The sequence below is a fragment of the Mixophyes fleayi genome, chromosome 4 (assembly GCF_038048845.1).
Source record: "Mixophyes fleayi isolate aMixFle1 chromosome 4, aMixFle1.hap1, whole genome shotgun sequence".
Classification (NCBI taxonomy): domain Eukaryota; kingdom Metazoa; phylum Chordata; class Amphibia; order Anura; family Limnodynastidae; genus Mixophyes; species Mixophyes fleayi.
The window spans coordinates 57,534,824-57,606,912 of record NC_134405.1 but is presented as its reverse complement, the minus strand read 5'-3'; the positions used below and the strand labels follow the sequence as shown (position 1 = coordinate 57,606,912).

Genomic DNA, 72,089 nt, shown 5'->3' with positions numbered 1-72,089 from the left:
AGCGGCAGCGGCGGCAGGGGGCCCTTGTAAGGGCCGTGAGCTACCCTGCCGCCCGAAGACTACAATCAAGCCGCCGGAGCAGTGATCGCCGGCGGGGAGCCCTTGTAAGGGCTGAGAGCGCCCCCGCCAAGCAGCTCTCAACAGCGCCGAACCGGAGAAGAGGCGCCGCCGGTTGGAGGGTCTGGAAGACCCGGAGAAGGCGGAAGAAGACGGCGTGGCAAGCTGAGATTCCTGCGCAGAGCAGGTAAGTGACTCAGCGTTAATTCGGGCACTAGGCCCAGGGCCACAGTCGGGCACAAGGCCCGTTGGCACTATCTTAGGGGCACAAGGCCCAGGGATCTGGGCACTAGGCCCCAACGAAGTTAGTGGGCCAGTAGGCCATAGAATTGATGATAAAGGGGACAAGCCCCTATTAGTTAGACAGGGGGCGTGAGAGCCCAGGTGTACAAGGGCACAAGGCCCTTAGGTAGTGAGTGGCCTAGAGGCCATAGGAAGGCCACAGGGCCTGGTTAGGGGCTGGTAGCCCGTAGGCTATTAAGGGCACAAGGCCCTCAGTCAGTCAGGGAGGCTACAGGCCTCAGGCAGGGGCTAGGACCCCTGTGTAGCAGGGCACAAGGCCCTAGTTAGTGGGCTCAGAGCCCTGAGTTAGAGAGGGGGCTGAGGCCCATGAAACAGAGCAGAAGGCTCTGTGTGTAGCTGGGCAGAGACCCATGGTGTGTAGGGCATAAGGCCCTGGTGGTGTGTGGTAGAGGCGTGGGAGCCTCGCGAGTGTAGGCGCGGTCCTGTGTGAGGTGAGCACACGTGGTTAGGAGGTACAGTAGAGCGGAGGCTCCTGTGGTGCTGTAGCAACCTGCTGGTTGGCTAACAGCGGTGTGCTCGGGTAAGTAGCGTGCAAAGTACCGTATACTGTATTTATTCTGTCTGTGCGGCGAGTGTAGTTTACATTACGGTATTTTGGGGTGTGCTACATAACTGTGTCCAGGGGCAAGACGTCAGGCCCCCATTAAAGGTAGGCTCTTGTTCCCTGTGTTTCCTGTGCTAACCCGTGTTGTGGGGACAAGTGTAGTTACCAGCATACACACAGTCAGGGGAGAACACACGTAGTTTCTCTGTCCCTTAGGTCCCCGGGGTCACACTGGTACCCAGAGGGGGTGGCTGAGTGAGTTGGTGGCAGTGCAGCACACCTTGAGGCAGTTCCAGGGGCGGCCGTGGTTCTGATCAAGGGTCCTCAAGGCCGGTTCCGTGCAGGTGGACCTGTGGTTCCGGACGTAAGGACACGTGTGAGATACCCGAGTACAGGCAGTCGGGCGGTTCAGTTCGATCGGCTGTTCCGTGCGGCAGTCGGCCCGCGGGTTAGTGTGCTGTTCTACTGAGCCTCAGCCGGGCTTAAAGAACCGGTCCTTAGGGTCCGTGGGTGACCCCATAGCAAGAAGGCAGCTTCTTGGTACGACCTGGGTGAGGGGGTTAGGAACCGCCCTCCGGTTTAGGCTGTGAACACCGGCTGGTGTTCCCCGTAGCGTGTAAGTGAGCAGTTCCGTTAGTGCACCACACCTAGTTAGTCATAGTGGTTTGACTTAGTTGCGTTGCCGACCATTAGAACGCTGTTAGAGTCGGGTCGCTGTTTAGTCAGTCCAGTTTGGTGGGTGCCATCTTAGTCTCACGGAGAGCGTAGAGGGAGGCTGTGTGTTCTTGTCATCCGCAGGAGTCGGGAAGGTGCAGGAGAACCGGATCGGAAGTGGGAGTGTCCCGGTGAGTATCACGCTCGATTCCTCCTTTCGGTTAGGCCCTCACCGGCAGGTGTGTGAGGTACTTGAGGCGGGATTGGTCCTCGGACTGGTCTTGGCCTTCAGTGCCTGTAGTCCCCTGCGTCTTGGCAAGAACAAAGTGAGGAGGCAGCAAGGAGCTTGGACTGACTGTGCCCTTGTTCTTTGCCGTAGTCTCGGACAGCCCTTACCTGGTAGGCACGGCCGTAATCTCTGTCTCTATCTTAGAGGGACGTGATTGGAGGTGGCTGCGGCTGCGGATCTGCTGGGATTGGATCGCAGCTGGGGAATCGGAAGCGGACTGGAGGTGACCATCGTTTACAAGGTAAGTTCTTTTGTGTTGCGTCTGTCCCTGTCTTTCCCCGCAGGGGGCGTTACACTCTGCAGCTGGGAGATGAGGTGATGATCTACAGCTTCCTTTGATTTGGATCTTTGACTGATCATTGGGAAGGAACTTACCAAGTCTTGCTGACCAAACCACCACTGTGAAAGTAAAGAAGAAATCAACATAGATACATGCATCCCACTGCCAGAGAGTAAAGTCTCCAAACGTAACACAGTCTGAGGACATTTTGCAAAACACAGCAGAAGAGCTCCTAAGCTCCAACTTAAAGTGGGTAGTAATTGCTGGCTACAATAAAGTCAAAATTCACATTTTCTTTCAGGCCAAATGTAGACAACAGGCCTGTGAAAGAAAGAGGAGCTTCAGGAGGCTGCAAAGACAACTGCAGTCCCTGCAGGACTTCTGACTGTGCTGCTGGGATGTGAGAGATGATCTGGAGGAGACCAAAGGGAGCATGAAATGGCACTTCAAGGAGTAATCCAGATGCATAATTTTCTATTCCAAGGTGGAGAATCTGGAGAAGGGTGAGAAATGTAACGCTTTTTTTGTCAGGGAACTCCACTCTGGCCACACACCCCTGTCTGAGCTGCGAGATGAGAACGTTTTTCCCAGTAAGGGGAACATGGGAGTTGTCAAACACTACTATGGTAACCTCTACTCCCCAAAGACAACTCACAAAGATGCCACCGATAAGTTCCTGTCAAGTATCACTAACAATACTATGGACGCTCCACAGGCACTGAATATACTGCGCTCTGCCGCTAGGTCCTTTAGGTCTGGTAGCATCCCAGGCATGATGGTATTCCAGCGGAGCTCTTTCTAACACTTTCTTATTTGTCTGCACCTCATAGAACTGTACGAGTAACTGGTGGTGGAGGGCAGAATGCCTCCATCGCTGAGGGTAGGAATGATCACGATCCTGTATAGGTACAAGGGGGAGAGATGGGATCTTAAAATTTACGTCCCATCTCTCTCCTGAAAGTGGACTACAAGATCCTCACTAAGGTACTAGACAACTGGATAAAGGCTGTCATGAGACAGCCCTTCTAAGGGACCCGGCCCGGTACATCTAGGAAGCTGCATGTATGTGGCCCTGGTCAGTCTTGTTCAGGAGAAGGCCTTTGACCGTGTTTCACATGAGTTTATGCATAGGGCATTGCAGAGATTTAGTTTGGGGGAAATGTTTTGTGCGTATATTACCCTGATATTTACATCTCAGTATAGGTAAATGGCTGGAAGACTGACTTTCCCGTTTTATCTGGGGTCGGACAAGGCTGCCCTCTTTCATCTCTTCTTTTTGTTTGTTGTATACAGCTCTTTGCAATATGCATCATATGGAATCCTGAGATCAGAGGGATCTCCTCACCTGGACCTGACCGAAAAAAGGCCAAATGCTCGCTCTACATGGATGACATCGCTGTCTTCTCTGCAGGTCGGCGGTCGGTGACTGCGCTCGTCCAGACCTACGAGAGCTGCGGCCAAGCTTCAAGGGCAAAGAGCCAACTAAAGAAACTTATACATAAACATAATTTATAATCTATCAGAATTTCAAATGCCAAATGAGCACATTAAGGATTTGTTTCAAAATTCACATTTTCTTTTGTTAAGAGAAAGACAAAATGCTACCTTGGCAGACTTTCAGAGGCCAGGTATTTTAAAAAGAATCTATAATATAAATGTCTAGTGGCGTGTGTTAGTCTGTCTGTGTGTGTGGAAAAAATAAAACCAAGCTGCAGCGCCACCTGCTGGGTGGAGTTATACACTGACCTACTAAATTCTTATTGTGTGTGGAAAAAAAAATTCAGAAAGGGCTGAAATTTGGTATACTAAGATGTTTTTAATTTGTTAATTGTTAAAAGTGTTTATAAAGATTTAAAAAAAATATATATATATTTCTTGAAGGAGAAGTGACAGTTGGGAGTGGTTGCCGGGGGTGACAGTGGGGAGTGGTTGGTGTTTGAGGCCTGGGCTATGGCCCAAATGCATGACAAGAACCTTTTTAACACCTTAATTAGCTTGATTTGACTAGAATGCATGAGTATCATGCACGGGTTAACTTGTAGTCCATATATGTGAACATTTTTTTTATAATTAAAGAGGGCCTGTCTAGTTTGTGGAAAAAATAAGGAAGCTACTGTTTAGCGAGCATGGAATTAAAGCCAGTATATAGTAGATACATATAATTGGTATTGATATAGTATGCTTTTTCCTGGGCAGGGGAGCATAGGTGGTTTTGTTTTAATAACCCTTGCATAGTACACATGGCTCTTTTTAAAAAAAAAAAACTTTTTCACAAGCCTAACGTGTAATTTAAATGTAATAGAACTATAATTTGCAAGTAGAAATGCTAACAGTCGGTTAGATACACTCTGTAATATCTGCTAGTTTACAGAGGTAACGCTTGTTTTTGCTTGCACCCCATAGAGGTGCAAGCAAAACTGAGCGTTACTTTTTACCGTAGTAATGGTAAAAATGTGCGGCCACGATGTTCGGAGGAACATCACGGCCATTTGAACCTGCCCCATAGAATGCAGAAAGTCATGCCCTAACCCCCCTCAGAGCCTGCTGGATTGTACAGAGCAAATAGCTTTTCTCCCTGTACAATTTAGAGATTATGATCGATTTATCCTATAAAACACAACTTACTAAACACAGCTAAGAAGTTTGCTAGGCAATGGAATATATTTTCAATTAGATTCGTACATCAGACCCCAATGGATGTTTTTGGACCCAAAGAGAACTAACCCTCCTATACCTTGATAGCTTTGGTGTTATGCTCTTATATAGTTGCAGGTTAAGTCCCTATGAAGGTGTCTTTTTTACCTTGCACTTATTTGAACTGCAAATGCCTCTTCTATGCTTGCCTCTTGGGGCAATCATCATGGGATGTAGAAGGAGCTGTATCATTGAAAGTAATAAATTTAGTTTGCCTAAACACACTGCGGGGGAGCTTTCAGTCTATATTCCCTGCCCCACAAATGCTAGGTCTACTGTCATCAGATGCCAAAATAGCCTACAGAAATTGTAAACTCAGCACAAATGCCCTTTTGTGACATCATGCTCCTACCTTTGTGCAAATGTATCCTGTTTTAAGGACAAACACACAGATTTAGGGACCAAAATTCCTCTGCTGTGGGGGTGCAAAAGTTGCCACCATCTGATGGGAACAGTTAGGTGGTTTGGTTCTATCTTGCTGGGAGGAGTAAATCTATAAAGACTTTGTGGTGACGTTTTACACTACGTCAATTTTCAGGTGGATCTGCAAACCCACTACGAAAGGGGCAGATTGATTTTCCAGGATAGTTGACCTTGAAATGCGCTATGTGTGCAAGTAGGTGCCCTTGTGCACAAGTCTCCACTTTTATGGTATGTAAATGACCATTACTGAGCGAGCAGGGTTCTCTTACCTCTCTGTATGTACTACCCAGTATTATTTTATTAATGCTTGTTCCCAATTGTAAAGCGCTACAGAATTTGCTGGCGCTATATAAATAAATGTTGATGATGATTACTGTATTTTTCAGGCTGCAATAATTTAGAGGTTTATCTAAAGTTAGGCTGGGTACACACTAAGGGTGTGCACCGGCCACTTTTAGTGTTTTGGGTTTTGGGTTCTGATTAGTTTGAGGTTTTGGGTTCTGATTTGTTTTGCCAAAACACCTGACGAAAGGTTTTGGTTCTGATTTAGGGTTTTGGGTTCTGATTTATTTTTAAAAAAGCATAAAAAGGGTTAAAATCAAGTTTTTTGTTTATTTTTCACTCCTACGCTATTATTAGAGATGGTCACTGACCCCCGTGTTTTGGTTTTGGATTCGGTTTTGGATCTGGATTACCGTCGTGTTTTGGTTTTGGTTTTGGTTTTGCAAAACCGCCATTGCGTGTTTTGGTTTTGGTTTTGGTTTTGTTTGGTTTTGTTTTGCTATTTTTTGGGAAAATCCATGTTTTTGGGCCTAAATTAACCCAATTTAGTGCTCCAACTGTTTTAGAGACAAGTAATCTAATTGTTGAGGTAATAAATCATCCAAAAAAACAGTTTAATTCTTCGTTGGTAGGCCTATTCTACACACAAAACAGATTGTCTTCCTCTCCATCTATGCATATTGGCAATGCAGCCATCGTCTTTGAATGTATATTACACCCTACACTTATAGTTAAATATGTAAAGAAATGGAAAAAGCCAGTTTGCTTTCTGTCTCTCAAGGCCCCCCTCCACTTGTATAAAATAGCAAAAAATTCAGCCATTATAGACTGTACAATATTAATTGACATGGAGAAAGCCAGTTTGGTTTCTGTCTCTCTAGGCCCCCCTCCACTTGTATAAAATACTAAAAAATTCAGCCATTATAGACTGTACAATATTATGAAAAATGGACAAAGCCAGTTTAGGGTCACTCTGTCTATGACACCCTACCCTTAAGGATAAATTGCCCTAACAGCAGCCTTTCAAGATGGTATGTGATATGGAAATGCCACAAGTCCCTTTCCTCTTTGGGGGTAGATTGCACCCTACACTTACATAGAAAGTTTTAAAAAGATGTTATCGGCATCATCTTCAGCTTCATCCTCACCCTCATCAGTGTGTACGTCATCATCACAGACTATCAATTCATCGCCGCTTGAATCCGCCATTAGAGAACAGTCAGTGCTTGGATGTCTTGGATGGTGAAGGCCTTCCTCGTGGAAGATGTAGTTCATTTTTATAAACATCATTTTCTCCACATTTTTGGGAAGTAACCTTCTACGGCGATCACTGACTAAGTTCCCTGCTGTGCTGAACACTCGTTCAGAGTACACACTGGAGGGTGGGCAGCTTAGGTATTGCAAAGCAAGTTTGTACATGGGTTTCCAAATGGCTTGCTTTTCTTCCCAGTAAGGAAAGGGACTGTCTGACATTTCCATATCAACTACCTCTTGAAAGTAATCCTCCACCATCCTTTGCATGTTTATACTCATATTGGATGGGCTTATGGGCAAAGTGACACTTTTTTTTGAAAAATCCTTCAAACCAGCCCAGATGTTAAATTGTTCTCGTCTGCCCCCTGTGTCTTCCCTGCTTCTTTTTTGGAAATTTAATTTTTTACGAGCAACAGCTTGAGAAAGTGAAGGAGGACACGTCGTCAAGCCGAGGCCCAGTTCAGCGGCCAACTTGCTGAGCAATAGCTCCTTGCAAAAGTTCACATCTCGCTCATTTACAAGTAAAGACTCAATGTAGGTTTTAAACCTTGGATCAAGCACAGTGGCCAAAACGTACTGATCCGAGTTCAAGATCTTAATAACTCGAGGATCATTGTGAAGCGAATTAAGTACTTGATCGACAAGGCCAACATACTTTGCTGAATTGCTTGCTTTCAGCTCCTCCTTCATTTTCTCAAGCTGCTTTTCCAATAGTCTAATTAAAGGAATGACTTGGCTCAAACTAGCAGAGTCTGCACTGACCTCACATGTCACAACTTCAAATGGTTTCAGCACCTTGCACAGCACTGAAAGGATTCCCCACTGTGCAAGAGTGAAATACATCCCCCCTCCTTTCCCAATGTCATGACTTGTGCAATATGCTTGGATGGCTTTGCGCTGTTCCTCCATCCTCTGAAGCATGTACAGGGTGGAATTCCACCGAGTTACCACCTCTTGCTTAAGTTGGTGGCAGGGCAAGTTAAACTGCTCTTGGAGCTGCTGTAATCTCCTACATGCTGTGGCTGAATGCCTGAAATGGCCTGAAATTTTACGGGCCACCGAAAGCATCTCCTGCACCTCACGGTTATTTCGTAGGAAGCTCTGCACCACCAAGTTGATGGTGTGAGCAAAACAGGGAATATGTTGGAAATCACCCAGCTGTAATGCTCGCACTATATTGTTGGCGTTATCTGAAATGACATACCCTGGGGAGAGTCCGAGTGGTATAAGCCATGCATCAATCACATCTCTCAGTTTGCGTAACAAATTGTCAGCCGTATGCCTGTTAGTGAAGCCGGTGATACAAAGAGTGGCCTGCCTGTGACAAATGTTACGTAGTGGTGTACATGCTGCTGCTGTTCCTGCTGGTGAAGGTGAATGACCAACCCAGTGGGCTGTCACAGTCATATAGTCTTTGGTTTGGCCACTTCCACTTGTCCACATATCTGTGGTTAAGTGAACAGTGGGCAGAATGGCATTTTTCAGCGCAATCTCTACATTTTTACACACTTTTTGGTATAGTTGTGGAATAGCTTTACGGGAGAAATGGTGTCGCGATGGAATTCTGTAACGCGGACACAAAACCTCAATTAACTGTGAAAAACCAGCTGCGTTTATTGTGGAGATTGGACGCAGATCTAACACTAACATTGCAGCCATGGCGTCTGTGATTCGCTTGGCGACTGGGTGACTGCTGTCATATTTGCTTCCCCTCGCAAATGATTGTTTCACAGTTAATTGCTGAAATGTAGGACTGCTCATTTTATTCACGTGCCTCTGGGATGACGATTCACCCCCAGCAGCAGCAACAGCAGCAGCAGGACTAACGCTTTCTTCAGAGGAATCAATAATAGTGCCGGAGTCATCCAGCCTTAAGTGGGATGCCGGGCTAACTCCGAGCGCTACTGAGGATATTGATGAGGATGGTGTGGTGGGTGTATTTTGTAGCCGTCGGTATGTCGGTGAGCGGAGGGTCTTAGCTGATGAGGGAGTGCTTGTATTCTTTTGGGAAGAACTTTCAGCTTTTCCCAACACTTTGCCATGAACTCTCGTTAGATGGCGTAACATAGACGAGGTTCCAAGATGGTTAAGGTCCCTCCCTCGACTGACTGTGGCTTCACATACACTACAAATGGCTATACAATTGTTGTCTGGATTTGGGTAGAAATAATTCCACACATAAGAAGTGGATTTTTTTGTTTTATGCCCAGGCATGACAATGGCCTTTTTCTTGTCACGTGCCAGAACTGCTGCCACTGGTGCAGGACTTACACAAACAACCTCATCCTCATCAACATCCTCATTAGCGCCCTCGTCGCCTACACAAATCTCCCCCTCATCCTCTTCTAATTCCAAAGTGGCATCCTCAATTTGGGTATCACCGGCTACACTCGGGCTATTAAGGCACACATCAGCAGAATGCTCACGATTAGACATCCCACTGTTGGATGGACTCTCCACAGGGATTGTTGTCATTTGTGAATCAGAGCAAATATTCTCCTGTAATGCCTCACTGGTATCTTGCAGCTCAGCTTTGACGCGTAACAGTAGTTGTGCACCAATTGTAGCCTGGGTAACTTTTTGGGATCTGCCACTAATAGCCAAAGGTGAAGGCCTCATTCTCTCTTTGCCACTGCGTGTGTAGAATGGCATGCTTGCAATTTTTTTTTTATCGTCACTTAACTTTTGCTCAGTTACACTTCTTTTTCGCTTCAATACAGTAAATTTTTTTTTGGTTTTTGTTTTTTGCACTAATTTGAAAACACTCTGTTGTTTGACATCGCCTTGGCCAGATGACGTACTGGGAACACTAACATCAGGACTGGTGACAGAACCTGGTTGCTCATTTAGATCATATGTGGACTGCTTTGAATCCATTCTGAGCGCAAACCACTGAGGAGTGCTAAAAATTATTGAGTAGATACTGCTGACAGATATGACTTTTGACAGCCAGAAATATTAATGCACAATTAGGGAGGACACCCCAAAAACACTGAGGAGTGCTAAAAATTATTGAGTAGATACTGCTGACAGATATGACTTTTGACAGCCAGAAATATTAATGCACAATTAGGGAGGACACCCCAAAAACACTGAGGAGTGCTAAAAATTATTGAGTAGATACTGCTGACAGATATGACTTTTGACAGCCAGAAATATTAATGCACAATTAGGGAGGACACCCCAAAAACACTGAGGAGTGCTACAAATTATTGAGTAGATACTGCTGACAGATATGACTTTTGACAGCCAGAAATATTAATGCACAATTAGGGAGGACACCCCAAAAACACTGAGGAGTGCTAAAAATTATTGAGTAGATACTGCTGACAGATATGACTTTTGACAGCCAGAAATATTAATGCACAATTAGGGAGGACACCCCAAAAACACTGAGGAGTGCTACAAATTATTGAGTAGATACTGCTGACAGATATGACTTTTGACAGCCAGAAATATTAATGCACAATTAGGGAGGACACCCCAAAAACACTGAGGAGTGCTAAAAATTATTGAGTAGATACTGCTGACAGATATGACTTTTGACAGCCAGAAATATTAATGCACAATTAGGGAGGACACCCCAAAAACACTGAGGAGTGCTAAAAATTATTGAGTAGATACTGCTGACAGATATGACTTTTGACAGCCAGAAATATTAATGCACAATTAGGGAGGACACCCCAAAAACACTGAGGAGTGCTAAAAATTATTGAGTAGATACTGCTGACAGATATGACTTTTGACAGCCAGAAATATTAATGCACAATTAGGGAGGACACCCCAAAAACACTGAGGAGTGCTACAAATTATTGAGTAGATACTGCTGACAGATATGACTTTTGACAGCCAGAAATATTAATGCACAATTAGGGAGGACACCCCAAAAACACTGAGGAGTGCTAAAAATTATTGAGTAGATACTGCTGACAGATATGACTTTTGACAGCCAGAAATATTAATGCACAATTAGGGAGGACACCCCAAAAACACTGAGGAGTGCTACAAATTATTGAGTAGATACTGCTGACAGATATGACTTTTGACAGCCAGAAATATTAATGCACAATTAGGGAGGACACCCCAAAAACACTGAGGAGTGCTAAAAATTATTGAGTAGATACTGCTGACAGATATGACTTTTGACAGCCAGAAATATTAATGCACAATTAGGGAGGACACCCCAAAAACACTGAGGAGTGCTAAAAATTATTGAGTAGATACTGCTGACAGATATGACTTTTGACAGCCAGAAATATTAATGCACAATTAGGGAGGACACCCCAAAAACACTGAGGAGTGCTAAAAATTATTGAGTAGATACTGCTGACAGATATGACTTTTGACAGCCAGAAATATTAATGCACAATTAGGGAGGACACCCCAAAAACACTGAGGAGTGCTAAAAATTATTGAGTAGATACTGCTGACAGATATGACTTTTGACAGCCAGAAATATTAATGCACAATTAGGGAGGACACCCCAAAAACACTGAGGAGTGCTACAAATTATTGAGTAGATACTGCTGACAGATATGACTTTTGACAGCCAGAAATATTAATGCACAATTAGGGAGGACACCCCAAAAACACTGAGGAGTGCTAAAAATTATTGAGTAGATACTGCTGACAGATATGACTTTTGACAGCCAGAAATATTAATGCACAATTAGGGAGGACACCCCAAAAACACTGAGGAGTGCTACAAATTATTGAGTAGATACTGCTGACAGATATGACTTTTGACAGCCAGAAATATTAATGCACAATTAGGGAGGACACCCCAAAAACACTGAGGAGTGCTAAAAATTATTGAGTAGATACTGCTGACAGATATGACTTTTGACAGCCAGAAATATTAATGCACAATTAGGGAGGACACCCCAAAAACACTGAGGAGTGCTACAAATTATTGAGTAGATACTGCTGACAGATATGACTTTTGACAGCCAGAAATATTAATGCACAATTAGGGAGGACACCCCAAAAACACTGAGGAGTGCTAAAAATTATTGAGTAGATACTGCTGACAGATATGACTTTTGACAGCCAGAAATATTAATGCACAATTAGGGAGGACACCCCAAAAACACTGAGGAGTGCTACAAATTATTGAGTAGATACTGCTGACAGATATGACTTTTGACAGCCAGAAATATTAATGCACAATTAGGGAGGACACCCCAAAAACACTGAGGAGTGCTAAAAATTATTGAGTAGATACTGCTGACAGATATGACTTTTGACAGCCAGAAATATTAATGCACAATTAGGGAGGACACCCCAAAAACACTGAGGAGTGCTACAAATTATTGAGTAGATACTGCTGACAGATATGACTTTTGACAGCCAGAAATATTAATGCACAATTAGGGAGGACACCCCAAAAACACTGAGGTGTGCTACAAATTATTTAGTAGATACTGCTGACAGATATGACTTTTGACAGCCAGAAATATTAATGCACAATTATGGGGGACACCCCAAAAGCGCTGGGGAGTGCCAAATATGAAGAAAAAATAATAAACCTCTATCCTCCTCTCTGCACTAGCGATTTTGGTTAGAGCAATTGCAAGAACAATATGGTATTCTCTGTCCCTGCTCTAATTAGCCTATGACTACACCCTGCTCTCTCCCTCTGTCAAATGGCGATGGATTGCTGTGGAGGCGTGTATTTATAAAGTTGAAGTATCGCGAGAACCGAGTCCCGAGATCCGACGACGTCACAATGACGTTCGGCCTCGATTTGGATTCGGAATGGGCGGGAGAGTACCGAGCTGCTCAGCTCGGTACTCGGATACCCAAAGTTCGGGTGGGTTCGGTTCTCGGAGAACCGGACCCGCCCATCTCTAGCTATTATTAACCTCAATAACATTCAATAACAATCATTTCCACTAATTTCCAGTCTATTCGGAACACCTCACACCTCACAATATTGATTTTAGGTACAATATTTTATTTTTTGGTACAGCAGCAACAGTGAACGTAGTTTGGAATTGCAGTACCTGTTTTTGGGTACAGCAGCAACAGTGAATGTAGTTTAATATATGATACGCATCTATGTGGACTGCGTAGTGGAGTGGCCCCGGTACCCAATTTGGTACCGGGGCCACAATATATCACTCTCAACTGGTCTGAATTCCACTGCACATATGGCTGCTCCTACATCCTCTGCAGCATATAGAGGGTGTAGTTCGAGCACGTCACTACCTCTTGTTTTTGACGACCATGGTACAGAGCATTCATCATTGAGATCCCATCAAGTATGTCAAAGACAGACAACGTCGAAGTGTTATTTGTTGACTTTGTGAACAAAAAAACTATCCCTGTTGCAAATCTTCGTGCAATGAAGAGTGACTTTTTCATTTAAAGGCTCAAGCTTTCAAGTGTAGTGTTTATAACATCATTACACCAACAGGTAAAAATCCTTTTAATTGGGATAATGGAGCCACAAAGGAAATTGCACATATGTAATGCCCGCACAATGTTACTGACGTTGTCTATCACCACAAATCCCCAGGAGAGTCTAAGTGGGTTAAGCCACTGAGAGATTATTTCCCTCAGTTTCTGGACTGATGCACCACTGGACTCAGCAAGGACAGAGCACTGGACTGATGCACCACTGGACTCAGCAAGGACAGAGCACTGGACTGATGCACCACTGGACTCAGCAAGGACAGAGCACTGGACTGATGCACCACTGGACTCAGCAAGGACAGAGCACTGGACTGATGCACCACTGAACTCAGCAAGGACTTTTTTGATTATTTTTTTTATATTATTTTAAAAGGATTTTTGTAGAATTTTTCTTTTTTTTTTTCTTTTTATGGAATAATTTTTAATACTTTTGAAATAAATATGCACTTAGCAGAACAAAGCACAGGACAAAATGCACCGCTGGACTAAGCAAGGACAGAGCACTGGACTGATGCACCACTGGACTCAGCAAGGACAGAGCACTGGACTGATGCACCACTGAACTCAGCAAGGACAAAGCACTGGACTGATGCACCACTGAACTCAGCAAGGACAGAGCACTGGACTGATGCAGCACTGGACTCAGCAAGGACAGAGCACTGGACTGATGCACCACTGGACTCAGCAAGGACAGAGCACTGGACTGATGCACCACTGGACTCAGCAATGACTTTTTTGATTATTTTTTTTAATATTTTTTTTAAAAGGATTTTTGTAGAATTTTTCTTTTTTTTTTCTTTTTATGGAAGAATTTTTAATACTTTTAAAATAAATATGCACATAGCAGAACAAAGCACAGGACAAAAGCACCGCTGGACTCAGCAAGGACAGAGCACTGGACTGATGCACCACTGGACTCAGCAAGGACAGAGCACTGGACTGATGCACCACTGGACTCAGCAAGGACAAAGCACTGGACTGATGCACCACTGGACTCAGCAAGGACAGAGCACTGGACTGATGCACCACTGGAATCAGCAGGACAGAGCACTGGACTGATGCACCACTGGACTCAGCAAGGACAAAGCACTGGACTGATGCACCACTGAACTCAGCAAGGACAGAGCACTGGACTGATGCAGCACTGGACTCAGCAAGGACAGAGCACTGGACTGATGCACCACTGGACTCAGCAAGGACAGAGCACTGGACTGATGCACCACTGGACTCAGCAATGACTTTTTTGATTATTTTTTTTAATATTTTTTTTAAAAGGATTTTTGTAGAATTTTTCTTTTTTTTTTTCTTTTTATGGAAGAATTTTTAATACTTTTAAAATAAATATGCACATAGCAGAACAAAGCACAGGACAAAAGCACCGCTGGACTCAGCAAGGACAGAGCACTGGACTAATGCACCACTGGACTCAGCAGGACAGAGCACTGGACTGATGCACCACTGGACTCAGCAGGACAGAGCACTGGCCAAAGCACCACTGGACTCAGCAGGACAGAGCACAGGACAAAAGCACCACTGGACTCAGCAGGACAGAGCACTGGCAAAAGCACCACTGGACTCAGCTGGACAGAGCACAGCACAGCACAGCATGAGAAATAGCAGGACAGAGGACCACCTAACACACCCTCCCTCTTCCCTGATCAATGCCCGAGTGAAGATGACGGCGGCAAGTGGGGAATTTAAAGGTTCCGAGTATCGCGAGATCCGACAGCGGGATTATGACTCAGAGCCTCGTTTTAAGTTTCGGAATTGGCGGGAATACCCAGACAGTGCTCGGATCCGCATTGTTCGGGGGGGCTCGGATTCCAGGAATCCGAGTCCGCTCATCCCTAGTACACACTAAATGGTTTGCAGCCGATTATCGGGTCAATCACACAATAAACGACTGTTCGACATGATATCACATTAGTGTGTACCCTGCAACAATGAACGATTATCGTTCCAAAGCACATTGTATTGTTTCATTTGATTTTTAAACCTGACTAAAAATCTAGTTAACTATGTAACTATGTCGTTCCAATTCTACAGTGTGTATGCACTTACGACCGGCAGTGTCCATAGATCTCTATGGGGTGTGCAGAGTAACAGGGCTAGATTTACTAAGCTGCGGGTTTGAAAAAGTGGGGATGTTGCCTATAGCAACCAATCAGATTCTAGCTATCATTTTGTAGAAGGTACTAAATAAATGACAGCTAGAATCTGATTGGTTGCTATAGGCAACATCCCCACTTTTTAAAACCCGCAGCTTAGTAAATCGAGCCCACAATCTTTTTAGCAGATGGTTATGACAGATGAAGAGCACAGACCTGAAGGTAAATCGTGTAAAATATGTTTAGTTTGTGCACATGAATCAATATGCTGATAGGGACTTTTTTTTAATAGTTGGTAAAATCGTTAAGAATATCGCATTGGGGGAAATTTTGTATAGTGTGTACTCAGTCTATATAGTTGTAATTGAGGTAAGTGGTCAGACAGGTGAGTCTGGTAACATTATCCAGCTATGCAGCAGTGAGAGGTCGTGACTGATTAGGTAGGAGAACAGCAGGTGATTAATGACTGCAACAGAGCCTGCTAGCAAGATCTCTCCCACAGCTCTAAATCCAATATTTGTCTGCTTATTGTAAAGATTAAATAGAAAGGAAAGCAAACAGCTGGGGGCAATAACTCTCTCACTGTCAGGCACACTCAGCCTAATGTACACTGTCTGACAATAGGCCATCCACACTACACAGGGGGTCATTTAGGGTTGGATGTAAATCTTGTTTTTATGAGTAAAACACGTTGGTTTTTTTTGGATACCATTCATTCTAACACTGATCTATAAATTTAAATATTATTATCCCGCACCCACTACTCCCAAGAGTTGTTTTTTTCTGAGGTGGGGGATGGGGGGATCAGCCTAGGCTGAGTTACATTATGACATGGGGACCCCACTCTGCACACTACCATGTCTTCATAATGGCACTCTTACAGTGTATCTTGAAGCGTTTTAAAGCTGAAGCTGGCGTACATCATCCGAAATGCTGCTAATGCTTGTGTTCTTTGTTATGTCCAGCTCTGCTCCGGAGAGCAGAGCTGGACAGCGCATGCGCAGGGAGTGATCTTGCGATCCCTCCCTGTCACAGTCTCAAGCTCTCCGGAACGGCACATGCGCAGTTGCATGAAGAAGAGAAAGTACACAGAAGAGGAGGAGACCCGGAGCCAGCGCGACCGAAGAGGCAGTGGTATGTTTTTTTTAAACACAGAAACAGCAGTTTTTCGGAACTGCTGTATCTGTGATCCATTTTTCATAAATTTGAGAAATACAACAATCCTTATCCATGCGATAAGGATTGATAAGTATTTCTCACTTTCCCCGATACATGATAAATGTGCCCCAAAATATCAAAAACTGTGTTATATGTAAAATTTTGCTTGGAAGATTTTATTACAGTTTATGGAACTATCCTATTGGTGTTATTCACAATCCCTGCCCTGTAGCAAACATTGTTTACTGGGTTATTTCTGCGTATGTTGTAGACAGAAATATGATTAGTGGGTTGTATAGGAGAAATAATAAGCCACTGGGTATAGTGTGAAAGCCAACATTCCAACAGTTTCTGCACCAGGTTATGAAGATGGCGTCTATTCAAACAAAGTAGGTGGTCTGTGGGCATAACTAGCGAGGTGCAAGCTGCGTGCTAGGTCCTGAAACCCAATATGGCAGATGTATGGTCTTGTGATAGTATGGCAATTAAAAAGAGATGCGATAGGAAACACTTGAAGATGTCCCCTTTTTAAGCAAGTGGTAGCAGAAATTTTCAGATGCTCCAAAAGACTGTCTGGTCCATGGATGGAATAAAACTAAAACGTACCTCCCAACATTTGCAAATCCGTCATCGAGACGGGCACATGACCTCGTCACCATGGGGGCGTGATCACATAAGAATATGGGGTAGCCACACCCCCCAGGGATGCTAAAAAATACCTCCCAACATTTGCAAATTTATCATCGAGGCAGGGCGTGAGCATGTCAACACGGGGGTGTAATCACATCGGAATTTGGAGTAGCCACACCTCCCGGTATGTGCCCAGCACTTTTATAGTGCTAGGCTGCCCCGTACTGTCCTCCGCACCAAATGCCTCATTTGCCGTGTGTGTGGCACCAGATCACCGCTGCTCTGCCTCAGCAGTGAATGCGGCATACCTCCCAAATTTCCCACCCGTGAGACAAAGCTCTCCCTATTGGGATGACGGAACAGAGCCCTCAAATCAGGACTGTACTGTCTAAATTGGGACAGTCGGGAGGTAGGACAGTGGGATTGTATCTCTATGTGCATATAAAACACACTTGTAGTAAAGTTATATTGATTAAATGTAAAGAAACACTGTACACTTACCTGCCAGCAAATTAGGTTACACCCACATCCAATCAAACCACTCCCATATTAGACTAGCCCATTCCCCTTTTCTGACAGTCCACGCTCCTTTCTGACCCGGAAATTGGGACTATTGGCAGTTAGGTGCTTAAACTGGCTTTCATGCTAGTACATATGTTTAATAAAGGGTTGGACAAATTTTTAGCGGAAAAGTGTATCCAGGGATACGACCGTTAATTAAAATGAAGGCTAGTACTGGATATAGGGTAAAAATAGGACTGCAATATTGAGTCTGGGGGGATTTTCACAATTAAAACAGATTGGCGGTTGCTTACTCTGGATCAATTTCAAATATAAGTGCAGGATCTCAGGAGATCCAAAATAGGTTGAACTTGATGGACTGGTGTCGTTTTTCAACCTCATCAACTATGTCACATGCATGGGATGTGCACAATGCAAGGATCTCATAAAACCATCTCGGGCACAAAAAAATATCTGAATGTTGTAGGCACAAAAGTAAGGAAAATTGCAGAAGACATGAGTTTCTCTACTGCCCCAGCTCATTCTTATGAGGAGATGACAAGCACAACAAGGTCATACATGCCCACTTTTAAGACTTCTCCAACGGGATATCGGGGGGGGGGGGGAAGTCATGTGACATGGGGTAGGAGGAGCCCCATAGCCCCGCCCCCACTATTAAAAGCCGAAATTCACGGCATTCACGCCAACAGTGGCAGGAGGAATGTAAAACTCTGCTCTTCTGGCTCATTGCGGCTTGTAGTAAATCCATCAGCAATACAAGCACAGGTCAGTAAGTGTGACTTACAAGAAAGGTTCTTCTCAGCAATCTGTAAACACAACTAAGGCAATATCAGGTCAATTTTATTAGATAAATAAAGATAACAGGCTAACATGTGATATTTCATTTTCAACAGCGTAACAAATCTGGGTTTGCCTCTATGTACCTGAACTCGGGCAAACTCGATGTGCCCCTAGCTTGTTAAATAACTACTTGGATCCCCAATGAGAAACATCACTGAGGTTCTAAGTCTTCTCTTCCTGGAACACAATAGAGGGCTGCATTACAAAAGTAGTCCCATACCCAGAAACAAATAGCAGCATTCTTTGAACACAACCATTATAACTTAAAAATAAATGTTTTATCACTTTCAAGAGCTTGAAGAACACTGGATGTCCTTAAGACTTATAGTTTCTATAGGACGATGCTGACGAAGTCTTCAGGTTTCACAGACCAATAAGACTTATAAAGCTGGGTAGAGATGGACAATGAAAATTTAGGTTAGTTGTACGTCGTCTTAATATTTAGGAATAAGTCTTGATGATTCCCACGTACATTTCTTACTAACATAGAACTTAAGTTTGCAGAGTACTACTGACCGCTGCAATGAACAGCAGTATTCTGCAGCTTTTACTTATGTGCTTACTGCGCAGAACCACGGTAAGCACGGTGGCTAAGTGGTTAGCACTTCTGCCTTACAGTACTGGGGTCATGAGTTCAATTCCTGACCATGGCCTTATCTGTGAGGGGTTTGTATGTTCTCCCCATGTTTGCGTGGGTTTCCTCCGGGTGCTCTGGTTTCCTCTCAAAGATACTGGTAAGTTAATTGGCTGCTAACAAATTGACCCTAGTCTGTGTGTGTATATTAGGCAATTTAGACTGTAAGCTCCAAAGGGGCAGGGACTGATGTGAGTGAGTTCTCTGTACAGCGCTGCGGAATTAGTGGCGCTATATAAATACATGGTGATGGGTGATGGTAAGTTTAAACAATAACCAAAGGCAATCATAAGGCATTGATTTAACAGTGTGCAGATATCAGGTGGGACATGGTGGGAATGGTTTGCAGGCTGCTATTCTAGTGCCAATAAAGAGGCAGGTCTCAATGATGGAGGCTAAGAAAGTGACTCATTGCGGGTTATGGAGAGGTTACATGACGAAGTCCAAATATGACTTTTTTATGTGTTTGACAATTCAGGGCTCTGGTTAACATGGTAACAGTCTGCAGGTTCCTGTGTACTCTCCAGGACCAGGCTGGAAGTTGACCTTGTCAACGGTGGATTTTCTTAGTGCTGTTTTGGGGAACATTAATCTCCTCATCGCTACTGTGGTCAGACAGTGGCAGGTCCTGGATATTATTCTGAGTCATGTAAGTCTTGGTCTGCATAGGGCATTCCTGGGTTAGGATAGCCTGAAAATAGAAGAGTTGGCGAATTAAACCAAGCTAATCACAGCGATGGCTACAGACAAGTTACAGGGCTGGAATAAATGTAAAAATATCCATAACAGAAATATAAAATTAGCTTCTGTATAAAATAAATATAGATATTATATTTTAGGACCCTTTGTGCCCTCTTCCATATATAGTATATTCAAAGTGATGTCTCTCACCAGTTTCTCCTCTTTGGCTGGTGGACTGCGCAGAAAGAAGCAGAGAGGTGCGTATAAGATGTTTAGTACACCAATGATCACCATTAACCAGGTAAATCCAATGGCCTTTGCAATGGCTCCACCACACGAGGGTCCTGAAGGTAAAAATTAGATATACTGTACTGTACATGAGGTCATAGAAATGTTTCCTTATTTTACAACAGCTTTTCAGTTTATAGGATAGTAAAAAATATAATGTATTGAGATCTGGTCATCAGGTTTAACAGCAAAGCCAATGGCTTTGTGTCCAGTTTGGCCAATCATGTAAAGACCAAATTTTCATAGGTCCAGTCTTTAGATGGACAGGTAGAGTGGCCAGGTTACAAATGGCACAAGGTTTGCTGTTAAACTATAAATGCAACCAATGTCGGATAATGTCCAAATCTGAGATTATTCAAGATAGAAATTTTGGGGCCTTCTTTAATTTATAGGTATGTTTTGCACAGACCACACATTCCATTGAATAGACTGCCAGCCTCATTACACACAACCACCAGTTATGTTGCTGAGAACCCCTAGCCACCTTACACAATCCCCTCTAGCCACCTCACACAATCCCCTCCAGACAAATTGCACAGACCCTGCAAACAATATTGCCCTGTTGAACCATGTTGCTACAACAGCCCCACTGAGCCACAATAGCAGACCCAAATTTCATAAACCCCATTCTCAACCCCTCGAAGATCATTGTTCTCACCCTACACTGAGCCACATTGAAGCTCATTTAAACATCTTGTTTCACAACATAAATTTTCTCTTTTGTTTGTGAGAGAGATATGAGTTGCTAAAGTGCTCTTAAACCACACTAAGTAATTCCCAGATCCGCATCCGCACTTTTTAACACTCCCATAGTTGCTGCCATCTTCACTCACTAGTCCAAACACTTCCTGAAAAACTGATGTCATTTTCAGAAAAGTTAGATCATGGCATCACTGGATGGCAATTGGGGACATGACCACGTTTGAAGCTTTTAGATAATCATTTGTCTTCTATAAACTGTGATAAAGAGCTGAAATAAAATCATGTAGATGAGATGTATACACTGGAGTCTGTGTCCTATCAACTGAGATACACAAAGTCTTATTGTATAAATGAGATGAGGAAACTGGACACTGTGTCCTATACACTGAGACATGAGATACGTTCTTTGGAGTCAGTCAGAATAGAACTATCCACAGTGCAGACAGTGCATTTGTACTGGGGCCAAGAAGGTGAAAGGGGGTTTGTAGTCTTTCGTTCATCATTTTAAAATATTTTTGTGTTACCCCCTCTCAAACTGCAACCGCTACCCCGCTGACACCGATCCCTAAGAAAAGTGAATGGTGAACGCAACAACAAATTACCAGTACTAAAGCACTTAATCTAGGGCTAAGCAGCAAGTAAAAAAGTGCCATGAGGGTGTATTCAGCCTATTTAAAAAGTTTTAACTTGGGCCCTTAACTGTCTTGTTCCGCCACTGGAGCTTATAGCCTATAAACCGATTAAACAGCTATGATTAGAAAACAAAATACATGTCTTACCCACGGCAAATCCCATGCACAGAGCAATGTCAGATATGGCATATATCCCACCATACACAGACGTGTGACGTAGATCTACTAAGTGTCCCATGATGGGCATAATGGAAGAGTCCACCATTCCAAGGGCAATGCCAATCCCAGCATTAGGGCCAATGAGTCCATAGATACTGACAGCCAGTGGTACCTGAATCACAATAAAAGAATGAGTAAGATACAGTGGAGCATAATACACAAGAAGCAAAATTAAATTTGAAGGTGTGAAACCCAGCACAACTCTTCCTTTATATGAACTCTTTATTGGGCAGAATTCTAGAGTTGCTAGTAGAGTGATGACTTAGTATGTTTATAAAGAGTGTCAGAGGCGACTGAAGCTGCCCAGTTATCCAAGGATCCTCCGGTGTCCCTCAAGCCTACAGGGACTGATTAAGAGTTCATGCCGATTTAGACTAATACGCTCATATCACCTTCCATGGCAGGCTTATACGTGGTGGGTGAAAATGAACTTGTCCTTAAATTAAATTCTGGTTCCTTCAGCCCACTCTGCCCCAGTGGCGAATCCAGGGGGGGGGGGGGGGGCGATCGGGGCAATCGCCCCCCCTAGCAGGGACTTGCTGCCGACGGCTGTGCAGGTCCGTTTGGGCTGCTATGATTGTGTTTTAAACACAATCATAGCAGCCAGGCAGCACACTGTCACTGCCGAGCGGACCTGCACATACTGTGCAGCCGCCGGCAGCCTTTGATGTAAAAAGGGGGCGGGGCCTAAATCCCCCTCCCCCCCTTAAATCGCCCGGAGTATAGCAATTTTCTAGATCCGCCCCTGCTCTGACCCCCACCAATGTTTATGTTCCCATGACTTTTTAAAAGGATAACAACAATTTTTGACACCCAATTAGTTGTCATTAATATCAGAACTGCACAGCAGAACAGAGGAATGTACAAGTGCTGCTGAGGGTGAAGATGTGATGGGGGCAATTTTGCCTGCACCTATCCCCATCCTTGTCTTTCCTAAATGGTTATTCTCCAGCGCACACCAAGGATAACTCATTGTCTTCGGCCTTTACCCTGGAAATACATCAAGATTAAAACCTTACTACATTTTTATTTCATATTTCATGTTTATACCTCTCCCTGTCACAATTTTGCACCAACAAAAATGTTGCTTTCCCCCCAAAGCCTATTGGATGATCAGGTCTTCCAAACATAAATGGTCCCTCTAGCATATTAGATACAAATAGAGCATAGTAAAAATGACTTTATTGCCCTCTATCAGAATATCTTCTGCCCAGGGTGCTATCTGTGTGGAGAATGTATGTTCTCTCCATGTCCATGTGGATTTTCTCCTGGTGTTCCGGTTTTCTCTCATGGTCCAATTAATCTGGTAGAGGTTAATTGACTTTTTCGTAAATTGTCCAGTTAAACAGCAGCAACAATTTTTTTGCGGGGTGGTGCTTAGTCTCCAATTCATAACAAATTCCACTCAAGTGATTTTGAGGGATAGAAGGGCAGCGTAGGACTGGCCCACAGGACTACCGGTAAAATTACCGGTAGGCCCGGCTACCTTATGGCCACACCCCCTTTTAGATGTGGGCGGAGCTTACCTGGAGGCCCGTTGTTCACACCAGGGTGCTCGCATTCCTCTCCGGCGTCCCCGCTGCTGCGGATGACTGGCTGTCAGTGACAACCAGTCATCTTTGACCTTTCACATGCGATCGCAGCTGCGATCATGTGACCCGCCCACTCACCCTGTCAGCTGATGTTCCCGCGCCGCTGAAGGGAGAAGATCAGAGAGGCTGCATCAATCAACTTTTGGGTAAGTATACTTTAACCAGTTGTTTATATTGTTTGTGCTAAAAAATGATTTATGTATTACAGTTTTTTATCTTGATAACACTGGATTACAATGTTATTAGTATTGGTCTTGATATTAATTTAGCTTTGTTGATCATTACACACACCCAGTATTAGATACACAGTACAGTCCAAATAGGTGCGTATGTTTGTATCCTTGTGTGTCCCACTTCCGCCCTGATTTGCGCCCATCCCATAAAACCCTGTAAATTTTCATTTTTTTTTGAGTACTGTCAGGATACTCTACCCCCTGGGAATAGTGGCAGCATCACCCTCTTCACCTTCTTTTTATTTTTACCAGAAAGTACTAAGGTAGCGCTCATCGTAAAAAGTATATGGGGTCTCCCATTACATCTGTTCTCAATATATATATATATATATATATATATATATATATATATATATATATATATAAATATCTATAATATAAATGCTTAGTGGCGTGTGTTAGTCTGTCTGTGTGTGTGTGTGTGTGTGTGTGTGTGGAAAAAATAAAACCAAGCTGCAGCGCCACCTGCTGGGCGGAGTTATACACTGACCTACTAAATTCTTAGTGTGTGTGGAAAAAAAAATTCAGAAAGGGCTGAAATTTTGTATACTAAGATGTTTTTAATTTGTTAATGTAATTTGTTAATTGTTAAAAGTGTTTATAAAGATTTAAAAATATATATATATATATTTCTTGAAGGAGAAGTGACAGGTGGGAGTGGTTGGTGGTTGCCGGGGGTGACAGTGGGGAGTGGTTGGTGGTTGCCGGGGGTGACAGTGGGGAGTGGTTGGTGGTTGCCGGGGGTGACAGAGTGAGAGGAGTGTGATACTCAGGACCGCTGAGAGAGATCCCTGTGTCTGGATAGACATCTGGATAGATGTGGCGATAAAGATGAAGGATGAGGTGATGGAGAAGAATGATGAGGTGGTGACATGTGGACAAAACCACGTTAAAAAAGGGCGCTTACATCGGGAAGTAACGCTCTGTCCCTGAGGAGGCCTGGGCTAGGCCCAAATGCATGACAAGAACCTTTTTAACACCTTAAGTAGCTTGATTTGACTAGAATGCATGAGTATCATGCACGGGTTAACTTGTGTATATATATATATATATATATATATATATATATATATATATATATATATATATATATATATATATATATATATATAAAATGTGTGTGAATTGAGAGGACTATTGCAGGCATAATATGAATCGGGGACACTTGCGTGGCGTAACATTGTGGGCACTACCGTGTGGCATAGCATTGTTTTGGAGGCACTACTATGTGGCAGAGGGGGGCTGCCTATCTATACTAAACTATAGGGGGGCTGACTATACTAAACTCTAGTGAGGGGGGGCTGCACAGAGAACACTATAGGGAGGGGGTTATGGGACCTTTAATGTTGAGGTGGTTTGGGTCTATAATTGAATGTGGGTGCTGTTGATTTAATGGCAGGGATGGTTGGCATTTCTAAATGTACCCATTATTTTTTCCAAATAGGGCCCTCAACATTCCTGGATCCAGACAAGCTGCAACTAAAGAAACCAGCAGCCACAGGTGATAAAAGTGACAACAACAGGTAGGACAGTCTGTCAAATGTTCTGAGTCTAGTGCAGGCTTGGCTAACTTGTGGTACTCCAGGTGTTGTGAAACTACAAGTCCCAGCATATCCTTACAGCAATAAGCTGCTATATATTGGCAAAGCATGCTGGGGCTTGTAGTTTCACTACACTAAGGTGCTAGCTGTCTTTCGTGGACTGACCACTCCCCCTCTAGTGTCTGGTTCCGCCTCTATGATGGTTGACCACACCCCCTTTGGTGGGCCCCTAGTGTTGCATTCCCCGGTGGGCCCTTCATGCCCCAGTCCGACACTGTAGAAGAGTGTTAGATCTGACGTGGTTGGATATTATCTTAAAAAAATATCAATTTGTGGTGGGGTTTAATTTGGAACAATACCAAAATATATGAGCAATGACGAACTTGTCTCCACCAAAGTGTGGGGAGGAGAAGGTGGGAGCATTTTGAGGAGGTTGAGAAACACCTGTAAAGCATCTGTTGTTGGGTTTCAACATGGTTAAGCCATTTGGAGATGGACCAAATGTTGGTAAATAGAGAGAACTAATCCTCCACATTAACCATTATACTTAAGTTACTTGCCCATTGCAACATATATGTCAGGGCTTAGCGGATTGTTTAACTGCGAAAGAGTTTGAGACTTTCAGTTGGATGTAATGCAGTAATTAGAAAGTTCCTTATTTGGAGGATCTTGTAGGTGTCCTTGGCAAGTAAGATGGCAGCACAGTGGTTAGCATTGTTACCTCACAGCGCTAGGGTCATGGCTTCAATTCTAACCAGGATCTATCTGTGTGGAGTATATATATCCCACAGTCCCAAAACATACTGGTAGTTTAATTGACTTCTAGTATGCATGTGTGTGGTAGGGAATTTACACTGTAAGCTCCAAAGATATAGTGACTCATGTGAATGACTTCATAAAAAAATGTTCTCCCATAATACATTTAATTTGTGCAATTGCACCTATTTATCTGTTTTGTGCATACATTGGTGCACACTCTTAAACAGGTTTTGGGAACTGCTATCGGTTAAAACTCAAAGTGTGGTAGAAAGAATCATGCGCAAACCAGCATTTAGCTAGATATGGCCTAATCTGCCCAGGTCTCCCCATCGGAAGATCCAAACGTTTGCACCCTACAGAGATGGTACCTTCTTGGCGCACAGATTCATGCTCTTCCTATAAGAACGGGCCCATGTGCACAAAGATAGATGTATGACATAGGGGCAACATGGTGGCTAAGTGGTTAGCACTTCTGCCTCACAGCGCTGGCGTCATGAGTTCAATTCCCGACCATGGCCTTATCTGTGAGGAGTTTGTATGTTCTCCCTGTGTTTGCGTGGGTTTCCTCTGGGTGCTCCAGTTTCCTCCCACACTCCAAAAAACATACTGGTAAGTTAATTTGTTGTTATCAAAATTGACCCTAGTCTCTGTCTGTCTGTGTGTGTATGTTAGGGAATTTAGATTGTAAGCTCCAATGGGGCAGGGACTGATGTGAGTGAGTTCTCTGTACAGCGCTGCGGAATCAGTGGCGCTATATAAATAAATGATGATGATGATGACATGACACAATGGTATATATGCTGTGGGTACATGTTTGAAAATGGCCTTTAGTGTGAGTGTATTACATCATGGTTTGACATAAATCTTCCATGTGTCAGGTGGTACTTAGAGGATAATGAAGTGTATAGGAATGTTGTGCAATAAACAAGCTGGACTCACGCAGAGGAGGCTAATTCCCACAATAAGCATTCCGAGAAGAGAGCACAACCACCTGAAGCAAAGAAGATAAAATGCAAGTCAGCAAATTCCTTTAATAATATGCTGCAGATCAAGTCCAAGTGTCAAAGCTCAAACTCACCTCCCCATCTTATGTGACAGCACGCCAAACAGGTTTGTACATAGGAGATACGAGATGCTGGCGGGCAAGAAAGCCAAGCCTGAAACATACAAGACATGCTGAATGTAGACAGGGCCTTCACAACTGCTGCTGAAATGAAAATGCATGAGCAACCATTGTTCCTGACTACAGACCCCAAATTAACCTATGATAAGTAGAGGGAGATAACTGACATCATTTTCAAATATGTGCTGAAAACTAATATTTTCAGTATTCAATTGAATACCAAATCCTTTAAGAAATGCGGATTACTATATCTCCCAAAATTCTCGATTTTGGCAGGGCGGCCCGACTCTTGGACCAGGAAAGGGTTTGGGGCCTATCGGACAGCCGCTTTTGTAAGACTGTGGGTGTGGCTTGGATAGATCAGAGGATTGGTTTGGGCTGATTATGGGTGGGGCTTATTTTGTCTTGATCTTCCCTTTTTAAAGTGTTCGGTGGTGTATTACTAAATCAAATGCAAACCCTACTCTTCATGTTTCAATTATACAGGACAGGCCGAAATATTAAACTGTAAACAGGACAATCCTAAATATCAAACTGATAAATCTTATTTTTAGCTCCAGCAAACAATATCTCAGTCCTCAGTAAAATCACAGAGAAATCTGAGTCAGATTCGCTGATTCTCAAACACTTGAAAAAGTAAATGGAGGCCATTTCCAAATTTTATGTTAGTTAGTGGGTGCGGAGGGACTAAAATATTTTGGGGAATCGAACCCTTTAATGATGAAATGGTTAACAACAACAGCCTTTCCAATAATCCGTCTACCTAACATAGTCTATGATATAATTCGAGGCACACCCTAAGGAGAATTCTCTTAAAGTCGTTAATGCTCCTATAATGAGATTCTGTAGACTGGAGTTTGATTAAGTGGTTTGATTTCCAGGGCAATCTTTACGTGACATTGAACAGAACAGTCTTCCAGACAAGACAGTCATGTAGTATAATTATCTTCTCAGAAACTGTGGAAAAGTTAGCAGCTCTGCCCATGCAGTAAGGTGGGCTGAGGACCGCACACACACATTCCAATATCAGTCATTGATTGACCGTATCTACCATCCTGCCCTAAATAAAACTGATCAGTCCCAACACAGTGACAATGTTATTAAATAAAGCCATCCATGGTTACGTGTAGGACAGTGAGGTCCTTGTGATGTTATGATAAGTGGTGTTCAGCCGAACCCATAAATGGGATATCTAGTCTATGTGTTTAGTGCAATTATTCTTTATCCCTCCCTACAGGCACTCAGGACTGCCAAGCTGCAGTGCGCCAGTTCATGGGAACCAGTGTGGTGTAACGTACCTAGTTGCCAGTTAGGAGAGCACATCGTTTCCATCATCCAAATGGGCAGGGTGGGTTCCATAACTCCAATAGCCATGTTGGCAATGCACAGAGACCCTGGGGGGAAACATAACAGCATGAGGTAAAGTTACTGACAGTAATACCCACTGTCAGAACCTCTTTAGACATTAGTCTAAGACTTAAGTCTTCTCTGCCTTCCCTGCTGCATTGAACTGTAGGCACTAGATGCATAATATAACTTATCATTTGATATCCATTTCTTCCACAAGCCTGCACTTTACTTGTAACCGTACAGGTTTAATATTATTTTTATATATTACAGTATTCTGTTCAGATTGCTCATTTGGGGTGAGTCCTTATGACTTACCTGCAGCCACCAAGATATAAGGGTCCTTTAGTAGTGTGAAGAAGGATGTTGGAGCAACGCTCTAAGGAACAATGACATGATATATTAGCAACAGAACTATGCTTGTTCCATCCCTTCTCCACTCATAAACTGACTCACCCCTGGAGACAACTTGGAAGGCCGCAGAAGACAGAGCTGGAGAACTGTGGACACAGGGTGAAAGGGTGTTATACACGCCTTAATGAAGAAAACCATTATACAAAGTGTTGTATGTTCTCCTCGTGTTTGCATGGGTTTCCCCTGGGTGCTCCAGTTTCAGGCAAAACAATGCCTTTAAAGCCATTGCCGCTTAAAATTGTCACTGCAAACTCGCCGATTAGTGGCGAGTTGAAAAAATTGTCAGTTGATACATTTACCCCCAGATGGTTGTTTTTGATTAACTCTTTGCTACACACATGTAACGCAGGCTCAGAAGAGTGCTAGATCGTGACACCCATAAGACCTACTGTTTTGGAGATACTCTGACCCAGTCACCTAGCTATCACAATTTGGCGCTTGTAAAAGTCGCTCAGACCCTTATGCTTGCCCATTTTTCCTGCTTCTCACACATCAACTTCAAAAATTGATTGTTCACTTGCTGCCTAATATATCCCACCCCTTGGCAGGTGCCATTGTAACGAGAAAATCAATGTTATTCAGTTCCCTTGTCAGTGGTTTTAATGTTGCAGCTGATTATATATATATATATATATATACACACACAAACACACACACACTCATATACAGTTATATCCCTGACGCTAAGCCTATCCCTAAGCCTAACCACATTAAAGCTGTGAATCGTGACATAGTGAGGTGGTGCCATGATGATGTGATTGTGCCTCCTCCGCGACCGGACCTCCGGAGCTTGCCGTTTAAAGTCGGCAAGTATGTTTAAAAGGGGTGAAGTCTGTCTTCTTTTCATGGAGTAAGATCTCTTTACAATTAATTATGGTGCAAAAGAAATGCAAATTTCCTATCAAGGGATTATTAAATTGATACATTTTAGTACAAATTAAAGTTCTTACCTCCGTCCAGCAAAGCCAGAACTGCCAGTACCAGGAATGGAGAGGATTTCCCAACAAACTCGTACATGACAGAACCAAATGGAGCACCGGCTGCAAAGACAGTGGAATCTGAGGGAGGAGATCTCCACAGGAGACACACAGACATCCATAAAGCAACACAAAATTAGACCCATAAAGCAGAAATTATACTTACTGAGCACTCCCAGTGCCAGACCTCCCAGTGCTATTCCCATTGCCTGTCCTCTTTCGTAATCATCCGTGTATACATTTGCCAGCATCCCCAGACCTGAAGATACATGCACACTAGTGAATACAGACAATAAATATGTTCAAGGGTTATGACATGCCAAATCTCACACCCCCAATAGTCAAATTTTTTTGAAAGTCCTGAAAACCAGAGGGTGTGGCCTATCTATTTTGGCGAATGAGAAATTTCTGTTGTGATTGGACGGATTGTGGAGTGTCCTAGGCATATCAGGGGCGTCTCTAATGTCTATGTTTTTAGCACAATAATGTTGGGATGTATGTAGGGACAAGCATACAGGTGACAGGCACGGGGGCAGGTTGGCGAACAGAAGAAAATGGGGGAACAGGTTTGAGAGGGACAGATGAGACAAGTGGCAGAGTTTGGATGCTAACCCAAAAAGCAGACTGGCGAAATGCCCATGGCATTTGTGTGTGGGGTAGAGAGATGTGAGCGGGACTTTTATTATGCCACTTGTTTGGAGGATCCCAGAGGAAAGATAAGCATATGCCCTCAAGGAAATTAGGTCAGTGGCAGAATTCACCCACAAAAATGATAGCAAACAAATTCCATCCCTCATTGTAGTTGTAAATGTGGCTCTGACACCTCCAGCAACAGTCTGTGTCTGACACTGAATCATTATAATCTGGTCTCTGTAATAAACAGACGCTCTGAAACCCCATCTTGAATACAAATGGAGGATGGTAAGATAAACATTGCACAGTGTAGGCTTAGCCTAACTTAGCTTTTATTGGCTGATTTCCATCACTAAATATATCACATGCAACACAATATGCTGATGCTGTGGTGCAGCTGACAAAAATAAAGCAATTAATTATAGGGAAATGCTAATCAATAGGAAATTAATCCCATATTGTATAATTATGTATAAGACTTGTGTCCAGTTTTACTGAGTTTCCTGTGATATCCTGACACCAGAAGCATATAGATACACCAAAAAATAATTTGTTCTTCCTACATGTTAAGTGTAAACTTGCTAACCTATAAAACAGAGGATTGCCTGCCCTCATGGTGCACTCTTGGGCAGCTTACTAAAATTAAAAACCTTAGACATAGCCCAAGCCCAACTCAGTGTTCTCTCCAGCACCTTTTTCCCGGTTGCTCCACCCAGCTGTTATTACTTGGCACCTGACTCTTGAAGCAAAACAGAGTCCTATTATAGTAGAATAAACCATTGTTTGTCCTATTAGAACAGGCACTATGTGAGCACTACAGCCAGCAGTGTGTGTTAGACCACTGACCACCAGTCTGACCAGTCCTGGCAGGTGTGGGCAATAACCTCCAACATTTTTCATTATGATTGCAAAGTATTACACTGCCCCCACCCGGATGCTTCTTAATGCCACCTGGCTGCTTCTTAATGCCACCCGGCTGGCAAAATTTTCTGGGGAGAACACTGCAACTCCAAGCCTAACAATACACCAGGTCCAAGACCTACTCCAAGCTTAACAATACACCTAGTCCAAGCCCTACTCCACGCCTAACAATACACCTAGTTCAAGCCCTACTCCAAGCTTAACAATACACCGAGTCCAAGACCCATGCCAAGCCTAACAATACACTGAGTTTAAGACCCATGCCGTGCCTAACAATACACTGAGTCTAAGACCCATGCCAAGCCTAACAATACATCTAGTCCAAAATCCATGCCAAGCCTAACAATACACCGAATCCAAGCCTTACTCCAAGCCCAACAATACACCTAGTCCAAGACCTACTCCAAGCCTAACAATATACCGAGTCGAAGACCCATGTCAAGCCTAACAATACAACAAGTCCAAGCCCTACTCCAAGTCTAATCCTAGATCTAGCCTGCGCCCTACTCCAAGCCTCAGCCCTAAAACTATCTTGAGTCCTAAACGATCTCTGACCATGCTCTTTAAACTGTAAACATGTACTGTAAACATGTAATAACTCCTCACACTGACTAATTGTATCAACATTTTTACCGTCAGAAAAACTTGGCTCATTCTAAGGGGTACATTTACTGCAGAAATAAGAATTACACAGTACAGAGTACCATGAATAAGTGACAGGAAAGTAAGTACACGGCACATCAAATTATCCATTATCTATAGTGTTTTAGTGTAGCACATACAGCCAAGATTATTTAGAATAAATAGCCCCATGTCCATCACAAACAAACCCAAACCCATCAAGTAAAGACCAGATACAGCCTCAATTCCCATTGTACACAGCACTGTGCACTTACATAACCTGAAATACCCATTGAATATAGGACAATGTAAATTCCATGTTTTACACCTATATTCCCTTCCTAAAATGGAAACTTCAGGAGTATTAAGCAATGTATTTAATAGCTGTATTGTGTTTAATCAGTTCACATAGAATAATACAAGTAGAAGACAAGAAGGTGACTATTAGTAAGACTTCTCCCATAATTCCTTGCAGCAGTTTTCCTCTGATTGTTTAAAGCTTGGCATTATATAGTAGAAGCATTTGTGCAGAAGTTACTCTAAGTTGTGAAATAAAGATGAATTCCACCTCCAGAACTACAGTCTTGTGCACATGTCAATGATGCTGCCCCCTCCCCAGGCTTGACCTTTGACCTTCCCTCATGGAGGGGAGGTGAAGAAAGTTGGAAAGTATGATCTCAGGAACTCGGGGGTGGGGGTGGGAATGGCTGTAATTATAGCCATTCCACTGCAATTTAATTTGGCACTAACTAATCCCTACTTTAGAGGTTACCAGTATGTATTATTATCTGTGCTTTAAGATGTTTGCATGACAGCTCTGCTTAATTATTTATTTTTATTAACATTTTTTTTTGCCAATTCTATGTTTCTGCTAAATAATAGTACTTTAAAACTTTTAGAACATTTGTGATCAGATAATTAGCGCTGTTTTATTGCATTTTTATATGGTTACTTTTGTAACAGGGTCATAGCAGCCCTTTATTACATATCAGCTAAAGTAAGCAAAATAATGATGGTGATTATTATTATTATTATTATTATTATTATTATTATTATTATTATTATTTCAGCATTATTATTACTATTTCAGCAATTTGTATTCTCCTTGTCATCTATTTGTGATATTTCAGATTGTTTTTGGCCTGGGTAATCAGGGATGATTTCAGACAAGAGACCATGGGGTATATTTACTAAACTGCGGATTTGAAAAAGTGGAGATGTTGCCTATAGCAACCAATCAGATTCTAGCTGCCATTTATTTAGTACGGTCTACAAAATGACAGCTAGAATCTGATTGGTTGCTATAGGCAACATCTCCACTTTTTCAAATCTGCAGTTTAGTAAATATACCCCCATAAGTGAGATTTTTATTGTAAGCTAAACCAGCTCCATCTTCTATACATTCTCAGTTTGGGATCCCTCTAGATCTGACGTTTTTTGAAGGGACTAAAGTCTTTATGTCCCAGTCTTCATCCTAGTCTCCTAGAGCTTTCTGAACAGATTCCTGTCACTTCCAGGGTTTCAGTTATCTCTGGGATTAATTTCCCTCCACACCAGTGCTGTCTTGTCTAGCGGTGATTTAAATAATTGTTTTCTGTAGCTTTGTCTTTCTTTTCATTGTTATTTCTTTATTGGTTGTGGACGTCTTCCTCCCTCTGCTCATGAATTACTGGCAATCCTGCCTTCATGCTCTAGAATGCCGGGTGCTACACAGGAGTTCCGTGGATGTATTTCTCCACAATGGCATGGCAAGCCACACCCATCTGCACCCATTGTTACACAATATGCAAGCTGAGGCTGGCCTAGCAGAACATTACGCACTAGGGCCCTGTATGTAGAAGTACCACCTATACAAGTGGAACTGCATCTGCTCAGTGAGGCCACACACCAAGATATAAATGAATTATAGTCACATAATAAACAAGGAATAAACTCTTACCTGCAACAGCAGAGAATGAAGATCCAATGCCCTGCAGTGATCTTGCTAGGAAGAGAAGTGTGTATGTGCCAGAGAAGGCAAACACTGGTAGAGATAGAAAAGTGCATTTAGTCACTAGTGGAAAGGTGATTAAAATGAAAACATTGCATCAAGGTAGCCAAACACACATATGGCGATAGCAGTTATAGACTAGAGAATAATGGACACTGTGTAATGAAGTTGCTCACTTCTGAGCCAGATAGTGCATTATGTCTGATTTATATAGGACTAAAGTCCTTATGTTTGTATGATCCAAGCAATAGATCAAGTGAAGCGCCACAGTCACAATTCCATCATATTGTGCTATACAATAGATCACATGCAATGAGTTAGTAGGATCCAAAAAACCACTCCCTCATAACCAGTACCAATATAGGATAGGACAGAGAGTAGTGGCACTCATCTTCACACTGGTAGAACTGGTTCTTTTTTCCTCTCTTCCAATAGTTCATCGCCTAGATCATCATCATCAGCGGCAAACACTAACAACACTAATGAAAAATAGTTGATATGGCTCTGATAAATAGTGGGTTTGATGTAATCGAGAGTGAGGCTAATACGGTAATCATGAAGAAAATGTTCATTGTTTTAATAATACTAACTTGTAATCATTAATTGTGAATATATTGTTATCACATATCCCAGTAAAAAACAAATCAAATGGAAGTGGTACTGTCAAGTTGCGAGTACATGAACAAGATCTGGGTCAACCAAATATAGGTTCCTCTTTGTATTAATTTAGTGATTCGTCTTTGCAGTCCAAAAAAAAATCCAAGGACAAAGACGTAACGGTCATACTATTAGGTGGTGCAATTGCAACGCAAACTGCTGCTGGGGGTCTTGTCTCCAATGTCAAAACCCCATGTGTGCAGTCATGGCCAAAAGTTTTGAGAATGAAACAAGTGTTAGTTTTCACAAAGTTTGCTGCTTCAGTGTTTGTAGACCTTTTTGTCAGATGTTGCTATGGTATACTGAAGTAAAATTACAAGCATTTCATAAGTGTCAAAGGCTTTTATTGACAATTACACTAAGTTTATGCAAAAAGTCAATATTTGCCGTGTTGATCCTTCTTTTTGAAGATCTCTGTAATTCGCCGTAGCATGCTGTCAATCAACTTCTGGGCCACATACTGACTGATGGCCGCCAATTCTTGCCTAATCAATGCTTGGAATTTGTCAGAATTTGTGGATTTTTGTTTGTCCACCCGTCTCTTGAGGATTAACCACAAGTTCTCAATGGGATTAAGGTCTGGGGAGTTTCCTGGCCATGGACCCAAATTTCGATGTTTTGATCCTCGAGCCACTTAGTTTTCACTTTTGCCTTATGCGAAGCTGCTTCATCATGCTGGAAAAGGCATTGTTTGTCACCAAACTGTTCTTGAATGGTTGGGAGAAGTTGCTCTTGGAGGATGTTTTGTTACCATTATTAATTCATGGCTGTGTTCTTAGGCAGAACTGTTAGTGAGCCTACTCCCTTGGCTGTGAAGAAAGCCCACACATGAATGGTCTCAGGACGCTTTACTGTTGGCATGACACAGGACTGATGGTAGCACTCACCTTTCCTTCTCCGGACAAGCATTTTTCCAGATGCCCCAAACAATCTGAAAGGGCATTCATCAGAGAAAATGACTTTACCCTAGTCCTCAGCAGTCCAATCCCTGTACCTTTTGCAGAATATCAGTCTGTCCTTGATGTTTTCCTGGAGAGAAGTGTCTTCTTTGCTGGCCTTCTTGACACCAGGTCATCCTCAAAAAGTCTTCGCCTCACTGTGCATGTAGATGCACTCACACTTGCTTGCTGCCATACCTGAGCAAGCTCTGCAGCTGAATCAACTTTAGGAGATGTCCTGGCACTTGCTGGACGTTCTTGGGCTCTTTGAAGCCTTCTTCACAACTTTTGAACCTCTCTCCTTGAAGTTCTTGATGATCAGATAAATGGTTGATTTAGGTACAAACTTACTAGCAGCAATATCCTTGCCTGTGAAGTCCTTTTTGTGCAAAGCAATGATGACTGCAAATGTTTCCTTCCAAATAACCATGGTTAACAGAGGAAAAATAATGATTTCAAGCACCACCCTCCTTTTAAAGCTTCCAGTCTGTTATTCTAACTCAGTCAGCATGACAGAGTGATCTCCAGCCTTGTCCTCGTCAACACTCTCACCTGTGTTAACGAGAGAATCATTAGCCTGATGTCAGCTGGTACTTATTTGGCAGGGCTGAAATGCAGTGGAAATGTTGTCTTTGGGATAAAGTTCATTGTCATGGCAAAGAGGTACTTTGAAATTAATCACTCTTCATGACATTCTGGAGTACAAATTGCCATCATAAAATCTGAGGCAGCAGACTTTGTAAAAAAATAATATTTGTGTCATTCTCAAAACCTTTGGCCATGACTGTATATTTTTTATTTAATCCGTGGGTGGTACAAAATTTGCTATGGGACACATAAATGTCTAGTTCTGCCCTGTACAAGGGCTTAACACAGGCTTAATTTCACCTCTTGTAATAGAAGAGGAGGCAGAAGTTATAAAACTAACAAAACTAACACATATCCATTTTTTTCAATGTAGACTTCTTCTAATACCTGCAGGATTTTTTCTTTTATAAAAATTTAGTTTTAATGTTTTATTACTTTTATTAGACTCTGATTCCAGCATAGATAATGCTATTAAATGCAGGAAGTTATTGGCATGTTATTGAAGAACATAATACTCACTTGTAGTGGACAGGAACAAGATGACCAATCCACAGAACATTGGCATATCATAGCCAACCCTGCAGGTGATAAGAAGAGTGTTATCACAGGACACGGTAATGGGACATATGTAAACCAGATGTACTGGAAGAAAACATTCAACTATGGAATACTGCACTAATCCCGCAGTCTAGGGCGCCAGCCCCATACTCAGCTTTACCTGTTGGTGACAACTCCAACTAAAGGGTTGACCAGGAGCTGCACAATTGCTTTGGATGCAAACAGTAGACCAACTTGTACATTCTCATCCTGTAACACACTTGTCTCTTTATTGCAACTGGCATTCATGAGGGGTGCCTGGGTCTCGTTACTGATCCTTTCATGATGAAGCTCCCCACTGGAGATAGTAGAATTGTCATACAAAGAATAAATGGATGCAAAGGAAGAGATGGAGTCAGGAGGAGAGGACACCTGGAATATAGACGTGTTTCCATTGTTGTGTTCCTTCTCGTAGAGGAAACTTGGGATGATAGGAACTGGAGAGAGAATGATCGATTACAGATTACTTTTTATCTTACTAACCCTCTTGTTTACAAAGTATATTACTAAAACATCATCATTTCACCCTATGTCTTCTGGGTATTATTACCATGTCATGTTTTACCCTGGCTGATCCTAGCTTACTGTCCTCTACGTTCACATTCAGCTAAATTGCCCCTCACAAAGCCAACATCTCATGGTTCCCTATTTACCGCTGTCTCTTTAGATTATAATATAATAATTATAATGGACAGACCTACTTTATATATATATATATATGTGTGTGTGTGTGTGTGTGTGTGTGTACCTGCATTCATATGCTTGTGGGGAGATTGACCTGCTTACACACCAACACTGTGGGGACTTGAGTCATAGTAGGGACAAAATTTGAGGTCCCCACAAAAGCTTCTCAAGGCTAATCAATAAAGGGGAACTTACTGATATGCTCAGCATAAAAATCTGGTATATCCCCACTAGTCACATTTGTCGGAACAAAAGTGTGCATGTGTTCAATGGGGAGGGGAGAAAGTGTGTGTGCCAGTATTCCATCCAACTTCAGAGCAGGAGCAGGAAGCAGAAGTGACTGCATCCTTCCCATGCTTTCTACACCAAGCACGCAAAGACTCCATCGTAGCCGCCTGCTGCTGAACATAAAGGGGGGACATTTAGGAATGACAGAGCCCACCGGTAGCTTCGACTATAGCCCAGAGAGCAATGGAGATGAGAATGCCCCTGACACTCCAGAGGCGAGCGGTTCAGACACCAGCAAAGATTCCCCGTTGCCCACCATCGCAGCAGAGTGCAGATACCCAGAGATGAGATCTATGAATGACCATTCTCGACCTTCTGGCAGCAGTGTTTTAAACACAGAGGGTCGGAGAGACGTTGCGGTGTCTGTCCAAACACTATCCAGAAACAGTGATGGCTCCAGGGTGTATAACAAAAAGCAGTACTGCCTGTACTGTGAGAAGCCCTTCTTAAAAACTGCCCGGCACATGGAGCATGTTCACCGAAATGAGACTGAAGTAGACTGGGCCCTGAAATTCCCCAAGCACTCGAAAGAAAGGTGCATACAATTGGCACATCTTCACAATAGGGGCAACTTTGCACACAATGCTGAGGCATTGAGGGCAGACCATGGCGTTCTGATCCCGTGCAAACTTCCAGACTAATAGATGGATGCTGATGGCTTCATGCACTGTGTAGCCTGCAAGGGCTTGTTTGCAAGGAAATGCCTGTTCCACCTGAAATCAGTGATGGCTTTTGGAAGCTCTTGAGTGACATGACCCAGCAGTCAAAAATGATTGATGCATCATGCAGATGGGACACCATCTGTTCAACCGTGTCGGATCAGATGTTGGCAGGCACGAGTACATCCATCAGAAGCTTAGAAGCTTAGAGAAATGGGCAGGCTACTGCTACAGGCCAGAAGAGCTGCCCCTTTGGAGAGCTGCCCCATCGAACTTTCTGCACGTAGTAGACGCTGTGAAGCTGGTAGCTGGCTATGATGAGGAGAAAGGTATGTTTAAGATGCCCTCGCTGGCGCTCAAGATCGGGCACGGCCTGCAAAAGATAGTGAGCATTGTGGAGTGCCGAGCCATGATGGAGGGCTGCACTGCTGCGGATGAAAAAACATGAAATGAGGCGAGATGGAACGAGTTGATCTCATCGGCTGCCTTGGAAACTTTTAAGGAGTCCAAGTGAAACATGCCTCAGTTCTTACCTCTCACAGAAGATGTGAAAAAGATGCACTTGTACCTCGATGAGAAGTAGCAAGCCTACCGAAGTGAGCTATCCACCAAGCCTACAGTTAACCACAGGGCACTAAGTTGCCCTGGCACAAGTGAACTTGTTCAATCGAAGAAGGGAAGGGGAAGTTTAAAAAATGTTGCTGACTACCTTCTCCTCGAGAGATACCTTGGATCTCCACGAAGATGTTCCGCTAGTGCTTTCTGAGGTTGAGTGGAATCTCTGCCGACACTTCACTCGCATTGAAATCCAAGGAAAACGAGGGAGAAAAGTACCTATCCTGCTGACACCAGCCATGCAAGCTGCAATGGAACTTCTTGCAGAAAAGGATGAGTGGAGTGGATAGCCAAAACGTCTACATTTTCACCAGACCTGCTGTCTTGTCACACTTCAGTGGCTCCAATTGGATACTGCACTGAGGAGAAGCTGCTAGCATCCATGTGAATGCCCCTGCAGAGAAGGGGTGACCTGCATTGAAGTATGGAGTACTGGACTGTAGGAGACATGTAAACTATGTTACATTACATCTAGATAACATTAAGATGTGTGCAGGAGGAATAAGGAGAGATACTCGCAACCACATTCATATTGCTCAAAAAAAACTGTGCTGGAGAGAGTAAGGAGCAGTATATATTTCATTATTGCTGCAACCATTATGATTATTGTGTTAGAGGAAGAGGAGTGTAAATAAAGAGTTCAGTTTGTGATAGAGATGGTCTGGTGCCCAAATTATTCTGACTTTCACTGCACTGCACCACAAAGTGACATCAACTATGTCCCACTACTTGCAAAGAAACACCTGCATGTGCACAGGAACCCCTGGTCATATGTGTGTGTGTGTATATATATATATATATATATATATATATATATATATATATATATATATATATAAAATACGAGGCTTGTCTATTAAATGATGAGCCTGTGATTCCACCTAGTAAATAAAGCAATCAGAACCGGTTATAACTGCATATGTAGTAACCTTGAACCTGTCTGAACCTGCATGATAGGCTGCAACACTCTATGATCTTCAGTTGATTGTGAGTCGCCATTTAGTTTGGTTGTGTTTTCTGAGTGCCGAAAAAATGCTAAGTTGAAAAGTTGAAAAACGTGTCAATTTGAAATTTTTTGTAAAATTGCACCAAACACCAACAGAATGTTTTCAAATGCTTACTACAGCCTATGGGAATGACTGCCTGTCTTGTGCACGTGTGTTTGAGTGGCACAAAAGATTTAGCGAGGGACGTGCAAATGTCGAAGATGATGAACACCCTGGATGACCGTGCACTTCAAGAACCAAAGAAAATGTAGAAAAAATCTGTCAGATTGTTCGAAAAGACCGCCGACTCAGTGTTCGAATGATAACTGAATCTGTGAACATTGACAAAGATACCGTATGGAAAATTTTGCGGGAGGATCTTAACATGACAAAAGTTTGTGCAAAGATGGTCCCAAGGGGTCTCACACCAGAGCAAAAAGAACGTCGCAAGGAATGTTGTGTTGACTTGACATAGATCCAAACCTGTTTCATAGAGTAATCACTTGTGATGAGACCTGGATCTATCAGTACAATCCTGAAACCAAAAGACAGCCAATGCACTGGAAAACACCGTCATCACCAAGAATGAAAAAATCTTGTCAAAATTCAAAGTAATGCTCATTGTTTTTTTCGATATCAAGGGTGTAATTTTGGAAGAATGGGTTCCAGAAGGTACAACAGTTAATCAGCATTATTATATGGAAGTTTTGCAAAAGCTGAGAGAAAGAGTCAGAAAGAAACGGCCGCAACTGTGGAAAAATGGTTTCTTTCTTCACCAGGACAATGCGCCTGCTCCCACACGACTTTCTGTGAAGCAGTTTTTGATCGACAAACACATTACTACAATTGAACATCCTCCATACTCGCCTGATTTAGCACCTTGTGATTTTTATCCTGTCCCAAAAGTTAAGTCAGTGCTTAAAGGGACACATTTTGAGTCAGTTGATGCCGTAAAGAAGAAAACAGCAGATATGTTGAAACAAGTGACAGAAATTGATTTGCTCCATGCCTTCGACCAGTGGAAGACAAGACTTCAGCGATGTATTAATGCAAATGGGGAGTATATTGAAGGGGACAAACATTACATTTGTAATACCAATAAATACAGGTGAGATATTTAATCAGTCTCGTTATTTAATAGACATACCTAGTATATACACACACAGTGGTTGAAGAGTACATTTGGAAGTTGCGGTATGAAAAATGGAAGGGGAATGGAGTCAATCTTTTAGTGGGGTTTAAGCAGGGTGTCTGTGTGTTGTTTACCTGGGGAAGAGATGGCACCAGGACACACTATGGGAAGAAGACAAGCAGAAGCTGGTGGAGGCAGCTTAGGTCGTGGTATTTATGTGGATGTGACTTTGACACTTCCTAAACACTGTTGCAGACCAAGTACACCCCTTGATGGCAACAGTATTACCCGATAGCAGTGTCCTCTTTCAGCAGGATAATGCACGCTGCCACACTGCAAAAATTGTTCAGGAATGGTTTGAGGATTGTGACAAAGAGCTCAAGCTGTTAACTTGGCCACCAAATTCCCCAGATCTCAATCTGGTCAAGCAACTGTGGGATGTGCTGGAAGTCCGATGTGCTGGAAGTCCTCGCAACTTACAGGACTGAAATTATCTGTTTGTGGAGTCCATGCTGCGAGGAAACATTTAATGAGCAGTTAATAGGGGTGCAGCATGTGGAGGTATAAACAGAGGGGAACAGATATTGTCCAAAGGTGCAGTGCTACAGGTGACAGATCCTGTCATTTGGTCACACAGCTTTGCCATACCGCCGTTCCCTAGAAGACCTGATCTTATGTTCTCAGGCTCTTCAAATGGAGTGCGGAGAAGTAGAAGTGCTGGTATAATATTTATAGTGTATATCCACAAAATATGTACACCTTTCTGGGCACATAACATAATCAGCACATACACAGGATAGGAGAGAGGGTCTTGGGATAGAAATCTGGAAATATAGAGGCCTGGTCAGCAACACAGGTACAGCCTGCAGGTACACGGCTGGTTCAGCTGGGAGAGGACGGAGCTGGATAGAGCAGCCGTGCAGTGAGCAGGTCCTCAGTGCACTCACCATACAAGTGGCAGCGGCTTTCAGATGACCTCCTGGCCAGGAGACATATTTACAAGTATAAAGAGTCACGTGTGGCTGAAGACCCACAGGTCGGCCATTCCTTGTATAGGATACTCTCTTCAGAAGCATCTATGAGCAGCAATCTATGAGCAGCAATCTTCCAGCTAGCTCTGCTACTGCCTCCTATTGTGTAAGTACAACTGACAGGAAGTCTGCTATGTCACACAAAATGAAAGGGACACACTTTCATTCAATTCATGGTGCACTGACAGCCTATGATTAATACTTCGTTCATTTGCAAATATTTTCCTGGAAATAAACTAAATGATTTATACTTTACTAAAGAATTAAGGGCCTGATTCATTATGTTACAATGCAAGGGGTGCAAATTAGTATTCTGTTTTGCACATAAGTTAAATACTGACTGTTTTTTCTTTTACAGCAGTGTAGTAGGTATATTGTCCTGTGCTCACAAGTAAGCACACAGGTTTCTAGGGAGAAATAAGGGAATAACGTGCCATGACATCACTGGCTCCACCCCTTATTCTGATGGAAGATTGAGGATCTACTCACTGATTAAGTGCATTGTGATTGGTGAGTATTTTCTTTCTCCCTTTAAACCTGTGCACTGATGAAGACAAGTACGACATAATAATAATAATAATAATAATAATAATAATAATAATAATAATAATAATAATAATTATACTATTTTATTGCTGAAAATAGGTACTCATTCTGAACACATTTACTCATGTCCTTAATTTTATTTATTACACTGATATAATTGCTATTTTGTGTAAGAAAAATCCATTTATACATATGAAACAGAAATCACAACTTAAAATACAATTTGTTAGACTCAACTTCAACATTTCCAGTTACTGACAGCAGTAGGGTCACCAAACATACCCACAACTGTGAACAGCATGTTATCCAGGAGCAGTGCCATGAAAACCACCACAAGGACCACCTGCCGCGACCCCCTCTTCTCGTTCAACCACTTACAGGGGCTACACTCCATGATGGCACCAAATGAAAGTCCCTTCAGAAGTTGAGAACAAACAGAAATAATTATTTTTTTCACAAAGACAGTATTTAGTTTATGCCTAAATAGCCCCTTTATCCAGTAACCAGGTCACTTCCCAATTTCCCGATGACACACCAGGTTTTCCCATCTATGGCCCTTCCATTACAGTGGATGTTCTGCTGTGATTAAAATGTGCATGGCTTGAAAAAGTGACAAGTCAGATCAAAGACTACGATCACATTTGGGTGTAGAATTTTCAAATATTCTAAAAAGGAAAAGTGGTGTTGCCCATAGCAACCAATCAGATTCTAACTATCATTTATCTAGTACATTCTACCCCTTGGACTTCCCACTTCATTCATTTGCTCCGTTTTCACATAATGTACTTGTTTTATGACCCTCATCTAGCTTTGTATAATTAAATACATTGATTCACATATTAAAATCTGTGCTTTTTTTATATTTTGCACCTAAACCATGAAGTGGCATCCTGCTATCAGCAGTAGATTATGCCAATATACCATTATTTTGTCAAAATATGAGCTTTTTGCTTGGTTAAAAATTTCCCTCAAAACTGGGAACATCTACAAGTGAGCATCATCTAGTATTTAATCCACCAAACAAATCTGCATTTTAGCTGTTTTGGTGCTTAATCCAGATTGCACAAGCAAGGAATATCCAAATCTAGCCAACATCATCGTCTTGTCACTTCAATGTAACCGGAACTGAGTGATAACACACGTACAATGGTACAAAATGGTTTTGTTGCTCCTTTGCTCTGGGTTATCTGCTTGTAAATGACACTCATCGTCTTTGACATCAATTTATTTATGACACACGTCATCGATGAATTGGATAAATTGTCCATCTGGCAGCAATAAATCCTACAGCAAATGTTATCTCAGTTTAAATATCACACTTCACACATCAAATGATGCAGTTGTAGAGCTGACGTAAGTCAAAATAAAATATCAGTTTATAATGTATGAGAAGTTGGCTCTGATATGTAGTTTTTTTTACAATTTGTGCTTTCAGTTTTCAGGCTTAGGTCCACTTTAGAAGTCCTATCAAATTTCAATAATATCCCTCCACATGTCCCATACCCAGGACCCGTGTATTTGAAGACTTACTAGCCCATCATCAGAGCTTGTCACACTCATTTCACACTGAAAGTAAACGGCATTCATTGCAGAGCTCTTAGCTAATTGGACAGCTATCATCATCACCATTTATTTATATATCGCCGCTAATTCTGCAGCGCTGTACAGAGAACTCACTTACATCAGTCCCTGCCCCATTGGAGCTTACAGTCTAAATTCCCTAACATATACACATACACAGACCGAGAGAGACAGACTAGGGTCAATTTTGTTAGCAGCCAATTAACATACTAGTATGTTTTTGAAGTGTGGGAGGAAACCGGAACACACGCAAACACGGGGAGAACATACAAACTCCACACAGATAAGGCCATGGTCGGGAATCAAACTCATGACCCCAGCACTGTGAGGCAGAAGTGCTAACCACTGAGCCACTGTGCTGCTCATGCAAATGTATCCCTACTATCAGCCCACACTGCACACACACATGACACAGCTGAGTTAGAAGGAAGAATGACGTTCGTCCATACCAGTGTGACTCTTCTACCATCAGTTTACTGCTCCTTTTTTACACTATGCAAAATAGAAAAAAAAGCACATATTATATTCCCTCAATTAACCTACCAGTATGTTTTTCTTTTTAATATATGTTTGTACAGTTGCAACAGAGGAGGGCTGGCAACTTTTGACCTGTGGGACAAACACCAATAAGTGACCCAGGCTCTTCAACCCTGCACTTCAATGGGAAAATGGACGTGATTAAAACCTTGAGGCTGTGGCTCATCTATGGTGGGTGTGGTTTGTATAGCAAATGAAATATATATAAAATTGTTATTTCATAGAGCTATAATCAAAACAACATCTACACTGACAATGCTTCCCAATATACAAGTGTGCAAACTTGTGTCATATGCAAGCTACTTAGAAGTCATTTAAAACTGCAAATATGTGATTGAAAAAGTATTAACTTGGTGTGGTTTACAGGAATTCCGTTTTCAATCCTGGGTTAAAACCTGACAGGGAGAGACTAAATTATGTTGTTATCCCTTTCATTGTCTCTAAATTCTCCTGCTCTATTTATGGATAGAGATATCTAGAGGTGTAGCTATGAATGAGTGCTCAATACCAATTTATGGCATTGGTTACAGAAGATAAAACCTCTTGGAACCTCTTTTTAAGGTTATATAAATATCATCAATAATATCCAAAAACAAAACCCTCGCAATCTTCGTGGTTCTGTGATATCTCAGGACATCTCAGATGGGTGACAGGAGACTGAGCAGCTGGGATAAGTTTAAATGAAAGGAGATTAGGAAACAGGAAAATGTCATATTTTCTCAAATATCATACATATGGGAGCCATCTCTGGTATGTTAATGAGGGAAAACTTTTGACCTGTTACGTGGAGGTAAAATCATCTTTGCAGAAAACTCTGGTAAGAAGTTAGGCCAGTGTAAACAAACCCTGAAGTGAAAAGTGTCATAGAAAACTAATTTGCCTTTACACAAAATTCCTAGTTCCAACATGACAGTGGAACAGTGGAAGGGAGCTGTGGGCACCTTAAGCATGTTTAAAATGTCCAAAAAATGTAACAGGTTTTGTTCACTTTAGGGAGTCAATTTTAATTTGGGAAGTTTCCAGTGTTTGTGGCAGGTGCGTCAAAATGCCTGCTGAAACCCCATTTTGTTGTTTATACTTTCATGTGAGTTTATACTTTCATTGCTTTAAGGCTTACATAACAAGTGATTTTGCAATGCTTATATAATCAAGGTCTTTCTAGAAAGTTTTAGCAAATATTTTCTTAGGGAGGTGGCATTAGGCCTACTGCTCAAGCTTTCTTATCAGTATTAAACCAATAGAAGTCCAAGATGATGTTTATAAATTATATGCAAATGATTTTAGGATTCTCATCAATAAAAGCAAGGTAACTGTGACATCACATCGCTTCAGTTTGGAATGCTGCAGAATTACCATACACCTGTTTGTTACCAGTAGTTTTTTCTAGCTTTCAAGTTTCCGCACAGCTATGCGGAGAAAGGCGGGGTCCTTGAAAAATGTGTTATCTGCTGGACAATCTATTGACAGATAAGTAACACTCTTAATTACTTTTTGTATCACATTACTCTTTGCATTATTATTACTCTTTTATATTAATTCTTTACATTAAAAAAACTATATAACTGTTAGGCAATCTGAGTGCCACGTGTTGTTAATCCATTGCGCTCCAAACCCACAGTTTCCAACCGGGAACAGTGTTCATGCTCTCCCAGCAGTCAGAAATCTGGTCATTCGTGGGTGAACCGTATTTCTGTTGTTTTCCCCTGTTTGTTTTACGTGAAACTATTGTGTATTAACTTTGTATGTCATTTTTGATATTTGCTTTTCTCCTTTATTTTCCATATTAAATTACACTTAATGCGCCTGAGCTATTAAGGCAGCATACTGAGCTCAAAGTGCGCTTGTTTTAAACTACACATAACTCGGCTCTGCATATTCCCAAAGTCAACAAGAAACAAATCGAAAAATATGTGGGGTGATGACTACAGGTGTAGGTTTAATCTGCTCTAGTAGACCAGACACTGCATGATACATACAATACCTATTTGGAATATAAAATATTATAGGAACACACTGAAAATATATATATATATATATATATATATATATATATATATATATATATATATATATATATATATATATATTCAATTAATGTTGCATGTCAATACTGTAGTCATTTATGATTAATATTTTAATGCTAATGTTTTTGTTTTGTTTTGTTTTTTTCTAGAAAAATATGTAATAGGGTGTTCTTAATGTCTACTGTATTTACCAGACATTTTAACAGTTGCTCCTGTTTGGAAACACATGTTTGAGCATGCATACTCAGACGTCATAACTAGTAGACTAGACCTCTGGCTGAGCAAGAGATACGGCAGAAAACCAGCGCACTTCTGTGTGCGCCTGAGTCTGACTTGGACGTGGCTGCACGTGAAGCCCTTACTGTACATTGGCTTCCTGCATCCACCCATTCCTCACCCCATTCCCTCCCCAAAATTGTAGGCTTTCATCTTACTGCGTATCGTCCGGTGTTGAGTATATACGCAGAGTGACTTTGCCGATGATACGCACAAAATCGGCAGATACATATCTTATTAACTCCTGATTAACTCCTGATGTTCAGGTCTCTGTGTTCTTACTAATTTATGTGTCAGACTTAACTTGGTATTAGAACGCTACATAGCTGAAACAGAGGAGATCAATTGGCTTAGGATAACTTTGGGTCAGGGGAGATCATTTGGTTTATGATAACTCTGATTAAAGTAAGTTGTTGTGAGAGATTAGTTTAGATAAAGGGAAAACTGAAGGCTTCCTGAGTAAGAGATCCAGCTCTTCAAAAAAAGCCTAAGGGCTAGATTCACTAAAGGGCAGTTTGCTCAAACCGCCATTTTTTTGGCTAATTTCCGGCGGTTTTAAAACCACCGGATTTGCTAACGCCCAAACCGCCGTTAAAACAGCCAGAATTGACATATTCTAAAACCACCACTTTACAAACCGCTATCCTGATTTTAACAATGATGAACATACAAACACCCGGATTTACTAAGCTGGGGTTTTCAAAACTGCCGCAAAAAAACAGCCATCCAAACGGGCAAAAGTGGAGTTTTGAGTTGTGAGTGGCGAGATTGCTCATACTGCTGCTGTTTGAGCTATTTTGCCATTCAGAACATAAGCGAAAGCACCATTGACATTTTATTATTTGGAAAATCATTATTGATTTAGGGGCAAAATTAATTTAATATTAACTTTTTTAAATTTTCTTTTTAATGTTTTTTAAGGGAACACTGTTATAGCATTATATTATGTGGGAAATGTGAATATATAATATTACTAACTGATTGTTAATGGTGAACATAATTATTTATGTTGCACACTTTTACATAGTGCCTGAATAATATAATAATTAAATAATTTTGTCCCTTAATATAATGATTTTTTTTTCCCCCTCATAAGTTAATATTAAATTAATTTTGCCCTGCAATAAATAATGATTCCCAAAATAATTTAAATGTCAGTGGTGCTTTCTCTTATGTTCTGAATGGCAAAATAGTTCAAACAGCCTGTTTGAGTTATCTCGCTATTCTGAAGCAGGTATTAAAACTGTCCTGTAAGAAAATGGGATGGATGGGTGAGGCCGCGCTTTGTGATATGTAGGGGCACTGCCACAAATGTACCTATATAATGTTCGAGGGGAGTCCCCACCCTCCAAAAGAAATAATAAATACAAAATTGGGTTAGGTACCTGGGCGCATAGCAATATGTACAGAAAGCTTTGAAAGTTTAAATACTAAAAGTTTACGTTTTATTACATAATAAAAATCATTATATTAAGGGGACAAAATTATTTAATTAATATGTCATTAACAGGTCCTGGTTTTTATTGTTCTGGCCAAAACCTGTTAATGACATATTATGTAATAAAACGTAAAATTTTGGTATTTAACCTTTCAAAGCTTTATGTACATATTGCGCTGCGCCCAGGTACCTAACCCAATTTTGTATGTATTAAAACTGTCCTGTCCTGTCTTTTGGATGGCGGTTTTGATGGCAGTTTCATCCAAACCGCCGGCTTCGCTTTTTTAATCCGCCATACATCGCCATTCATTTAAAATTGAAGCCTCAAACCGCCCTATAACAAATGCGGCGGTTTGGACCACCAAACCGGCAGCGATGGATGGCGGTTTCAAACCGCCACCAAACTCGAGTCTTAGTAAATCTCGCCCTTGGTGTTCGCATAATAGGAAGGGAAAAAGTTAGTGTGTGGGATAGACAGGGAGAGTTTTAATAATCTTGAAAGAAACCTGGTGCTTGTCTTGGATTAAACCTGTCACACACACGTCATGCAGGCTCAGGTGAGTGATGAATTGTGACATACTGTATAAATATTAAACAGAACTGAGGCAGTGACTTGCCAAGACAGTAGAGAATCTCAGTGAAAAATAAATGTAAATGCCACAATCTCCACCCTACATTTGATAAAATGTTTTATTTGTGTGTTACAAAAGTTTGTACATAGATGGAAAAAATATCACTCTGAGTCTTACCAAGTGATTTACAGAAATAACTGACATAAGATGTACTGCAAGGAGGAGACTGGTACTGGGGGAACTGAGCTCTGCCTCCTCCGCTTATTAGCATAGAAGGAGAGTGGGCAGAATGGAGAGAGCTGCACTTCCAAGCAGGGAGAACAATCACCTACCCAGAGTACGCCTAACTGGAGCCAATGGGCCGCTCCAGGCATCCAGTTTGCTTGGAGCTGTGTGACGCTGTGGAGAGTGTGTGTGACCGCGCAGACCAATAAGATGTTGCAATTATTTTGCAGCTCTCCATCCATCATCATCATCATGATCACCATCACCATTTATTTATATAGCGCCACTAATTCCGCAGAGGTGTACAGAGAACTCACTCACATCAGTCCCTGCCCCATTGGAGCTTACAGTCTAAATTTCCTAACACACATACACACACACACACACACACACACAGACTGAGAGAGGGAGAGAGAGAGAGAGAGAGACTAGGTTAAATTTTTGATAGCAGCCAATTAACCTACTAGTATGTTTTGGAGTGTGGGAGGAAACCGGAGCACTGGAAGGAATCCCACGCAAACACAGATCCATGTGGCCGCAAGGTTCAGACTGAGGCAGATACTTCATCACTTGCACCAGGCTGATTTTGCGGCCAAAGAAGACTTTAAAATGGGGTTGTCTGCTTTTGGACAATCTCCCAAGCATGACTTGACTTTACTTGAAACAAACAACAGCAGTGTCATTAATCCTCTGATCTACCCCCTCCAAGTTTTCTGCTACAATTAGCCAGACTGCTCTGTTTATGTGGAGACAAGTGTCCAGTCAGGTGTGTGCTTATGAGGGGGGGGGGGGGGGGTTACAGTTGCCCGGAAACCCCTCCTGTGTCCAGGACTCATTGACAGGCCTCCTTTCTCTGGACCAACCACTTTACTGCCGCAGATCTACAGATTCGCTCTGCCCCTCACTTCTACAATGTACGTCCCGTCCCTCTCCTTTGTGGAGGTGGGCACATGACATAGTGCAGTCTCATAACAGAACCTGCATCGGAAATCTACGGAAGGTAAATGTGGGGGGGCCCTGCTGTATTAGGTGGAGATTCGGTATCCATGTTATGGGGGATAATCATTTCATAGTGGGTGGAAAATATTAATTTATTGGTCAGTGCAATTTAGTTGATGGTTGGGACTATTTCATTTACTAGTAGGGTTGTAGTAAAGACTATTAATTTAAGGTGGTGTGATGGCATTATGTAATTAATGCTAGGATGGTTGGGGATTATTAATTTAATGTGGGGCTGAGTTTAGGGAGAAGGAGAGTAATTTATAATTGTGAATCCCAATTATTTAATATTGGGGCTCTTTGGGGGAAAATAGCTGTATTTATTAAATGTGAGTACAATTCACTTAATGTCAGGACATTTGGGGGGATACGTCTATCTATTAATTCGGAATGCTATTACTTTAATGTTGGGGCTTACTGGGGGGAAATAGGTCTCTTTAATAAATGTTAATGCTATTAACTTATTGTCGGTGCTGGTTTCAGGTAGGGAGGCCTAATTATTAAAAGTATGTGCTATTGAAACTTAATAACTTAATATAGTTATATGATTTGGAAAATATTGAGCATAGAGGGTATGATTCATTACGGCACGTAAATGCTGATGCATGCCGTATTTTGCTTAAAATCGTTCTGCGCATTTCCAGAAATCAACCATATGCCACAGAACACAGCAATGTCCAAGTTATCCTCAAGTGCAAAGGACTATAACTACCGGTGGTAGTCATTACAGCGACTACTAAAAACCTGACAAGACTTACCCAGACATGGATTATACGAACCTCTCATTCCCAACAGAGCGCTAATTCCGACAGTTTAAAAAACAGGTGTGCAACAAGTGCGATGAATGACTATGCCGGGACACCTAAGTTACATCACTTTCAAGGGCCACAGTAGTATTTATGGTGTTAAAGGGGTAATGGGAGAAGGTGTCGGCTGTACAATGTGTTTTACTAACGCTTCTACATTGTACAGCCGTTGGCCCCATCAGCAGTGGCATGCCCGGGCCCTTGTAATTAGTAACCGCCCAGCCCCCTGGTTGTTGCACATCTGTTTTTTAAACTGTCGGAATTAACGCTCTGTCGGGAATGAAAGGTTCACATAATCCATGTCGAGGAAGTGTCTTGTTGGGTTTTTGGTAGCCGAACTAACGCACCCAACCCATTCCTACAGTCTATGATTTCATAGGCAGAACGGGGTGGGGAAGGAGCGTATGGACGTAGTCAATGTACAGTAAGGGCGTGACAAGCAGGAGCAACTGTAAAAATGCATTTTATGCACAGTAGACATTGATAACATCCTAATAGATGTATTTTATGGTAGGGGAGGAAATTACATCTTTTTCTAATGTTTTGTCATTAATAATTATATTATTAACAGGTGGAAATATATTTTTATATTTTGCATATGCATTGGACGTATCCTACACTGTATTGTCTGTTAGAGGAGAGCGGACCCAGAGCCGTATTTATCAACAGACGTATCTTAACATCTGGTTCTTATTGATTACGGACGTGACTTATATATGTTTTTTAAAAAACATACAATACATTCTTTTTGTGTGTATTTATGAATCGGGCCCATAATGTCTGTATATATATATATATATATATATATATATATATATATATATATATATATATATATATATATATATCTATCATCATCATCATTTATTTATATAGTGCTTTACAATTGGGGACAAACATAACAAACTAATAAACAAACTGGGTAAAACAGACAAAGAGGTGAGAAGGCCATGCTCGCAAGCTTACAATCTATGGGATATATATATATACACACGAGGGTGAGTCAGAAATTGTCCGCACTTCAGTTCGATTAAAACCTCTGTTGGCCGCACTGTCGCAGGTTTGATCGTGTTATGTAAGTTTGTTTGTGACTGCAGTGCAAGAAATGGCTGCTCCACTTGTGCTTTGCATGAAAGAAGAGCAGCGTGCAGTGATTCATTTTTTCTGGTCTGAGGATGTGTCTGGTGCCGATATTTATCGAAGACTTTGTAGACACTATGGAGAAAGAGTGTGTATGAATGGATAGAGAAGTTCAAAGAAAGTCGCACAAGTGTCAGCCACGAAGAAGAAGCTGGACACCCGTCCATGTCTACGACTGATTAGAACATGGAGCGTGCACGTGATCTGATTGTGTTGGATAGACGAATGACAGTGGATTAAATTGCAAATCAGCTACGATAGACTTGGGTTTCGAAAAGTTTGTGTGAGATGGGTGCCAAAACAACTCACGGAAGAGCACAAACAGAAGCTGTGACTGAATCACTGATAAATAACTTAAGGTATAAATTTATTTAAAGGAAATAGCGCAGGACGCTTATTTATATAAATTGCCAATGCACTTATTTTTAATATTGTGTATATTTTGAGATAGGAAATCGTTATTTCTGAGACCAGGGTAGAAAATGTGATTTTTCTGTTTAGCCTTCCTAGAGGAAATGCATTATGTCTGATGTATATATCTGATACAATGAGCCTTTGTTTAGAAAGTCTGCTGTGTACTGTGATGTGGGGAAATGACTTGTTAGAAGTTTATACCTTTTTTTGGGAATGTGTATTGTGCAACTGTTGGAACAAAAGGCCCATATGTTAATCAGGCCTTTTGATGTGTGAGGTTTCACTTGGAGACAGGAAGCTTTAATTTAAAACGTGCTGCTACATTTCCTGCGTCTAAAACAAAGATGCAGGACATCACAGCGTTTCTAGAATTTCACAGATAAGTGTAAATATTGTTAGCTTTGCGATGCATGTAAATCTATGTTTTGGTAAACGGGGTTACATCCTGATTCTAAAAATAGCCTGTGTCCAAATCTGTATAAAATGCACTGACTTGTACACTGAAATATATCTTTCTGATTTCATCTGACCTGAACGCTGGTACCTTCAACAAGTGTTTGAGCAAATAAACATCACTTGCTTCATAGACCTGCTTGAAAATATCTTCCATGCTGAAAATCCTGTGACCTACAGATTAGACCCAAACTCTAATCCGTTCTCCGGCTGATTCTGAGGTTGGACCCAGCTCTCCAGTACCACCGCTCTGCCTGATACCCATGCAGCCCTGGTCAGTGTGATAGGCCAGGGGGGATCCTTCCACAGCAACCCTGATCCATAGTAAGAGGTCAAGAGTACCAGCCCAGGAACACCAGCAATGAGGTACGCTAGCAGCGTCAGTTACCCAGAAGGAAAGTGGTTCTGAGTGCCATAAAAGGAGCTCAGTGGTGGCAGCAGGCCCCTCCCACTGCAGCAGGAGGGGCATATTCGGAATAATGAAAGGGGACAGTGGCAAAGTAAAGCCCAGCCCTTTCCCAGCAACAACAGACAGGGTGGCATAGGCAGTCCATCCTGTCACAGAAGCGTTTGGACATCTGCAAACAACATTTGTACCAATACTCTGAGGAAGATGAAAGTTTCTTCAAAAGAATCATTACTGGCGACGAGACATTGATTCATCACTACAAGTCTGCGAGTAAACGGCAGAGTATGGAATGGAAACATCCTTAATTGTCAACCAAGAAAAAGTTCAAAAGTCAACGATCAGCTGGAATATTGATGCTTCCAGTTTTCTGGGATTCTCAAGGACCAGTATTGAAACATTATCAGGAAAAAGGTTCAACAATCAACAGAGCTTGTTACAGTGAGATGCTCACTGAAGAGCTGAAGCCTAAAATTCAAACAAAACGCAGATGCCTGCTATCCAGGGGTGTTGTGTTATTACATGGCAATGCACGTTCGCACACCGCTGCTCATACTGTCGACACTCTCCAAAAACTTTGTTTTGAGGTGTTAAAGCATTCTCCCAATAGTTCTGATCGTGCCTCATCGGACTGTTACCTGTTTGGTCCCCTGAAACAAGCCCTAAGGGGACGAAGATTCACGTCTGATGAAGAGGTGAAGACAGCAGTGCATACGTGGCTCGTGGCTCAACCTAAAACATTTTTTAATGAGGGAACACGAAAGCTTGTTGACAGATAGACAAAGTGTACTGAAAAGCAGAGAGATTATGTCGAAAAATAATGTATTTGTCTTTTCAGAAAGTTGATTGAAATAAACACTACAGCCAGAGTGCGTGTAATTTTTGACTCACCCTTGTGTATGTATATATATATATATATATATATATATATATATATATATATATATATATATATATATATATATATATATATATATATATATATATATATATAGCTATTTCAGGCTAACCCATTTAGTACTCAGCCCTGGGTGACACCAACAGCTCTTCATAAATCAGTATTTGCAGCCTTGTCTATCGCCCTGTACATATATATCATTGATTGAGCAGCTTAGAGCTAAAAGTGACATTTTTAAGGATTTGTGGAAGAAGGGTTTCTGCAAGCTGTCCCCCCCTTTGGCTTTAATATTCAGAAATCCTCCAATAGATCACAAAATTGTCTCTTTGACTCATAAATCATAGCAGCTTCCACACTATATATCGTAAAATGCTTGGTTGACTTGTGTGATTTATCATGCTGTGTTTCCTGCTTCTAATTAAATGTCTGCTGCCCTGATTGACTTATAAGAGAAAATAAAAAACAAATTATTTTAAATTATTTAATTTCAATCCATGGAAGATGATAAATATGTAAATGTAACATTTAGGGGTATAATTTAGCTGTCATTTTGTAGAATGCACTAAATAAATGACAGCTAGAATCTGATTGATTGCTAGAGGCAACATCTCAACTTTTTCAAACCCGCAGTTTAGTAAATCTAGCCCTTAATTTTTTGTCCCAATTAGACAGTTACTATAGAAAATGTAAATAGTTAACATTTATGTCATCCCTTGCAAAGTACTGACACAGCGTTTTTTTACAGGGGATAGGCAAGTTTTCGGGGGGATTACAGGTGTCCAGGATCCCCTCTCCCGTTTCACACTGTTAAGTGACAACTTGTAGCACTGGAATACCACTTGCACTAACATGATCGTGCAAACACAGGGTGTGTGTCTAATGATTGCTTTGCATCCTGTAGTATTTGCAGATTATCTATATAATTATACATAAACATTTTGGTTTAATGCAAAGCTGGAACCCACCTTACTGTCAACATCCTATTTGCCTGTGCTGTACAGCAAAGAATACAAGAAAAGTGTAGTACACAGTGAAAACACAATGATATAGGAGAAATTATATTTCTGCAACACAGTGTATCTCAAATAACTAATAGACCAAGGGGTATATTTACTAAACTGTGGGTTTGAAAAAGTGGAGATGTTGCCTATAGCAACCAATCAGATTCTAGCTGTCATTTTGTAGCATGCACTAAATAAATGAAAGCCAGAATCTGATTGGCTGCAGTAGACAACATCTCCACTTTTCAAACCCGCAGTTTAGTAAATCTAGCCTCAAAATACTACATATTATTTAGTGTGTAACTGTGTTGTATATTGCTCACAATTTCAAGCCATTGCAATAGCAAAGTTTACCCTGATAGATGGTAAGCTCTTGTGTCCAGTACCATAGACAATGTTTGCACACAGCAGAGAATGTTGGTGCGCTCTAAATACCATAAAATATATTCAAATGGCCATGTATATAATCCATGTAGAGGTCCCAAACAGAAGGATGCATTTGCCTTTTCACCCTTTAATCCAACTGTTTAATTCGTTTTACTACCCAAAATCCTTAAATATTAAATATCCCACAGGAAAGTGTATAAAACAATCTTTGTTATGTGTCCACAACTGATCACTGTATCACTACTTTATTTTTACTCCCCTCTTCAGTCCACACCTGTACTTGTCACTTGGGTTTAAAAGAGGAATTAAAATGTGATCTTACCTGATGAGGAGCTTCAGTGGTTATGTCCTATCGCTAGTCTGGTCTGTACCTTGTGTAAGAGAGACCATCCAGTAACCACCTCATTGTAAAGCTTCCAGATTTTGCCCTGCAGCCACTGTGTGCGTCATGGCAGGAGAGGGTTAATGAGTCGTCCAGGCTGCTTACTGTCAGCTGTTATCACATCCATCTCACCACTGCTCAGGGAGAGGAGAGAGATAGGGGGATGTGAGTCACTGAATAGTGTGTTTGATTTTCCTTATAATTTCCTAGGTCGGGCTGAAGTGCTCGTTTTTTTGTGCCTGAGGCCGACAAAAGACATAGAGAAGAACAAGTCGTCATATGGAAACGGACAGACGTGGGAGAGAAGCCTGTTATGCGTTAGTAAATGAGAGAATATGAAATGTATTCATGCCAGACATTAAAAGACAATATAACTTTACCCTAACACCCCAGCCAGGGGCTGACTGGGCCAGTCCCATAGTGGGCTACCTTAGGCTGGGTCACTGGGCTACATGGATTTATGTTCCTTTACAATATTCCCAATAGGCTGCTGAGATGAGTCTCGTCCCCCAAGGCGAAAGTTTGCCAGCCCTCCCCTGATCCCAGCAGACGTAGTGTGGACTCAGTACGTTAAAAGCTTCAAAGAATAAAAAACTCAGAATAATAAAATATACAAAAAATTTAAGTTACTGTATGCATTCATTTCTGCATTCAATAAGTGTTAATGGACTAGTCTAGATCAGACTGTCTTCTGGTGTCACTTGGATCTATGAGTTCTGAAGAAGGCTATTACTGGTTCATATCTATGGTCTACTGCACCAGTTGCATCTACCAATATGCCCAACTATGTTCCAATTGACTGAATGCATTATTACCGCACATCATAGTTGTTATGCGGCAATGTTTGCTGTTATGTTGGGATAATTGCACCATATCGCTGACAATATTGTAAGTTGTGGAGCGGAGGGTCATTTACAATGCACAAAATGGACGATGTGCAGCACAAAATTTCTTTTGGTTTCGGTGTGTGCCACAATTTGCATTGGTGCACCTAGATTTCCACCAAAGCACACAGGCTGCAGAGAAAGATGGCATTAGAGGAAGAGCAGAAGGTTGCACTGACCAATGTGAGGAGTTGGGGCAGAGCTATGGCTTTCCTTGTCAAGTATGGAGTAGACATAGACTATATGGACAAAAGCATTCAGACACTTCACCATTACACCAACAGGGACTGTAATGACTTTGTATTCAAATACATATACTTTAATATGGAGTTGGTTCCCCTTTTGCAGCAATAACAGCTTCCACTCTTCTTGGAAGGCTTTCCACAAGATGTTGGAGTGTTTCTGTGGGAATTTGTGCCCATTCATTCTGTAGAGCATTTATGAGGTCAGGCACTGTTGGATGAGAAGTCCTGGCTCACAGTCCCCATTCCAGTTCATCCCAAAGGTGTTCGATGGGGTTGAGTTCAGGGCTCTGTGCGTCGTCCTTTCTTTGTGCACAGGAGCACAGTCTTGTTGGAATAGAAAAGGGCCTTCCCCAAACTGTTTCCACAAAGTTGGAAGTATAGCATTGTCCAAAATGACTTGGTATGCTGAAGCATCAAGATTGTCCTTCACTGGAGATAAGGAGCCTAGCCCAAAGCCTGAAAAACATTCATATGCCATTATCTCTCCTCCACCAAACTTCACAGTTGGCATAATGCAGTCAGACAGGTAACATTCTCCCGGCATCCGCCAGACCTAGACTGCCCATTTGACTGTCAAACAGAGAAACATGATTCGTCACTCCACAGAACACATTCCCACTGCTCCATAGTCCAGTGTCGGTGTGCTTTACACCACTCCAACCGATGCTTGGTGATGTGATGCTTGCATGCAGCTACTCGGCCATGGAAACCCATTACATTAAGCTTCTGCCGCACAGTTTTTATGCTTACATTAATGCCAGTAGACGTTCAAAACTCTTCAGCTATGGAATCAGCAGAGCGTTGGTGACTTTTACGCACCATGTGCCTTAGCAATCGTTGACCCCGCGGCTGAGTTGCTGTTTTTCTTCCACTTTCTAATAATATCACTTACAGTTGACCGTGGAATATCCAGCAGGGATGAAATTTCACGAACCATCTTATTACAAAGGTGGCATCCTATCACAGTACCACGCTTGAAGTCACTGAGCTTTTCAGAACGACCCATTTTGTAAGGCAAATGTTTGCAAATGGAGACTGCACGGCTAGGTGCTTGATTTTATACACCTCTGTCAACAGGTCTGATTGGAACAACTCAATTCAATAATTAACAGCTGTGGCCAAATACTTGTGTCCATATAGTGTATCTAAGCTAAGATCTGTGCAGACTGGAGAGCAAGATTATTAAAAGGGGGAAGGGGGAGGACGAATTTTTAAGAAGGGTGCACACAGCGAATTCTACTATTAAAAAAATGCTTGAGCTGGCAGGGAACAAACTTGTAGACACAATGTAAAAAATGACGCTTTACAAAAAAAAAAAAGTAAAAGTTTTATCTGCAGAAGGGTTTGTTACTAAAGTGATGGGATGTTGAACTTTGTTGATTACACATTTGCACAGAGTTCCCCTTGAAATATTTCAGTCTTCCTGCTGCAAACTCATGTCCGCTACTATATTTCACCATCTTGCGAGAGCAGTAGACAAGCACCTTAAAATGTGCTAGAATGACCTATGCACAGCCATGCAGAACCAAAGAGTTTGCATCAATGAGCTTCGTAAACAAGATCCAGCACTACCAGAGGCATAGCATGGCACGGATACATGGCACCCGTAACAAGGACATGCTATGGCGTCACCCCAGGAGCAGTGTCATACTGGGGCTTGAAGGGTCTATTGGTGGAATGCAATGGTAGGGGCCCATAAAATAGTGTGTGTGATGCCGTGCAGCGCTGGTGGCCATAAAGCGTCATTGACTCAATATCCACTTACCTTGCAGATGGTTTTCTGGCATGTCTGCTTCTCCTCTGTAGCTTCTCTGTAGCAGTGCAGGGGAGCGAAGTCCATCCATGTAAGAAGCTTGCGTTACTATACAAAGGAAACATGCTATGTTATTGCAAGCCTGATATTTTAAGGTCTTTTAAGATAATTTTACTGTTGTAAGGGTTATTGCTGGAAATAGCAGGGTTATAGGGCAAAAATTATTAAAATCAGGAGATTTTAATCAGAAATCAAAGTTCACGTGATGGAGTCAAAATAGATGAAATCTATAAAAAACTTAACACTTTTAATCTTAAAACCATTACTACATTAATAAATAGGTGAATTAATGTAACAGTAATCTTTCTAAATAAACAAAACGCTAAAATAAAACCAGTAAAAAGGACTGATAGCGGAGATTCAAACCAGTATTTTACTTGTCTGACATCAAGCTGGAGAGCTGTCAATCAGCATTATATTCACATTAGATAGGGGTGGAGACAGCACCAAAAAACCTTCCCAGAGAGAGACTTTCTGCATTAACATAACCTAACTCTTGATTTGTTGAACTGAATGATAACATCTTACAGAATATATTGCTTTTACTAAAGCTTTCTACTTAAGACTTTGTATTTATCAATCATTGTTTCCTTCCCCTTTTTATATTATATACATTGATTTTATCCTCATTAATTTATTCAAACAGTAATAAAACAATACTGGGTAATACATACAGACATAGAGGTAAGAGGGCCCTACTCACAAGCTTACAATTTATGGGATAATGGTTTGATACACAAGGGTAAGAGCTACATCATATTGCATATTTGTTGAGCTAGAATGAAAAGGTTAAAAAGTATTTAGTGGGCTGTATGATCAGTCACATAACTATGTTGGTCAGAAGGTTGTTGTCTTGTGTTAGCAGTGTAGATGGTGGTAATAGGGATTAAGAAGGTAGTTGAGGAATATTATAAGCTTGTCTGAAGAGGTGGGTTTTCAGAAAACGATTGAAGGTTTGAAGACTAGAGGGAATTCCACAATTCCTATAACTGGGAATGGGAGGAAGTGATGTGAGTGAAAGAGAGACACAGATCTTGTGCAGAATGGATGTGTCGAGTTGGGAGATATTTGAGACAAGTGAGGAAATGTATGTTAGTAGAAGAATTTTATATTGGATTTATTCGTTTTAAGCCATATTGTGGATTATAATATTTATTCCTTGTATAGCTACCTTGCCTGGATGCAGCTATTGAATTTGTTTCTGGATTCATCTAATTATGATTTTAATTAATCACATGTCCATATTATTCTAGATATTTGTATTTTAGGAAGCATTTTTAGTGTTTTCATGGGGCTCTGTTTTAAGCTGAGGACACACTACAGAAAATTACTGCAGATGCGATTTCTATAACGATTTTACCACGACCGGATGCCCCGATGAGCATACCGACTTATGTGTACACACCTACAAGATTTACCATCAGAGCTGTGCTCTTCATCTCTCATAACAATCTGCTGAAATTATGACTCTGCACACTCTACAGATCTGCCTACACTGCTGGTCGTGAGTGTGTACACACTGCAGAATGTGCCCAACATCACTATATCATTGATCGTGATGTTTAGGAAGTTTATTTAATCAAATCAAACTATACGATGTTCTTTGGTACAATAAAACATCATGGGAGCGTACACACTAATGCAATATCTGACCAAACAGTCATTTTTGCATATGATCGGCACCATAATTGGATGAAAACTTGTAGTGTGTACCCAGCTTTACTCTGTGGTATTTCAGTAGTTATACCAGAAAGTCTACATTCCACGGGTTAAATAAGTTAAATTTCACTTCTTTTGTTGCCCTTGGTCTGCTATGTTTGTTACATTTTGTTTTACTGAGGAAACTGTACTGTGGATCAGATGACACCAAGTATTTTCTACTATTAGATAAACATATTAGAAATACTGTGCAGTTAGTTATACAAATTATTTTCCCAGTTACTATAGTTAAATTATCTTCAAACTGGTTCTGGGTAGGTATTTAATGTGGTTTTAAAATCGGTTTTGGCAAGACACTTAGGGCCTGGTTCATATTCAGACGTAAGTCCATCTGAGTGCCGTATCTTGCAGGAAATAACTCAAGCGCCAGAAATGGACTTTTGCCACTGAATGCAATTGTATGCAATTCATGTCCAAACACAAATCACACTTACGACTGCCTACAACTCGAAGGTCGGAATACGAGGTAGCTACATAAGATTACTTTTTTCTGGTAAAACTTGTCTATCAAGTCATTCACTATCTGCTACATTTGGTATTCATTATACTAGACACACAAGAACTGACTGATATAAGCAACTCTCAAGTATCACATTACAACCATTACTAAGATCACTACCTGACGCCACTACCCACTCCCTCTATAGGGCCCGATTCATCAAAATTCGCAAACACATACGCATCTGCTAAATGGCTCTGCGCATGCGCGAAACGACGCTTAAGCAGCGCAAAACACTACATACGCTACTCAAGCACGGCAGATACAGCTCTCAAAAAGCGACTCAATCTCAAACTGCAACACAAATAGATTTGAGATGACTGCTGACCACTTGAGAACATATGGGTGGGAATGGGCGGAGAGTAGGCGCGGACTGGGTGGAGATGAGATAGTACTTGAGTAAAGTAGGCGTTATGCTTTTTCACTTGAGAATAGTAGGCGTTCCCTCTGCCCAGATGAGTGAAACTGACGTCACTCCTGTCTCAAATCTTTCACAAAAGTTAAGGAAGGCCAGGGTCATGTTTAACTCCAATACAGCTAGCTACAACCACTATTAAACGCCTTTAGGAGCATCTTTTGCGTTTAAAATGCAAAACGAAATATGCACAACATACATACATATCAATACAGACTGCCTGTGTTTTTTGTTTTTTTTTTGGTAAAAAATTTTTTTTATTGAGCTTTTAGATATCTTACAAATGTTCCATTAGTATGTTTGTGTAAATTAAGCTTTTTTTGCTTTACATACCCCTTTCTAATCAATGCAATTCGCAAGTGCAACATGTTTGATGTTATTTTGGCCCTTTGGCCTCAATCCGGAACTGCCGGAATGCCGGAATTAGTTAGCTGGAAATAGCGCCCTCTGGTGCTTACTGCCTCTTCAGTAAAGAGGACTGCCTTTTATAGGCCTGTACACTGCTAGCCACATATCTTCTCAGCATTATGGGGAGAATCCAGGTCACAGTGCATTCCGGCTGCCGGAATGGTTGCCTCAGTGCATTCCACATTCATTCCACTGCCGGAATGGTTGCCTCAGTGCATTCCACATTCATTCCACTGCCGGAATGGTTGCCTCAGTGCATTCCACATTCATTCCACTGCCGGAATGGTTGCCTCAGTGTATTCCACATTCATTCCACTGCCGGAATGGTTGCCTCAGTGCATTCCACATTCATTCCACTGCCGGAATGGTTGCCTCAGTGCATTCCACATTCATTCCACTGCCGGAATGGTTGCCTCAGTGCATTCCACATTCATTCCACTGCCGGAATGGTTGCCTCAGTGCATTCCACATTCATTCCACTGCCAGAATGGTTGCCTCAGTGCATTCCACATTCATTCCACTGCCGGAATGGTTGCCTCAGTGCATTCCACATTCATTCCACTGCCGGAATGGTTGCCTCAGTGCATTCCACATTCATTCCGGCTGCCAGAATTGTTGTGCACACTGCATGGGTAATTATTTCATTTTATGTAAAATGTCTCCCAAACAATAGACTTTGTCATAAATATTTATGATAAATCTCCAACCATTCTGAACAATTACCAATATCATTAGTCTCAATATGTTACATGCCTGATTTGACAGTTGGTGATGGTGCGTTTGCAAGAACAAATAATATTAATAGACATATAATAACTCGAAAATATATTTTAGGGTTTTACACACATGATTTATGCAAATTTAAAACAAGTGTACTATTACCACAGGGACACTTTTAACAGCAACACAAATTGTCTAAGGATATTAATGATCCCTAAGAGCCGAGGGCTGGTGAGGACTCGAACCCACGTAGCAAGCTGGCAAGGTGGATTGCCTAACTGCTACACCACTGTACAAGTGGTGATGTCAAGGGAATAGAATACAAATTAAAGATGACCAGCAACTTCTAGCATAAGTTGTTTCCCTTAAAACATGGGGAAAAATGCCAATACTTGGAAATATTATACCCAGAAAGATTTGGTGCATGCAGAGTCACAATTTATGCATATCGAAATATATCCATGTTGATAAATACAAATCAAAAATAGAACATTTATTGCTCCCATTTCTACAATTTGATTTGGTGGAGCACTTAGCTTTTTCCACTGTTGCCAGTACAGAATTCACATGTCTTTGAAATCCAAAGTCTTTGCCAACAACTGCTTTGCTGTGTTGTAGCTGATAACACTGTTGAACATTACATATAGCCACCTTACACACCAAAACATATACTAAGTCACAGAGTGGAATAAATACCCTCAAACTTGTAAATATACCAAGGTTAGCCACATACACGCATCATTCAGGGTTCAAACTCATTACCTTGTTGTTGCAAGCTCATTTCTTTATTCACCGAGTTATACTTCACATTGAAACACCAACACCAAACTGCACATTAACTAGTTAGCACAGCTGAATGACTGTCTTAGACCTGATAAATTGGCCATGTTGCAATTAATATGAACAGCATGATGGATAACGTGGTATTAAAATATTAACCCTAGATAAACACACACATTAATAAAAACACTGTTTTACTAAAGCAGCAGGAGCTGCAAAAATGTCACCAAACAAATGCGAATTAAGCGTGTTCGCGAATCTTACGCTAAATACAAGCAGTTGCATATAGTTTTTTACTTTTAGGAGTATGCTTAATAATGTGTTTTATTAACTCACTTGGTGCTTAGGGTTGACCTGGGGCCTCGAACTTCTGCACTTAGTATTGGGGGGTGAAATACATAACCACTACACTATCGTGGCACATCTAAATGTAGCAAATGCAAATGAATAATACCTCATAGAATTGTACTTAAAACTATTTTACCCATACTATTGCCACAACACTAACAGCTTAGCTCATTAATGACATCTGTAATAATCGTTATAATCTCTACTTACCTACAGAAAATTACATACCCCTTGTTAAAATACTTTGCATTAAGAATGTCCATACTGTTTGTTTTTTTTTTCTCTTTTCTTTTTCTAATACCTTTTATTTGAAGTGTGGTTTTTCAGACCCTACCTTAAAGACACATTAACACTCTGTGCTTGAGTCATTAAGGAGAGCAAAGGATAAAAAATAAGTAAATGTTCTAGTGGACAAAGCATGTTACAATGTAAGGGGTCAATGTTTTATTTAATTTTTTTTTTTTTTTTGGAACAAAACATAAATATCTTCACATTTAAAAGATCAGTGGTCAAATCATGTGCAAGCTTAGTCAAGGGTAGATTATCTAAGGTATGGTTATTCAAAATGGGAATATGAATAGACATGGTCTGGTGTGTTACTGAAATGGTTTATATGTGTAATAATAGGGGAAAAACCATGCCTACCTGTATTTTACCTTTACAATGTGTGTAGAAAGTATAGCTTCATGCCTCCAAGTTTAGCCTTAATGTCTTTAGCTAAATGCACGTTAATGGGGTAGTTTAAATCAACAGCCTAATGTGGCAACATAATTGATGTTTGGTTTTTCTACAGTTTATTGATCAGCACATATAGTGTTGAGAAGTGCACATTATTGACACTTTATTTGTTTTTCTTATATCTACAGCCTTTAGATTACACTTGGCCTGCAGTGCTGGCTTTTCTGCCATTGCACTTCCTTTTGGAGTTGGTGGATGTTGCCATGGTGAAGGGTGTTTTCAAATGTAAGTAGTATAGTGCTATCTGCACTAAAATGTGATTGGCCAGTGAGTGTGCTCCATACAATAATGTCGTCGTTACTAAGCCTGCAATGTGTGGTTGCACAAACAAAACATATGGGCAGATGCTAGCTATGTAACATATGGGTTTGGTGTTTCAAATTAAGTCAAATAGTGCATTCAGAATCCTAGGTATAGTCCAAACACACAAGCCATTATTATACACTATAATATTACTGGCTTTTTTACACATGCCAATACATTGCTCAATCTCTTGATATCAAAATGCAAGTTGTCTGACCTAATATTGCCATATTAATTTGTTGCCTTTCGTTCAACAGGGTGTGTTGGCGTGGATTTTGGATTTGTGCAATTCGTGTCTCACTACATGTTGTTAAATTTCTCCAGAGCTCCAAGCCTGCTTATGTCTCTCTTCAGTCTGGCCAGATTGTCATCTCTTAATCCAAGGCATTTTTACACACACAGACCATTACCTTGTTTGCTTTGTTTTTGTCAGCACATTTGAATTCATATATGTAATAAATCTAGCCTATGCTGCAAATGTGTCAGCAATCAGTTGTCATGCCATTTTGTACCATTACTACAGTGCACTGATTAATATTTTAATACCCATAAATCCATGTGTAGTGCTTTCAAAACTATTGTGGAACAGGTTTTATTTTAAATGAATATATGAAATCTAGGTGTGGTTATTTTCTCCTTTGCCACAGATACACCATAGCCTACAAACACGCTCAATGGGGTAAATGTATAGTTTTAAAAAATGTCTATAGTGTGGAGGTTTGTATGTGTGTTTGGTGCTTAGTAGTAAATTGTTTGGACACTTTCACCTTTTAGAGCGAACATGTGATGTGCGTAGGAATATAGGCATCACATTACAGGTAAATGTATATAAAGAAAGCAAAAATGTTAGCAGTGTCAGGTCACACACTACCAACTTTTGGCCCTTGGCCAAATGGGATAACAATATTTTTCGCTTGTGCTAGTGGCACTTTGTTTCAAAGTGTTCCAACACCCACATGCCAGACACAAACCCCACACTAACAATTATGGGGAATGCATTAGGGCACTAAGCTAGTGGAGTCTTGCTACAAGGCCATAATACCATCACCTAAGGCCTGAATCATTAGTAATCTTCTTATCTTGTGCAAAAGGTAAGATGCTTATTGTTACGAAGAAACGGGGAGATAAGAGTGAAGCAAAGATGGATTTTCATCCTAGCGTAAGAAATTCGTCACTTATGCAGTGGCTTTTGCTTCTTATCTCCCTTTTCTAAGCATGAACAGAGTGGATTAGCTTAAGATAAGCAAAAAATGACATAAGATCCTTAATGAATCAGGCCCCTAGTTTGCTAATTGGTCAAGGCAGCTATATGTAAACTTACAGCCACCATAGATACTCCACATGAGAACTAGTTACATTAGTCTGATTACCCATTGTTAGGCAGCAGTCACTTGATATGTTTGCTGAACCTGATAATGCAGGTCTCCAATGTTATTGTGGTGTAGAAATGTGAAATTTATTCTCAATACCATTTTCATGTAGCTTGCCCTCTGAAAGTGGAAAGTAGTGACAAATTAACATTCCACCTTTGTTTCTCTTCAAAGTGTGTGTCGTAATACCACCTATGTCTGTTTAAACATGCTAGTCAATGTTAACAATAATTTGCAGCATTTGTCCATGCCTTGGGCAAGGGAAGTACAAAGCCTTAATGTACAGATATCCTCCCTTTAGGATTATGGCTCCATGTTCAAATTCCTTTACCACCATCTAATCCAGGGGTGGGCAAACCTGTCCTCAAGGGCCATATCCAGTTCATGTTTTTAGGATTTCTTTAATCATGTACAGCTGAGTTAATCTATTTGGCAGGGTCAGTAATTATCCCACCTGTTTCTACAGACAGAAATCCTAAAAACATGAACTGGATATGGCCCTTGAGGACAGGTTTGCCTACCCCTGATCTAATCCAAGAGTGTTGGGCCGAGCACACAGTATTTTGAGGGATTAATGTCTGGTAGATATTGTTGATGTTTACATTGTTAGGTGAGGCATCCAGTTTTTTTGGCTTATAGAGGGTGAATGTGTGCAATGGGTACCTGTGTCTGTATTGGCAAGAAATCACAACATACCAAGCTTCAAATGATATGTTGCCCGTTATATAAAATTGCTTGGCCTTGCATAAATGTTTTCCAAAACTGGAAGGGAGCCAAATCCAAGTGACGTGCCCACTTTAACAATGAATGTATCAGTGTACATTACGTAAGAAACTCTAGGGTCTGTTTGTTATAATAATGTATTCAAGGTTCCAGATTGGTTTAAACTATCATGGATTGGGGGGATCAGATCATAGTTTGGAAAAGTCTTTACAGGATAGAGGAGTTTGGTGGACAAACTACCTCTTGGAGTCTACTTACTTGTATTACAGAGTGTGCTTCTTTGCCTGACCAAACCATATCTATACTCCAAGCTTTTTCATTTGCGTCTTACATGATTAGTCAGACACACAGCACTACATACACCCTTATAGTGTGTCAAACTGTCACGTTAGTCTGTATTTCTTGATCCGAATCAGGGACCCTTGGGATTACCTGCAGCAGGTGTGAATCTGAACAGAGCAGCCTGGATGATCTTCCTGCTCATGTTCTTGCTGATTGTCCAATCTAGCAGGGGAATGAGCAGCCTGAGAATGTGGACACAAACACTGATTTTGTAATGCAGCCAGAAACACTGGGGCCAATAACTATCCACTGGAGAGAAGTGTGTTGTTCAGGCAATGAACAGATCACAGCAGCAGCTTTAAATAGTTTGTCCCAAGCAACTATTGGCTGAGCACTTAATGGGATCACAGGTGCTGAATCTGGTTGATCTGGAATGATCACCTGACTGCATCCAAGATGCCTGTGCACATGCAGCAGAACAAACAGTGTGTGTTTGATTACAAACGGAGCTGTGGAGGACGGGAATGTTGCTGACGACCAGAAGGCACCCAGGTAGCTGTGATATGACAGCGGCTGATGGGGTAAGTGCACCTAAGATCCAAATGTGAGACCCAACCTATATGTGCTTAGTGCAATAAGGTCATGAGGTTACTTGTAAATAACTGTTATGCTAAATGACGTCGAGTGTACCACACACTGTGCATTAGCACTAATCTTAAATACAAATCCCTTATTAGATTTTTAGAATTAGCACAGATTCTTACCTGTACAAAATAGTAGTTAACAATATTTGTCCTGTGCCATCATGGGAAAAAATTTTTTTAAATTTATTTGGGTTACCTTAACACCTGTCTTTTGTGGCTCCTTTGTGTCAGGTTACAGTTTGCAAATGCAATACTTTCTTGACAGAATGATTTGCCCTACCTCTAAAGGGGCACTGTAGTTGCAGGTTGTGTTTGCAATTATTTTGTAAGGCAAATAAAGAAACACTGTGGCAAAAGCATTAAGAAGCTTACCTTGATACACCTCTTGTTTAAGTCTTCTTCAGCAAACCATGGGCCAGAATCATTCTGGAAAGGTAAGGCAAAGTAACTAAGCAAGGGCAAAGCATGTCAGTTTGGAGGGGAGTGTAAACCAAAAATGTCATTGGAGATGTAATTTTGGGGTAGGAGAGGTCCTACCTGACATGAACATTTCAGTGTACAAATAAGCTATCAAGTATTTGTGCGGTACATTAGGATACAGACATTTTTTTATTTTCGTGCTCTAAACCTATTGCTAATTTGCACCACTTGCATTTTAAAAGGCTTTTGAGCAGCATTCAGAAATATGTATCCTTGACATCTAGGTTCATTACTCAATCAGGGCCATGGCATGGTTTTGGTCAGCACACTGATATTAGATACATATTTGTTTGAATACGTTAATGAATCAGCCAGTTTGTTTGGAGATTATACTATGGTTAGACTTGATAACAAGCATTGTTATTACAAAAAACATTATGGAATCTGCCGTACAAAAGAAATAGACATTTCAGTAGTATTTTTATTATAAAAAAAAAAATATACATATTTTTGTCATATATTAAACTATATTTGTTAGGTTAAAACAATACAAATTATTTTTTCCGTGTTTTTTTAAAGCCGGTTGGACGGGAGGCTCCCCTACTCCGACTTCTTGTCACCCGTGATGTAGAGGAGTCAGAGGAACCAGGCAATGGGGCAAGGCAAGCGGGTTGTGTCCGACGAGGTGAAGGTGCAGGGTCAGGGGATGGGGATGGGGCCACGACAGGCGAGGGGGAAGTGGGCACAACAGGGGATTGGCCATAGCCACGAGCAAAGGCTAAACACATAAGACGACATAGTTCGGGGTCAGGGAGGGCGGAGGCGACAGACACATCAGGGAGGGCGGAGGCGACAGACAACTGGGTATGGGGGCTGCCGAACAAATAATCTGAGCTGGGTGAAGGGATTGTGCCGGAGGTGCGTTGGGAGTGGACATGCAAGATATCACCCAGGAGTGTTGCAATATTTGTCACTGAAGTATTTAAATTATCAATTTTGGTGGCGAGTGTCGTCAGTAAAGAGGTGTGTGTGCTCATGAAATCGGAGAGAGTGTTAGTGAGACGGTCGATTTGCTGATCTGTGTGTTGGACAGTGCTTGATATGTGTGACAGGTGAACATTCTGTGCAAGAGTGACGTCTTTAAGATTTTCGGCTGCGCGTGCGAGTGTCCGCTGCCTTACATATTCAGCTGGAGGCAGCTGAGGCTCCTCCACATCACGGGCAACTTCTTCATCCACTGGTGAAGCAGGCGCCTGCTGCTCACATGCTGTAGAGAGATAATAAGTAAAATAAAGTAATTAGAATCAATGAGTAAGGTGCGATATTATATTGGCAAAAACATCTTACAACCCGTGATGTAGCATTGGTAAAGTGTCAGCTTCCCTTGAATGTGCTAGCAGCCCTTTCCGCTCCCCAAATACAAACATTGCCACTTATGGTCTGACATTTTAGGATGAGCCCTACATATTGAGACCATTTGTCTTCAGTGTGTAAATTTAATTTCCTACTATGTGATAGGCAAACACATTGTGCAATTGAAGTTTACCTTCACACACACATCCTGAGAGTTGACACTTTTACTCAGACAGATACAAAGCTTTACAGACATTAAGTAAGCAAACTCATCATGTACCTAGTGGAGCGGCCTCTCCTGTTCGGGATGGGCTAGAGCCAGTGTCTATGTCGCCCACCCCAACTATCTCCACCAGGGCTATTGCAGCCCTCGCCCGCTCCTCGAGGGGTGTTAAAATAGTACGTAGTGGAGGCCCCCCACCAGTGCCTTGAGCATGCCTGTGAATCTCAACGAGCTTTCAGGCGTCCTTTATAGTCTGCCCATCTGTGGAATAGACAAACATTATTGCCTCACATAGTACCTTCAACTCAAAATGACACATTTTTCATTAAAATACATTGCACGTTTGCTAATCACACCAATTTAACCTTCACACACAGTAATACAGATTTTGCTCTTTTGAAGCGCGTATAATGTGGTAAACATATTATGTCAATGTGACCAAGGGCCATGGTGTTAGTTTATGAAAACAAAAGGCCTGATCAACAAATGCATTGGAGTCACAAGGTGGTTTCACCTCACAGGTGACTAATGCTACTATGTCACAATATCCATATTTATCTCTAGCGATATCTATATATATTATTTGACAAATAGACACAGTCAGTAAAGTTAAATAGGGCTATTATTTTTAAATTTAATTCGTACCTTTTCTGTACTTCAACCTTTGTACGCTCATACGGAGATATTTCATTTATGAGCCTTGTGATTTCCTGCCAATGGGTTTGGCGCTCGCGTCCGATTATTTGGCGGTTCCCACTGTGGAACCTCGCCAGAACCCCTTCTACCAGCACCTCCAGCTCCTCCTCTATGAAGTTGTTTTTACGCCTAGTTGGCAGCCCTGGTGCCTCCACATTACTTGGGCCAGCATCAGACATATTCCTATTTCAAAGATAAGTTGTGTCTTTATAGGCAATGCACACAGTCAGGTGGTGATACAGAATCTAAGCACATTCCCCCCCTACATAAGGTACAATTTCACAAACTTCTAACTAGGTCTAAAACACATGCCCCTTATTATAATAAACATTGTGGTTTGTCTATTTAACGGCCATTTAGTTTGACCACTGCATTTTGACTGACATATTAGTCAAATACTATAGCAACATTCTCCTACTACTACTACTACTACTCTTCACTTTTCAAACCATAACATTGGTTTACAGTAGAGATGAGCGGGCTCGGATATCTGAAATCCGAGCCCACCCGAACATTGCCGATCCGAGTCGGATCCGAGACAGATCCGGGTATTGGCGCCAAATTCAAATATGAAACTGAGGCTCTGACTCATAATCCCGTTGTCGGATCTCGCGATACTCGGATCCTATAAATTCCCCGCTAGTCGCCGCCATCTTCACTCGGGCATTGATCAGGGTAGAGGGAGGGTGTGTTAGGTGGTCCTCTGTCCTGGTAGATCTCGTGCTGTGCTGTTTAGTTCTGTGCTGTGCTGTTTAGTTCTGTGCTGTGCTGTGCTGTGCTGTGTTCTGCAGTATCAGTCCAGTGGTGCTGTGTGCTGTGCTCTGTCCTTCTGAGGTCAGTGGTGCTGCTGGGTCCAGTGCTGTGTCCTGTTCAGTCCAGTGGTGCTGTGTCCTGTGCTCTGTGCTTCTAAGGGCATAGTTATTTCCCCAATATTCCCCTGTGTTTAAAAAAAATTAAATTAGTTTTTGGTATTTTTTTAAATTCCACAAAATTTGCACAACCAATCCTGCAGTATAAGCCCATTGGTACTGCAATATTACCAAGTTCACACATTCAGCAGTAAAAGTCCAGTGGTACTGCAATATTACAAAGTTTACACATTCTGCAGTATCAGTCCAGTGGTGCTGTGTCCTGTGCTCTGTGCTTCTAAGGGCATAGTTATTTCCCCATTATTCCCAAGTTTTTAAAAAATAAAAAAAAAGTAAAAAAAAATAAAAAATTTTTAAAAAAATAAAAATATATAATAATTATAACCAAATTTGCAAAACCAATCCAGCAGTATAAGTCCATTGGTACTGCAATATTACAAAGTTCACACATTCTGCAGTATCAGTCCAGTGGTGCTGTGTCCTGTGCTCTGTCCTGCTGAGTTCCGTAGTGCTGCTGGGTCCTGTGCCGTGTCCTGTTCAGTCCAGTGGTGCTGTGTCCTGTGCTCTGTGCTTCTAAGGGCATAGTTATTTCCCCATTATTCCCAAGTTTTTAAA

General features: G+C 41.6%; 1 protein-coding gene and 1 long non-coding RNA gene across 2 annotated transcripts; one reads left to right on the top strand and one right to left on the bottom strand.

The window, feature by feature from the left end:
- Positions 1 to 18,443: 18,443 nt before the first annotated feature.
- Positions 18,444 to 56,138, bottom strand: SLC18A1 (solute carrier family 18 member A1). The gene is made up of 15 exons (XM_075205165.1): positions 55,963 to 56,138; positions 42,766 to 42,898; positions 36,664 to 36,979; positions 36,465 to 36,523; positions 33,712 to 33,795; positions 29,764 to 29,856; positions 29,571 to 29,660; positions 28,663 to 28,706; positions 28,525 to 28,585; positions 28,158 to 28,253; positions 26,815 to 26,893; positions 26,676 to 26,727; positions 21,540 to 21,723; positions 19,981 to 20,114; positions 18,444 to 19,780 (listed from the first exon to the last, which is right to left on the bottom strand). Exons 2-15 carry the CDS (start codon positions 42,875 to 42,877, stop codon positions 19,640 to 19,642), a joined length of 1,545 nt encoding a protein of 514 aa, XP_075061266.1. The 5' UTR covers positions 42,878 to 42,898; positions 55,963 to 56,138; the 3' UTR covers positions 18,444 to 19,639.
- An 8,260-nt stretch (positions 56,139 to 64,398) lies between these two features.
- On the top strand, positions 64,399 to 65,383 carry LOC142149863 (uncharacterized). Its single transcript, XR_012690894.1, has 2 exons — positions 64,399 to 64,816; positions 65,152 to 65,383. It is a non-coding gene; the product is annotated as an uncharacterized LOC142149863 (long non-coding RNA).
- Positions 65,384 to 72,089: the final 6,706 nt, after the last annotated feature.

Coding starts and splice junctions, on each gene's coding strand:
- SLC18A1 (XM_075205165.1), bottom strand. CDS start 42,877: ATGGAGTGTAGCCCCTGTAAGTGGTTGAACGAGAAGAGGGGGTCGCGG. Junction 33,796..36,464: donor CTTGTTCCTGTCCACTACAA/GTGAGTATTATG, acceptor TATCTCTACCAG/TGTTTGCCTTCTCTGGCACA. Junction 28,254..28,524: donor TTATATCTTGGTGGCTGCAG/GTAAGTCATAAG, acceptor GTTTCCCCCCAG/GGTCTCTGTGCATTGCCAAC.